A 66,362-nucleotide genomic window follows, 5' to 3' on the forward strand; every position below is an offset into this window, starting at 1 on the left:
TGGTCAGTCCTGATATGGACCCTTTACACCCAGTGGATGGTGTTGACCCTGGTCAGTCCTGTTATGGACCCTTTATACCCAGTGGGTGGTGTTGACCCTGGTCAGTCCTGATATGGACCCTTTACACCCAGTGGGTGGTGTTGACCCTGGTCAGTCCTGATATGGACCCTTTACACCCAGTTGGTGGTGTAACTGACCCTGGTCAGTCCTGTTATGGACCCTTTACACCCAGTGGGTGGTGTAACTGACCCTGGTCAGTCCTGTTATGGACCCTTTACACCCAGTGGGTGGTGTAACTGACCCTGGTCAGTCCTGTTATGGACCCTTTACACCCAGTGGGTGGTGTAACTGACCCTGGTCAGTCCTGTTATGGACCCTTTACACCCAGTGGGTGTTTAAACTCCACCAACGAAACTAGATCATCAAACTTTAAAATGTTCAGGAGAGAATTCCAGGACCACGGAGCTAAGTAACTAAAACAATTTCTACTATGACCTGTTCTCATTTTTGGTACTGTTAGAAGCAAATGAGAACGGGACCGTAATTGATATTTATTTATCAATCTGACTAAAAAGAACAGAGATAAAATGGCATTTTACCCAGTATGACCTTATAAATCAGTGTAAACCAGTGTTTAAGCCTACGCAAGGTTAATGACGACCAGCCAACAGCGCTGTAGAGATCACAATGATGTGTTAGACGTTTCTAATTTGTAATGAACCTGAGGGCTGCATGATACACTGAATCAAGTGCTCTCAGGGTAGTGGCTGAGGCCTGCATATATATAACATCACTAAAATCTAAAACCGACAGTAATGTACATCGTACCAGCTCCTTCCTGGCCTCCAGAGAAAAACAAGCCTGATGCCGGTAATCAAATCCTATTTTCAGCTTGAGCTTCCTTATCAAGTTCTCTACATGCAGTGAAGCTCAGCTTATCATCAACCCACACACCCAAATATTTGTAAACTTTAACTTGCTCTATAGTATATCAGCCAATGTAGCAATGACATGATTAGTAACATACCTGGCATTTGAAAATACCATGCATTTTGATTTACCCGAATTTAGAACCAGCTTTAAATCATACAGACTCTGTTGAATGATGTTAAATGCTCTTTGGGCATTTTCAAAAGCTAAAGATAAACTACTACCACTTGAATAAAGAACAGTATCATCTGCATAAAAATGAACATCCGCTGTTTCAATAAGATCCCCAATGTTGTTGATATACAAAATGAACAACACTGTGCCCAAAATAGAACCTTGCGGAACACCTGAGCACACCTCTATGGACTCAGATTTACAACCATCCGCCATTACACATTGTGTACGAATTGATAGGTTATTTATAAACCAATCTAGAGCATGACCAGTTATTCCACAACATTTTAACCTTTGCACTAGCACAGCATGGTCCATGGTGTCAAAAGCCTTCGACAAATCAATAAAAACAGACACACAATGTAACTTCTTATCAAGAGCACAGTGGATGTCATTTAAAACCTTCAATGTTGCTGAAACAGTGCTGTGGCCAGACCTAAAAACCTGATTGCATTCCATCTAAGATGTTCTTTTCTTGGAAGTAAACCTTTAGCTGCCTACTAACTAAGGACTCCAGTACCTTTGACAGTACAGACAATTTTGATATGGGTCGATAGTTGTCAAGTAGCGAGGGATCTCCACCTTTCAGGAGAGGCAGTACAAAAGCAGATTTCCATAACATGGGGTTTTCCATAACATCAAGCGTGAGGTTAAAAATACATGTTAAGGGGTGGGTGGTGTAACTGACCCTGGTCGGTCCTGTTATGGACCCTTTACACCCAGTGGGTGGTGTAACTGACCCTGGTCAGTCCTGATATGGACCCTTTACACCCAGTGGATGGTGTTAACCCTGGTCAGTCCTGTTATGGACCCTTTACACCCAGTGGGTGGTGTAACTGACCCTGGTCAGTCCTGTTATGGACCCTTTACACCCAGTGGGTGGTGTAACTGACCCTGGTCAGTCCTGATATGGACCCTTTACACCCAGTGGGTGGTGTAACTGACCCTGGTCAGTCCTGTTATGGACACTTTACACCCAGTGGGTGGTGTAACTGACCCTGGTCAGTCCTGTTATGGACCCTTTTCACCCAGTGGGTGGTGTTGACCCTGGTCAGTCCTGATATGGATACTTTACACCCAGTGGGTGGTGTAACTGACCCTGGTCAGTCCTGATATGGACCCTTTACACCCAGTGGGTGGTGTAACTGACCCTGGTCAGTCCTGTTATGGACACTTTACACCCAGTGGGTGGTGTAACTGACCCTGGTCAGTCCTGTTATGGACCCTTTTCACCCAGTGGGTGGTGTTGACCCTGGTCAGTCCTGATATGAACCCTTTCCACCCTCCAACTTGGAGGCCAATATAGTGCTGAACTCATAATTTTAACATAATTGTATCTTTATTTAACTAGGCAAGTCAGTTAAGAACAAATTCTTATTTTAGGAACAGTGGGTTAACTGCCTTGTTCAGGGGCAGAATGACAGATTTTTACCTTGTGAGCTCAGGGATTCGATCTTGCAACCTTTCGGTTACTAGTCCAACGCTCTAACCACTAGGCTACTTGCCACCCCTATACTCTAACCACTAGACTACCAGCCGCCTCTACACTCTAACCACTAGGCTACTTGCCACCCCTATACTCTAACCACTAGACTACCAGCCGCCTCTACACTCTAACCACTAGACTACCAGCCGCCTCTACACTCTAACCACTAGGCTACTTGCCTCCTCTAACCACTAAGCTACTTGCCTCCTCTAACCACTAGGCTACTTGCCTCCTCTAACCACTAGGCTACTTGCCTCCTCTAACCACTAGGCTACTTGCCTCCTCTAACCACTAGGCTACTTGCCTCGTCTGACCACTAGGCTACTTGCCTCCTCTAACCACTAGGCTACTTGCCGCCTCTACACTCTAACCACTAGACTACCAGCCGCCTCTACACTCTAACCACTAGGCTACCTACCACCCCATAGGTGTTCCATTTGTCCAGGTGGGAAAGGGCAGTGCAGAGTGCCATAGAGATTACGTCATCTGTGGATCTGTTTGGGCGGTATGCTAATTAGAGTGGGTCCAGGGTGTCCGGGATGATGGTGTTGATGTGAGTCATGACCAGCCTTTCAAAGCAATTCATGGCTACAGATGTGAGTGCTTTAGAGCGATAGACATTTAGACAGGTTACCTAGGCATTCTTGGGTACAGGGACTATGGTGGTCTGCATGAAAGATGTAGGTATTACAGACTGGGTCAAGGACAGGTTGAAAGCTGGTCAGCACATGCTCTGAGTATGCGTCCTGGTAATCTGTCTGGCCCTGTGGCCTTGTGAATGTTAACCTGTTTAAAGGTCACATCAGCTACGGAGAGCGTGATCGCGCAGTCGTCCGAAACAGCTGGTGCTCTCATGCATGTTTCAGTGCTGAACGAGCTGAAGATTACATTTGAAGATTACAGAGCGCAAGCTTATGATAATGGGGCCAACATGAAGGGAAAACACCAAGGACTACAAGCCAGAGTGCTGAAAAACATCCCAGAGCCGCGTTCGCCCCATGTGGAGCACATCCTCTAAACCTTGTCATTGCAGATGCTGCCAAATCTTTTTTTTTAAAGATGCAGTTGGTTTTTTTGGGCATGTGCAAAAGCTCTTCACCTTCTTTTCAACTGGCACACAAAGACAGAGTGTTTTGAAGAAACACGTGAACATAACCGCAAAGTCATGGAGTGACAAAAGATGGGAGAGTAGGCTCCAAGGTGTTCACGCAATCAGGTATCAGGCTTCTGACGTTCAGGAGGCATTACTGGAAGCCTGACAGACGATCAACGATCGATGGCCAAAGTGGAGGCACAAGCACTTGCAGAGGAAGTTGGATCCTACCGCTACTTGATTTGCTGTGTCGTATGGGGTGAGATACTGACAATGACAAACAAGGTGAACAAGCTCCTCCAATCCGCCTCAATGCAGTTTGATATCGCATGGAATTTAGTCTCAAATGCAAAGGCCTCCCTCGCCACATACCGGGAACCTGGATTCTCTGAGGCCCAGACTACAGCCAAAAGCATTTGTGAAGAAATGAATGTAGAGGCTGTTCTGAAAGAGAAGAGACTGAGAAACAGCAAGAGGCATTTCAGCTATGAGTTTCCTGACGAACAGGTGACTGACACGCTGAAACACCTTGAAGTCAACTACTTCAACATTGTGGTCGACTCTGCTGTTGATATCCATGGATGAGAGATTTGAAACACTCAACCAGGTGAAAACCTAATATGGAGTGCTGCTGAACTTCAGCACTGCCTCTCAGATGTCCAGGGAATCTTTAACGGCTCACATGCATGGAAGTTTAAAACACTCTTATCCTTCAGAGACGAACACAAACACTGTGACATCGGTGGAATGGATCTGGCACAGGAGATTCAGAATGTACCTGATCTGCCATCAGATAAGATGACTGCCTTTGAGCTGCTTTCCTTTCTCTGTGAGAGAGACCTGGAGGAACTCTATCCTAACCTTTGGACGGCCCTGAGAATTGCAGTCACCCTTCCAGTAACAGTAGCATTGGCAGAGAGGAGCTTTTCAAAAAATGAAAGCTCATCAAAAGCTACCTGAGGTCTTCCATGTCACAGGAACATTTGAGTGGTCTGGCCATCAGGAGCGTTTGAGTGGTCTGGCCATCAGGAGCGTTTGAGTGGTGGGCCCAGATAGACTGGTGCCCAGACAGACCGGTGCCCAGACAGACCGGTGCCCAGACAGACCGGTGCCCAGACAGACTGGGGCCCAGGCAGACTGTTGTCCAGACAGACTGGTGTCCATGCTGATGCTGAAAATGCCCACGCTGTAGAGAGAACCAAATCTAATCACACAGCTCTATAGGGTTTATTTGACTATTTTGAGACATACAGCTGCAGCCACAGCCTACAGGCTTATGTTTACATTGTATAGACTAATCTAATTGTATAATGTTGTGTGGACTGGACTAATTACCAGGCAATGTTATATTTTATTATTTTCTACATTTGACATTTTCTACTATTTCTTATTTATGTTAATGTTCACTTATCTTAAGATTCTATAGAAAATATTCTATTCAATAAATATTTGTTGTTTATACTTCATTTTGTTCTACATAGGTCAACTTATTCTTAGACCGACAGATGGAGCAAACTGTTTTAAAGGAGGGAGGATTGTAGTGGGAGCACTGGGGTGTCAGGTGTGACAATGGTAAATGGTTTACATGGCTCCCGGGTCAGGTAGGAGGGCCCCTTTAGAAGAATTCTGCTTAGGGCCCCAGGGAGGTCAGGACCGGCTCTGCTCCCAGGAATGTCCTACATGACGGATCATTAGCTCCCCTACAGAAAAGACACCCTCACACATCTAGATGGCCGGGCGGAGTGGGAGTGGAGACAGAGACAGAAGCGGGGTCAATCTGTAGAACCCAGTTCCTACATTTGAATATAAAAATAGATTTTTCTAAACAAAACTACACTACATTTTATCTCTGGGACCCTCAGGATAACAAATCAGAGCCAGATACCTGAATGTAAGTACATTATTTACCTTCAGAGGTGAATGTACAGTACAAATACTTATTTTCCACCATAATTTGCAAATAAATTCATAAAAAATCCTACAATGTGTTTTTCTGGATTTTTTTTCTCATTTTGTCTGTCATAGTTGAAGTGTACCTATGATGAAAATTACAGGCCTCTCTCATCTTTTGAAGTGGGAGAACTTGCACAATTGGTGGCTGACTAAATACTTTTTTGCCCCACTTGCCATGATAGAAGTGTTTTGTCGTTGTCTCCTCAAACAATAGCCTGGTATTTTTCCAATATAATAGCTACTGTAAATTGGACACTGCAGTTGGATTAACAAGCTTTCTGCCCATGTAAGACATGTCTATGTCCCGGAAAGTTGGCCGTTGTTTACAACGTTTTCTAGTCACATTATCGCATATTGAGCAACAACTGTCCCGGTTTAGGGACACAGGTCCCGTAGAGGCTAAACGACCCTGAACCTGGCTGTTTGGTTTGTTTACAAATCGTGGAGTGCGGGCTGTGCCAGAGATCGTATGGGCTGTGCCAGAGACCGTATGGGCTGTGCCAGAGACCGTATGGGCTGTGCCAGAGACCGTATGGGCTGTGCCAGAGACCGTATGGGCTGTGCCAGAGACCGTATGCGCTGTGCCAGACACCGTATGGGCTGTGCCAGAGATCGTATGGGCTGTGCCAGAGACCGTATGGGCTGTGCCAGAGACCGTATGGGCTGTGCCAGAGACCGTATGGGCTGTGCCAGAGACCGTATGGGCTGTGCCAGAGATCGTATGGGCTGTGCCAGAGACCGTATGGGCTGTGCCAGAGACCGTATGGGCTGTGCCAGAGACCGTATGGGCTGTGCCAGAGACCGTATGGGCTGCGCCAGAGATCGTATGGGCTGCGCCAGAGACCGTATGGGCTGTGCCAGAGACCGTATGGGCTGTGCCAGAGACCGTATGGGCTGTGCCAGAGACCGTATGGGCTGTGCCAGAGACCGTATGGGCTGTGCCAGAGATCGTATGGGCTGTGCCATAGACCGTATGGCCTGTGCCAGAGATCGTATGGGCTGTGCCAGAGACCGTATGGGCTGTGCCAGAGATCGTATGGGCTGTGCCAGAGACCGTATGGGCTGTGCCAGAGATCGTATGGGCTGTGCCAGAGATCGTATGGGCTGTGCCAGAGACCGTATGGGCTGTGCCAGAGATCGTATGGGCTGTGCCAGAGACCGTATGGGCTGTGCCAGAGATCGTATGGGCTGTGCCAGAGACCGTATGGGCTGTGCCAGAGACCGTATGGGCTGTGCCAGAGATCGTATGGGCTGTGCCAGAGACCGTATGGGCTGTGCACGCGGAGGAAGGTAGAGATGTACATTCCCGATTAATCAATATTTATAAGGTGCCATCATACATCAGTATTCGGAGGGTGGAACTAAATGAGCATTTCCACACTCGGACAGGAATTAGGTTCGATTTTTGTTTGTTGTCAAGTTCTTTAAATGTGCTGAGGACGTTCCAAAGCTAAGCAACTGTCCTGCCCCGTTACCAGAACGTTGTGGAAAGATTGTATGATAAATAACCATCGGACAACCACACTCCCACCAAGCTTTAAGAAACATATGGTTGTCAGAACATTATGTGCTAGATGTGTGTGTGTGTGTGTGTGTGTGTGTGTGTGTGTGTGTGTGTGTGTGTGTGTGTGTGTGTGTGTGTGTGTGTGTGTGTGTGTATGTGTATATGTATGCACATTGTGGAATGTGCTGAGCTGTGTAAATGGTCCCTGGGAATTGGCTGGCTGTCCTGGTCCTCCATCACCTTAGGGACCAATCAGAGTAGAGAACTGACAGCCTGTCCAATCAGAGTGCATGACTGACAGGTTGTTATGACTACTGGGGACCTGGGAAAAGGAGAGGAGTGTCACAAGGGACACACACACACACTTATGATTGGACATTTTAAACATACACACACACACACCATTAGCTAGTGCTAAATACATCTGTCAGAATTACTCCAGTGCTAATCTCTGTTAGGGCTAGGGCTGATTTCAAGGTTTCACTGTTAACCAACAAAAGGATTCACTGTTAACCTACAAAAGGTTTCACTGTGTTCACTGTTAACCTACAAAAGGTTTCACTGTTAACCTACAAAAGGTTTCACTGTTAACCTACAAAAGGTTTCACTGTGTTCACTGTTAACCTACAAAATGTTTCATTGTGTTCACTGTTAACCTACAAAAGGTTTCATTGTGTTCACTGTTAACCTACAAAATGTTTCATTGTGTTCACTGTTAACCTACAAAAGGTTTCACTGTGTTCACTGTTAACCTACAAAAGGTTTCACTGTTAACCTACAAAAGGTTTCACTGTTAACCTACAAAAGGTTTCACTGTTAACCTACAAAAGGTTTCACTGTTAACCTACAAAAGGTTTCACTGTGTTCACTGTTAACCTACAAAAGGTTTCATTGTGTTCACTGTTAACCTACAAAAGGTTTCATTGTGTTCACTGTTAACCTACAAAAGGTTTCATTGTGTTCACTGTTAACCTACAAAAGGTTTCATTGTGTTCACTGTTAACCTACAAAAGGTTTCATTGTGTTCACTGTTAACCTACAAAAGGTTTCATTGTGTTCACTGTTAACCTACAAAAGGTTTCATTGTGTTCACTGTTAACCTACAAAAGGTTTCATTGTGTTCACTGTTAACCTACAAAAGGTTTCATTGTGTTCACTGTTAACCTACAAAAGGTTTCACTGTTAACCTACAAAAGGTTTCACTGTTAACCTACAAAAGGTTTCACTGTGTTCACTGTTAACCTACAAAAGGTTTCATTGTGTTCATTGTTAACCTACAAAAGGTTTCATTGTGTTCACTGTTAACCTACAAAAGGTTTCATTGTGTTCACTGTTAACCTACAAAAGGTTTCATTGTGTTCACTGTTAACCTACAAAAGGTTTCACTGTTAGCCTACAAAAGGTTTAACTGCTAACCTACAAAGCATTAAATTAACTTGCTTCTACCTATTTTGACGATTTGGTTCTGCCGAACATACCTACACATACGCTACGGTCACAAGACGCAGGCCTCTTTATTGTCCCTAGAATTTCTAAGCAAACCTAGAAGTAGGGCTTTCTCCTATAGAGCTCCATTTTTATAGAATGGTCTGCCTACCCATGTGAGAGACGCAGACTCGTTCTCAACCTTTAAGTCTTTACTGAAGACTCATCTCTTCAGTGGGTCATATAATTGAGTGTAGTCTGGCCCAGGAGTGGGAAGGTGAACAGAAAGGTTCTGGAGCAACGAACTGCCCTTGCTGTCTCTGCCTGGCCAGTTCCCCTCTTTCCACTGGGATTCTCTGCCTCTAACCCTATTACAGGGGCTGAGTCACTGGCTTACTAGGGCTCTTCCATGCCATCCCTAGGAGTGGGCTGAGTCACTGGCTTTACTAGTGCTCTTCCATGCCGTCCCTAGGAGTGGGCTGAGTCACTGGCTTTACTAGTGCTCTCCCATGCCATCCCTAGGAGTGGGCTGAGTCACTGGCTTACTAGTGCTCTCCCATGCCATCCCTAGGAGTGGGCTGAGTCACTGGCTTACTAGTGCTCTCCCATGCCATCCCTAGGAGTGGGCTGAGTCACTGGCTTACTAGTGCTCTCCCTGGCCATCCCTAGGAGTGGGCTGAGTCACTGGCTTTACTAGTGCTCTCCCTGGCCATCCCTACAGTGCCTTGCGAAAGTATTCGGCCCCCTTGAACTTTGCGACCTTTTGCCACATTTCAGGCTTCAAACATAAAGATATAAAATTGTATTTTTTTGTGAAGAATAAACAACAAGTGGGACACAATCATGAAGTGGAACAACATTTATTGGATATTTCAAACTTTTTTAACAAATCAAAAACGGACAAATTGGGCGTGCAAAATTATTCAGCCCCCTTAAGTTAATACTTTGTAGCGCCACCTTTTGCTGCGATTACAGCTGTAAGTTGCTTGGGGTATGTCTCTATCAGTTTTGCACATCGAGAGACTGACATTTTTTCCCATTCCTCCTTGCAAAACAGCTCGAGCTCAGTGAGGTTGGATGGAGAGCATTTGTGAACAGCAGTTTTCAGTTCTTTCCACAGATTCTCGATTGGATTCAGGTCTGGACTTTGACTTGGCCATTCTAACACCTGGATATGTTTATTTTTGAACCATTCCATTGTAGATTTTGCTTTAAGTTTTGGATCATTGTCTTGTTGGAAGACAAATCTCCGTCCCAGTCTCAGGTCTTTTGCAGACTCCATCAGGTTGTCTTCCAGAATGGTCCTGTATTTGGCTCCATCCATCTTCCCATCAATTTTAACCATCTTCCCTGTCCCTGCTGAAGAAAAACTGGCCCAAACAATGATGCTGCCACCACCATGTTCGACAGTGGGGATGGTGTGTTCAGGGTGATGAGCTGTGTTGCTTTTACGCCAAACATAACGTTTTGCATTGTTGCCAAAAAGTTCAATTTTGGTTTCATCTGACCAGAGCACCTTCTTCCACATGTTTGGTGTGTCTCCCAGGTGGCTTGTGGCAAACTTTAAACAACACTTTTTATGGATATCTTTAAGAAATGGCTTTCTTCTTGCCACTCTTCCATAAAGGCCAGATTTGTGCAATATACGACTGATTGTTGTCCTATGGACAGAGTCTCCCACCTCAGCTGTAGATCTCTGCAGTTCATCCAGAGTGATCATGGGCCTCTTGGCTGCATCTCTGATCAGTCTTCTCCTTGTATGAGCTGAAAGTTTAGAGGGACGGCCAGGTCTTGGTAGATTTGCAGTGGTCTGATACTCCTTCCATTTCAATATTATCGCTTGCACAGTGCTCCTTGGGATGTTTAAAGCTTGGGAAATCTTTTTGTATCCAAATCCGGCTTTAAACTTCTTCACAACAGTATCTCGGACCTGCCTGGTGTGTTCCTTGTTCTTCATGATGCTCTCTGCGCTTTTAACGGACCTCTGAGACTATCACAGTGCAGGTGCATTTATACGGAGACTTGATTACACACAGGTGGATTGTATTTATCATCATTAGTCATTTAGGTCAACATTGGATCATTCAGGGATCCTCACTGAACTTCTGGAGAGAGTTTGCTGCACTGAAAGTAAAGGGGCTGAATAATTTTGCACGCCCAATTTTTCAGTTTTTGATTTGTTAAAAAGGTTTGAAATATCCAATAAATGTCGTTCCACTTCATGATTGTGTCCCACTTGTTGTTGATTCTTCACAAAAAAATACAGTTTTATATCTTTATGTTTGAAGCCTGAAATGTGGCAAAAGGTCACAAAGTTCAAGGGGGCCAAATACTTTCGCAAGGCACTGTAGGAGTGGGCTGAGTCACTGGCTTTACTAGTGCTCTCCCATGCCATCCCCGAGGGGTGAATATTACGTCGTGCCAGGCTATTCTCATTATACTCAACTTGAGTGGGTTGAGTCACTGACATGATATTTCTTCCTGTCCTCGGCCTCGTGCGGTGAAGGAGATCTTCGTGGGCTATACTCGGCCTCGTGCGGTGAAGGAGATCTTCGTGAGCTATACTCGGCCTCGTGCGGTGAAGGAGATCTTCGAGAGCTATACTCGGCCTCGTGCGGTGTGGGAGATCTTTGTGGGCTATACTCGGCCTTGTGCGGTGAAGGAGATCTTCGTGGGCTATACTAGGCCTCGTGCGGTGTGGGAGATCTTTGTGGGCTATACTCGGCCTCGTGCGGTGAAGGAGATCTTCGTGGGCTATACTTGGCCTTGTGAGGTGAAGGAGATCTTCGTGAGCTATACTCGGCCTCGTGCGGTGTGGGAGATCTTCGTGGGCTATACTCGGCCTCGTGCGGTGAGGGAGATCTTCGTGGGGTATACTTGGCCTCGTGCGGTGAAGGAGATCTTCGTGGGCTATACTCGGCCTTGTCTCAGGGTAGTAAGTTGGTGGTCTGTTGATATCCCTCTAGTGGTGTGGGGGCTGTGCTTTGGCAAAGTGGGTGGGGTTATATCCTGCCTGGTTGCACCTGTCCGGGGGTAACTTTGCACAGGTCCACAGTGTTCCCCGACCGCCCCTGTCTCACCCTCCAGTATCTATGCTGCAATCGTCTGTGTTCCGGGGGGCTAGGGTCAGTCTGTCATATATTGTGTCATTTCCTGTCTTAATTCTTCTGTGATCTTAGTGGGCTACCGAGCGGCGCAGCGGTCTAAGGCACTGCATCTCAGTGTAAGAGGCGTCACTGGTTCGAATCCAGACTGCATCACATCCGGGTGTGATTGGGAGTCCCAAAGGGAGGCGCACAATTGTCCCAGCGTCGTCCGGGTTCGGCCGGAGTAGGCCGTCATTTTAAATGAGAATTTGCTCTTAACTGACTTGCCACGTAAAATAAAATAGGTACGCTGGCTCTAATTGTTCCAGAGGACCGGGATTGGCTGTCCACCTGGTCATGCTGCTGCTCTGTCTGAGGCTGTGGAACCCTGATCTCTTCACCGGCTACCTCGTCCCGGACCTGCTGGTTCGACTCGCTCCCTCTACCACACGTGTACCAACCTCTGCTCGAAAGTCAACTGACATTTACTCTTGATGTGCCGATGTGGTTCTACGCAATGTCTCTACCCACTGTCTCTACGTACTGTCTCTACGTACTGTCTCTACCCACTGTCTCTACGTACTGTCTCTACGCACTGGCTTTATGCACTGTCTCTACGTACTGGCTTTATGCACTGGCTTTATGCACTGTCTCTACCCACTGTCTCTACGCACTGGCTTTATGCACTGTCTCTACGTACTGTTTATGCACTGTCTCTACCCACTGTCTCTACGCACTGGCTTTATGCACTGTCTCTACGTACTGTCTACGTATTGTCCCTACGCACTGTCTCTATGTACTGTCTCTACGTACTGTCTCTACCCACTGTCTCTATGCACTGGCTTTATGCACTGTCTCTACGTACTGGCTTTATGCACTGTCTCTACGTACTGTCTACGCACTGTCTCTATGCACTGTCTACGTACTGTCTCTACCCACTGTCTCTACTCACTGTCTCTACCTATTGTCTCTACCCACTGTCTCTACGTACTGTCTCTACCCACTGTCTCTACGTACTGTCTCTACCCACTGTCTCTACGCACTGGCTTTATGCACTGTCTCTACGTACTGTCTACGTACTGTCCCTACGCACTGTCTCTATGTACTGTCTCTACGTACTGTCTCTACCCACTGTCTCTACTCACTGTCTCTACCCATTGTCTCTACCCACTGTCTCTACGTACTGTCTCTACCCACTGTCTCTACGTACTGTCTCTACCCACTGTCTCTACGTACTGTCTCTACCCACTGTCTCTACCCACTGTCTCTACTCACTGTCTCTACACACTGTCTCTACCTACTGTCTCTACGTACTGTCTCCACCTACTGTCTCTACACACTGTCTCCACTCACCGTCTCTACGTACTGTCTCTACGCACTGTCTCTACTCACTGTCTCTACGTACTGTCTCTACCCACTGTCTCTACTCACTGTCTCTACGTACTGTCTCTACCCACTGTCTCTACCCACTGTCTCTACGTACTGTCTCTACGTACTGTCTCTACCCACTGTCTCTACCCACTGTCTCTACCCACTGTCTCTACGTACTGTCTCTACCCACTGTCTCTACGTACTGTCTCTACCCACTGTCTCTACGTACTGTCTCTACCCACTGTCTCTACTCACTGTCTCTACGTACTGTCTCTACCCACTGTCTCTACCCACTGTCTCTACCCACTGTCTCTACGTACTGTCTCTACCCACTGTCTCTACCCACTGTCTCTACCCACTGTCTCTACTCACTGTCTCTACTCACTGTCTCTACCCACTGTCTCTACCCACTGTCTCTACGTACTGTCTCTACGTACTGTCTCTACGTACTGTCTCTACTCACTGTCTCTATGTACTGTCTCTACCCACTGTCTCTACCCACTGTCTCTACGTACTGTCTCTACCCACTGTCTCTACGTACTGTCTCTACTCACTGTCTCTACCCACTGTCTCTACCCACTGTCTCTACCCACTGTCTCTACGTACTGTCTCTACTCACTGGCTCTACGCACTGTCTCTACTCACTGTCTCTACCCACTGTCTCTACCCACTGGCTCTACCCACTGTCTCTACCCACTGTCTCTACCCACTGTCTCTACCCACTGGCTCTACGCACTCACTAGACGCTCACACACACAAAAAAACACACAAATGCATATTGACGCCACACACACACACACACACACACACTCTTTCATGCTCTTCAAATAGGTTGTTGTTACTCTGTCTATTATCTATCCTTTACCCCTACCTACATGTACATATTACCTACCCTACTACCAACACTGCTGTTACTGTCTATTATCTATCCTTTACCCCTACCTACATGTACATATTACCTACCCTACTACCAACACTGCTGTTACTGTCTATTATCTATCCTTTACCCCTACCTACATTATATTACCTACCCTACTACCAACACTGCTGTTAATGTCTATTATCTATCCTGGTTGTCTAGTCACTTTACCCCTACATGCACCAGGCATTTGTCCTTTAATTAAAACACTTCTAGCCTATCTATCTATGGGTAACAGGTAACTATCTATCTGGGTAACAGGTAACTGTCTATCTATGGGTAACAGGTAACTATCTATCTGGGTAACAGGTAACTATCTATCTGGGTAACAGGTAACTATCTATCTGGGTAACAGGTAACTGGTAACAGGTAACTATCTATCTGGGTAACAGGTAACTATCTATCTGGGTAACAGGTAACTATCTATCTGGGTAACGGGTAACAGGTAACAGGTAACCATCTATCTGGGTAACAGGTAACAGGTAACAGGTAACCATCTATCTGGGTAACAGGTAACAGGTAACAGGTAACCATCTATCTGGGTAACAGGTAACAGGTAACAGGTAACCATCTATCTGGGTAACAGGTAACAGGTAACCATCTATCTGGGTAACAGGTAACAATCTATCTGGGTAACGGGTAACAGGTAACAGGTAACCATCTATCTGGGTAACAGGTAACAGGTAACAGGTAACCATCTATCTGGGTAACAGGTAACAGGTAACAGGTAACAGGTAACAGGTAACAGGTAACCATCTATCTGGGTAGCAGGGTTGAAGTGTTATGCTCAACATGCTCAGTTGTCGACCACAAAACACCAGGAAATGGCCAAACAGAGTAGAACCACCTCACCTGCTTTAACTCTATCAATTAACTATAACTATTCCATGATTTGAAAAAAAAAATATTTGAAAAGGAATAGTTTCAGCATATTAAAATGAGAGTTGAGTTAACAGGGTTGACCTTGAAATGAGGGACGGACGTAAATGAATAACTTAACACATTAAATAAATAACCATTTTCAGAAATTACTTTTTGTCAAAGCAACAAAATAACTATGGCTTTACAGTGACGGTGAAACTTGGGAGATATTTTGGGATTAAGTGGGTTAAACATTTTCTAGAACCCCGAGAGAGGGTCGGGAGAGAGCGTTTTCCAGGTGAGGGGAACGCCCAGCGCTGTGTGACACTATAAAGGGCCCAGGTGAGGGGAACGCCCAGCGATGTGACACTATAAAGGGCCCAGGTGAGGGGAACGCCCAGCGCTGTGACACTATTAAGGGCCCAGGTGAGGGGAACGCCCAGCGATGTGACACTATAATGGGCCCAGGTGAGGGGAATGCCCAGCGATGTGACCCTATAAAGGGCCCAGGTGAGGGGAACGCCCAGCGATGTGACACTATAAAGGGCCCAGGTGAGGGGAACGCCCAGCGCTGTGTGACACTATAAAGGGCCCAGGTGAGGGGAACGCCCAGCGATGTAACACTATAAAGGGCCCAGGTGAGGGGAACGCCCAGCAATGTGACACTATAAAGGGCCCAGGTGAGGGGAACGCCCAGCGATGTGACACTATAATGGGCCCAGGTGAGGGGAACGCCCAGCGATGTAACACTATAAAGGGCCCAGGTGAGGGGAACGCTCAGCGATGTGACACTATAAAGGGCCCAGGTGAGGGGAACGCCCAGCGCTGTGTGACACTATAATGGGCCCAGGTGAGGGGAACGCCCAGCGATGTGACACTATAAAGGGCCCAGGTGAGGGGAACGCCCAGCAATGTGACACTATTAAGGGCCCAGGCCAGATCAGGGGAACTCCCAGCGATGTGACACTATAAAGGGCCCAGGCCAGGTGAGGGGAACGCCCAGCGATGTGACACTATTAAGGGCCCAGGCCAGGTGAGGGGAACGCCCAGCGATGTGACACTATTAAGGGCCCAGGTGAGGGGAAAGCCCAGCAATGTGTCTGCTGTCTGTCTGTCTGCCTGCCTGCCTGCCTGCCTGCCTGCCTGCCTGCCTGTCTGTCTGTCTGTCTGTCTGTCTGGTCTGTCTGGTTCTATGTGAGTGAAATGATGTTGTTGTTTGTTGTTGTAGTTTTGCAAACGGACCTGGCTGTTACACCCTTAATGATTCCAGCTTTAACCTTTTTTGAGCCCCTCTCTCCACACACACAGGGACAGACATAAATGGGGTGGTTATGGACCCTAGTCCATATGTCTGTTGTTCCTCTACTTAACCCTCCCCAATATGTCTGTTCTTCCCCCACTTAACCCTCCCCAATATGTCTGTTGTTCCCCCACTAAACCCTCCCCAATATGTCTGTTGTTCCCCCACTTAACCCTCCCCAATATGTCTGTTGTTCCCCCACTTAACCCTCCCCAATATGTATGTTGTTCCCCCAATGTCTGTTGTTCCCCCACCCTCCCCAATATGTCTGTTGTTCCCCCACTTAACCCTCCCCAATATGTCTGTTGTTCCCCACTTCACCCCCCCCATATGTCTGTTGTTCCCCCACTTAACCCTCCCCAATATGTCTGTTGTTCCCCACTTAACCCTCCCCAATATGTCTGTTGTTCCCCCACTTAACCCTCCCCAATATGTCTGTTGTTCCCCCACTTAACCCTCCCCAAAATGTCTGTTGTTCCTCCACTTAACCCTTCCCATAATGTCAGTTGTTTTGTTTCGGCCGGTAGAGGATTTGGGGGGAATCGGTGTGGAATGATCTCTGAGGCCAAACAGCGGCTCCTGGGTTTCCGGGGATCACCGGTATTCATTACATCGGAGGGACCGAAGGCGCCAGAGTGCTCTATCTGCCCCCGCCCCCCCAAGACACCGCCCTGTTCTCACGCTCCCATTAACGGTGCTGACAGTCGCCAGGATCTCCCTTGGCTACAACATTAGTTGTACAACTGAATGCATTCAACTGAAATGTGTCTTCAACATTTAACCCAACCCCTCTGAATCAGAGAGGTGCGGGGGGGCTGCCATAATCGACATCCACGTCTTCGGCGCCCAGGGAACAGTGGGTTCAGTGAAACAGTGGGTTCAGGGAAACAGTGGGTTCAGGGAAACAGTGGGTTCAGGGAAACAGTGGGTTCACTGCCTTGCTCAGTGATAGAAAGACAGATTTTTACCTTGTCAGCTCAGGAATTCGATCGAGCAACCTTTTCGGTTACTGGCCCAACGCTCTAACCACTAGGCTACCTGCCGCCTCTACACTCTAACCAATAGGCTACCTGCCGCCTCTACGCTCTAACCAATAGGCTACCTGCCTCCTCTACACTCTAACCAATAGTCTACCTGCCTCCTCTACGCTCTAACCAATAGGCTACCTGCCTCCTCTACACTCTAACCAATAGGCTACCTGCCTCCTCTACACTCTAACCAATAGGCTACCTGCCTCCTCTACACTCTAACCAATAGGCTACCTGCCTCCTCTACACTCTAACCAATAGGCTACCTGCCTCCTCTACACTCTAACCAATAGGCTACCTGCCTCCTCTACACTCTAACCAATAGGCTACCTGCCTCCTCTACACTCTAACCAACAATAGGCTACCTGCCTCCTCTACACTCTAACCAATAGGCTACCTGCCTCCTCTACACTCTAACCAACAATAGGCTACCTGCCTCCTCTACACTCTAACCAATAGGCTACCTGCCTCCTCTACACTCTAACCAATAGGGTACCTGCCTCCTCTACACTCTGACCAATAGGCTACCTGCCTCCTCTACACTCTAACCAATAGGCTACCTGCCTCCTCTACACTCTGACCAATAGGCTACCTGCCTCCTCTACACTCTGACCAATAGGCTACCTGCCTCCTCTACACTCTAACCAATAGGCTACCTGCCTCCTCTACACTCTAACCAATAGGCTACCTGCCTCCTCTACACTCTAACCAATAGGCTACCTGCCTCCTCTACACTCTAACCAATAGGCTACCTGAGTCCTCTACACTCTGACCAATAGGCTACCTGCCTCCTCTACACTCTGACCAATAGGCTACCTGCCTCCTCTACACTCTAACCAATAGGCTACCTGCCTCCTCTACACTCTAACCAATAGGCTACCTGCCTCCCCACATCAGCACCTTCTGTGGTAGTTTGTCTACTTCTGTTTGTCATTCCGCACGGTAAAGCAAAGCACAAGCGTGCGACACACTGCAATCTAGTCCCGGCAGAGTCCCAGCGGTGGGGATTACCTCACATTGAAATGAATGGACTTGAGGATTAGGTTGGTGGTTGATAGGCCACATCCCAAACAGCACCCTAGGCTATTCCCTATATAGTTCCCTACTTTTTGAACAAGAAGTGCTACTTTTCACCAGGGCTTGTGTAGTGCACTACTCTGTTGTTCATGTGGAATGGAATGTAGAGAGTAGTTATAGCTAGGCAACAACACCTGTAGTAGGACACACAGCATGTAGTTATAGCTAGGCAACAACACCTGTAGTAGGATACACAGCATGTAGTTATAGCTAGGCAACAACACCTGTAGTAGGATACACAGCATGTAGTTATAGCTAGGCAACAACACCTGTAGTAGGATACACAGCATGTAAGTTCTGGGGAATTTGCTATAACCTAGTAATAATAATAATTATAATATATTCTATATTTGACTATTAAACTTTTAATTCAATTTCGAAGTTATCGACATGTCCAATTTTCCTATTTTTATGAAACCTCTGAAGAGGAGACGGCTCAGGACAGTGCAGCAACGGTGTTCCAGAACACAGTGTTTTTACTGCTATGGACGACATCATAAGTGACTTGGACACTAGGTTCCAGAACACAGTGTTTTTACTGCTATGGACGACATCATAAGTGACTTGGACACTAGGTTCCAGAACAGTGTTTTTACTGCTATGGACGACATCATAAGTGACTTGGACACTAGGTTCCAGAACAGTGTTTTTACTGCTATGGACGACATCATAAGTGACTTGGACACTAGGTTCCAGAACAGTGTTTTTACTGCTATGGACGACATCATAAGTGACTTGGACACTAGGTTCCAGAACACAGTGTTTTACTGCTATGGACGACATCATAAGTGACTTGGACACTAGGTTCCAGAACAGTGTTTTTACTGCTATGGACGACATCATAAGTGACTTGGACACTAGGTTCCAGAACAGTGTTTTTACTGCTATGGACGACATCATAAGTGACTTGGACACTAGGTTCCAGAACAGTGTTTTTACTGCTATGGACGACATCATAAGTGACTTGGACACTAGGTTCCAGAACAGTGTTTTTACTGCTATGGACGACATCATAAGTGACTTGGACACTAGGTTCCAGAACAGTGTTTTTACTGCTATGGACGACATCATAAGTGACTTGGACACTAGGTTCCAGAACAGTGTTTTTACTGCTATGGACGACATCATAAGTGACTTGGACACTAGGTTCCAGAACAGTGTTTTTACTGCTATGGACGACATCATAAGTGACTTGGACACTAGGTTCCAGAACAGTGTTTTTACTGGACTCATAAGGACTTGGACATCAGAACAGTGTTTTTAAGTCATAAGTGACTTGGACACTAGGTTCCAGAACAGTGTTTTTACTGCTATGGACGACATCATAAGTGACTTGGACACTAGGTTCCAGAACAGTGTTTTTACTGCTATGGACGACATCATAAGTGACTTGGACACTAGGTTCCAGAACAGTGTTTTTACTGCTATGGACGACATCATAAGTGACTTGGACACTAGGTTCCAGAACAGTGTTTTTACTGCTATGGACGACATCATAAGTGACTTGGACACTAGGTTCCAGAACAGTGTTTTTACTGCTACACTGGTTCCAGAACAGTGTTTTTACATCATCATAGTGACTTGGACACTAGGTTCCAGAACAGTGTTTTTACTGCTATGGACGACATCATAAGTGACTTGGACACTAGGTTCCAGAACAGTGTTTTTACTGCTATGGACGACATCATAAGTGACTTGGACACTAGGTTCCAGAACAGTGTTTTTACTGCTATGGACGACATCATAAGTGACTTGGACACTAGGTTCCAGAACAGTGTTTTTACTGCTATGGACGACATCATAAGTGACTTGGACACTAGGTTCCAGAACATAGTGACTTTTTCCAGAACAGTGTTTTTACTGCTATGGACGACATCATAAGTGACTTGGACACTAGTGACTTGGAACACTGCTAGGTTCCAGAACAGTGTTTTTACTGCTATGGACGACATCATAAGTGACTTGGACACTAGGTTCCAGAACAGTGTTTTTACTGCTATGGACGACATCATAAGTGACTTGGACACTAGGTTCCAGAACAGTGTTTTTACTGCTATGGACGACATCATAAGTGACTTGGACACTAGGTTCCAGAACAGTGTTTTTACTGCTATGGACGACATCATAAGTGACTTGGACACTAGGTTCCAGAACAGTGTTTTTACTGCTATGGACGACATCATAAGTGACTTGGACACTAGGTTCCAGAACAGTGTTTTTACTGCTATGGACGACATCATAAGTGACTTGGACACTAGGTTCCAGAACAGTGTTTTTACTGCTATGGACGACATCATAAGTGACTTGGACACTAGGTTCCAGAACAGTGTTTTTACTGCTATGGACGACATCATAAGTGACTTGGACACTAGGTTCCAGAACAGTGTTTTTACTGCTATGGACGACATCATAAGTGACTTGGACACTAGGTTCCAGAACAGTGTTTTTACTGCTATGGACGACATCATAAGTGACTTGGACACTAGGTTCCAGAACAGTGTTTTTACTGCTATGGACGACATCATAAGTGACTTGGACACTAGGTTCCAGAACAGTGTTTTTACTGCTATGGACGACATCATAAGTGACTTGGACACTAGGTTCCAGAACAGTGTTTTTACTGCTATGGACGACATCATAAGTGACTTGGACACTAGGTTCCAGAACAGTGTTTTTACTGCTATGGACGACATCATAAGTGACTTGGACACTAGGTTCCAGAACAGTGTTTTTACTGCTATGGACGACATCATAAGTGACTTGGACACTAGGTTCCAGAACAGTGTTTTTACTGCTATGGACGACATCATAAGTGACTTGGACACTAGGTTCCAGAACAGTGTTTTTACTGCTATGGACGACATCATAAGTGACTTGGACACTAGGTTCCAGAACAGTGTTTTTACTGCTATGGACGACATCATAAGTGACTTGGACACTAGGTTCCAGAACAGTGTTTTTACTGCTATGGACGACATCATAAGTGACTTGGACACTAGGTTCCAGAACAGTGTTTTTACTGCTATGGACGACATCATAAGTGACTTGGACACTAGGTTCCAGAACAGTGTTTTTACTGCTATGGACGACATCATAAGTGACTTGGACACTAGGTTCCAGAACAGTGTTTTTTTTACTGCTATGGACGACATCATAAGTGACTTGGACACTAGGTTCCAGAACAGTGTTTTTACTGCTATGGACGACATCATAAGTGACTTGGACACTAGGTTCCAGAACAGTGTTTTTACTGCTATGGACGACATCATAAGTGACTTGGACACTAGGTTCCAGAACAGTGTTTTTACTGCTATGGACGACATCATAAGTGACTTGGACACTAGGTTCCAGAACAGTGTTTTTACTGCTATGGACGACATCATAAGTGACTTGGACACTAGGTTCCAGAACAGTGTTTTTACTGCTATGGACGACATCATAAGTGACTTGGACACTTCCAGGTTCCAGAACAGTGTTTTTACTGCTATGGACGACATCATAAGTGACTTGGACACTAGGTTCCAGAACAGTGTTTTTACTGCTATGGACGACATCATAAGTGACTTGGACACTAGGTTCCAGAACAGTGTTTTTACTGCTATGGACGACATCATAAGTGACTTGGACACTAGGTTCCAGAACAGTGTTTTTACTGCTATGGACGACATCATAAGTGACTTGGACACTAGGTTCCAGAACAGTGTTTTTACTGCTATGGACGACATCATAAGTGACTTGGACACTAGGTTCCAGAACAGTGTTTTTACTGCTATGGACGACATCATAAGTGACTTGGACACTAGGTTCCAGAACAGTGTTTTTACTGCTATGGACGACATCATAAGTGACTTGGACACTAGGTTCCAGAACAGTGTTTTTACTGCTATGGACGACATCATAAGTGACTTGGACACTAGGTTCCAGAACAGTGTTTTTACTGCTATGGACGACATCATAAGTGACTTGGACACTAGGTTCCAGAACAGTGTTTTTACTGCTATGGACGACATCATAAGTGACTTGGACACTAGGTTCCAGAACAGTGTTTTTACTGCTATGGACGACATCATAAGTGACTTGGACACTAGGTTCCAGAACAGTGTTTTTACTGCTATGGACGACATCATAAGTGACTTGGACACTAGGTTCCAGAACAGTGTTTTTACTGCTATGGACGACATCATAAGTGACTTGGACACTAGGTTCCAGAACAGTGTTTTTACTGCTATGGACGACATCATAAGTGACTTGGACACTAGGTTCCAGAACAGTGTTTTTACTGCTATGGACGACATCATAAGTGACTTGGACACTAGGTTCCAGAACAGTGTTTTTACTGCTATGGACGACATCATAAGTGACTTGGACACTAGGTTCCAGAACAGTGTTTTTACTGCTATGGACGACATCATAAGTGACTTGGACACTAGGTTCCAGAACAGTGTTTTTACTGCTATGGACGACATCATAAGTGACCTGGACACTAGGTTCCAGAACAGTTTTTTTACTGCTATGGACGACATCATAAGTGACTGGACACTTTCCAGAACAGTGTTTTTACTGCTATGGACGACATCATAAGTGACTTGGACACTAGGTTCCAGAACAGTGTTTTTACTGCTATGGACGACATCATAAGTGACTTGGACACTAGGTTCCAGAACAGTGTTTTTACTGCTATGGACGACATCATAAGTGACCTGGACACTAGGTTCCAGAACAGTGTTTTTACTGCTATGGACGACATCATAAGTGACCTGGACACTAGGTTCCAGAACAGTGTTTTTACTGCTATGGACGACATCATAAGTGACTTGGACACTAGGTTCCAGAACAGTGTTTTTACTGCTATGGACGACATCATAAGTGACTTGGACACTAGGTTCCAGAACAGTGTTTTTACTGCTATGGACGACATCATAAGTGACTTGGACACTAGGTTCCAGAACAGTGTTTTTACTGCTATGGACGACATCATAAGTGACCTGGACACTAGGTTCCAGAACAGTGTTTTTACTGCTATGGACGACATCATAAGTGACCTGGACACTAGGTTCCAGAACAGTGTTTTTACTGCTATGGACGACATCATAAGTGACTTGGACACTAGGTTCCAGAACAGTGTTTTTACTGCTGGACGACATCATGGACGACATCATAAGTGACTTGGACACTAGGTTCCAGAACACAGTGTTTTTACTGCTATGGACGACATCATAAGTGACTTGGACACTAGGTTCCAGAACAGTGTTTTTACTGCTATGGACGACATCATAAGTGACTTGGACACTAGGTTCCAGAACAGTGTTTTTACTGCTATGGACGACATCATAAGTGACTTGGACACTAGGTTCCAGAACAGTGTTTTTACTGCTATGGACGACATCATAAGTGACTTGGACACTAGGTTCCAGAACAGTGTTTTTACTGCTATGGACGACATCATAAGTGACTTGGACACTAGGTTCCAGAACAGTGTTTTTACTGCTATGGACGACATCATAAGTGACTTGGACACTAGGTTCCAGAACAGTGTTTTTACTGCTATGGACGACATCATAAGTGACTTGGACACTAGGTTCCAGAACAGTGTTTTTACTGCTATGGACGACATCATAAGTGACTTGGACACTAGGTTCCAGAACAGTGTTTTTACTGCTATGGACGACATCATAAGTGACTTGGACACTAGGTTCCAGAACAGTGTTTTTACTGCTATGGACGACATCATAAGTGACTTGGACACTAGGTTCCAGAACAGTGTTTTTACTGCTATGGACGACATCATAAGTGACTTGGACACTAGGTTCCAGAACAGTGTTTTTACTGCTATGGACGACATCATAAGTGACTTGGACACTAGGTTCCAGAACAGTGTTTTTACTGCTATGGACGACATCATAAGTGACTTGGACACTAGGTTCCAGAACAGTGTTTTTACTGCTATGGACGACATCATAAGTGACTTGGACACTAGGTTCCAGAACAGTGTTTTTACTGCTATGGACGACATCATAAGTGACTTGGACACTAGGTTCCAGAACAGTGTTTTTACTGCTATGGACGACATCATAAGTGACTTGGACACTAGGTTCCAGAACAGTGTTTTTACTGCTATGGACGACATCATAAGTGACTTGGACACTAGGTTCCAGAACAGTGTTTTTACTGCTATGGACGACATCATAAGTGACTTGGACACTAGGTTCCAGAACAGTGTTTTTACTGCTATGGACGACATCATAAGTGACTTGGACACTAGGTTCCAGAACAGTGTTTTTACTGCTATGGACGACATCATAAGTGACTTGGACACTAGGTTCCAGAACAGTGTTTTTACTGCTATGGACGACATCATAAGTGACTTGGACACTAGGTTCCAGAACAGTGTTTTTACTGCTATGGACGACATCATAAGTGACTTGGACACTAGGTTAGAACAGTGTTTTTACTGCTATGGACGACATCATAAGTGACTTGGACACTAGGTTCCAGAACAGTGTTTTTACTGCTATGGACGACATCATAAGTGACTTGGACACTAGGTTCCAGAACAGTGTTTTTACTGCTATGGACGACATCATAAGTGACTTGGACACTAGGTTCCAGAACAGTGTTTTTACTGCTATGGACGACATCATAAGTGACTTGGACACTAGGTTCCAGAACAGTGTTTTTACTGCTATGGACGACATCATAAGTGACTTGGACACCAGGTTCCAGAACAGTGTTTTTACTGCTATGGACGACATCATAAGTGACCTGGACACTAGGTTCCAGAACAGTGTTTTTACTGCTATGGACGACATCATAAGTGACCTGGACACTAGGTTCCAGAACAGTGTTTTTACTGCTATGGACGACATCATAAGTGACCTGGACACTAGGTTCCAGAACAGTGTTTTTACTGCTATGGACGACATCATAAGTGACTTGGACACTAGGTTCCAGAACAGTGTTTTTACTGCTATGGACGACATCATAAGTGACCTGGACACTAGGTTCCAGAACAGTGTTTTTACTGCTATGGACGACATCATAAGTGACCTGGACACTAGGTTCCAGAACAGTGTTTTTACTGCTATGGACGACATCATAAGTGACCTGGACACTAGGTTCCAGAACAGTGTTTTTACTGCTATGGACGACATCATAAGTGACTTGGACACTAGGTTCCAGAACAGTGTTTTTACTGCTATGGACGACATCATAAGTGACCTGGACACTAGGTTCCAGAACAGTGTTTTTACTGCTATGGACGACATCATAAGTGACCTGGACACTAGGTTCCAGAACAGTGTTTTTACTGCTATGGACGACATCATAAGTGACCTGGACACTAGGTTCCAGAACAGTGTTTTTACTGCTATGGACGACATCATAAGTGACTTGGACACTAGGTTCCAGAACAGTGTTTTTACTGCTATGGACGACATCATAAGTGACTTGGACACTAGGTTCCAGAACAGTGTTTTTACTGCTATGGACGACATCATAAGTGACTTGGACACTAGGTTCCAGAACAGTGTTTTTACTGCTATGGACGACATCATAAGTGACCTGGACACTAGGTTCCAGAACACAGTGTTTTTACTGCTATGGACGACATCATAAGTGACTTGGACACTAGGTTCCAGAACAGTGTTTTTACTGCTATGGACGACATCATAAGTGACTTGGACACTAGGTTCCAGAACAGTGTTTTTACTGCTATGGACGACATCATAAGTGACTTGGACACTAGGTTCCAGAACAGTGTTTTTACTGCTATGGACGACATCATAAGTGACTTGGACACTAGGTTCCAGAACAGTGTTTTTACTGCTATGGACGACATCATAAGTGACTTGGACACTAGGTTCCAGAACAGTGTTTTTACTGCTATGGACGACATCATAAGTGACTTGGACACTAGGTTCCAGAACAGTGTTTTTACTGCTATGGACGACATCATAAGTGACTTGGACACTAGGTTCCAGAACAGTGTTTTTACTGCTATGGACGACATCATAAGTGACTTGGACACTAGGTTCCAGAACAGTGTTTTTACTGCTATGGACGACATCATAAGTGACTTGGACACTAGGTTCCAGAACAGTGTTTTTACTGCTATGGACGACATCATAAGTGACTTGGACACTAGGTTCCAGAACAGTGTTTTTACTGCTATGGACGACATCATAAGTGACTTGGACACTAGGTTCCAGAACAGTGTTTTTACTGCTATGGACGACATCATAAGTGACTTGGACACTAGGTTCCAGAACACAGTGTTTTTACTGCTATGGACGACATCATAAGTGACTTGGACACTAGGTTCCAGAACAGTGTTTTTACTGCTATGGACGACATCATAAGTGACTTGGACACTAGGTTCCAGAACAGTGTTTTTACTGCTATGGACGACATCATAAGTGACTTGGACACTAGGTTCCAGAACAGTGTTTTTACTGCTATGGACGACATCATAAGTGACTTGGACACTAGGTTCCAGAACAGTGTTTTTACTGCTATGGATGACATCATAAGTGACTTGGACACTAGGTTCCAGAACACAGTGTTTTTACTGCTATGGACGACATCATAAGTGACTTGGACACTAGGTTCCAGAACAGTGTTTTTACTGCTATGGACGACATCATAAGTGACTTGGACACTAGGTTCCAGAACAGTGTTTTTACTGCTATGGACGACATCATAAGTGACTTGGACACTAGGTTCCAGAACAGTGTTTTTACTGCTATGGACGACATCATAAGTGACTTGGACACTAGGTTCCAGAACAGTGTTTTTACTGCTATGGACGACATCATAAGTGACTTGGACACTAGGTTCCAGAACAGTGTTTTTACTGCTATGGACGACATCATAAGTGACTTGGACACTAGGTTCCAGAACAGTGTTTTTACTGCTATGGACGACATCATAAGTGACTTGGACACCAGGTTCCAGAACAGTGTTTTTACTGCTATGGATGACATCATAAGTGACCTGAACACTGTATATGCTGACACTTTCCCCTCCTAACTTGTCCCCTCTTGGTCTCCTGACACCTGAACACTGTATATGCTGACACTTTCCCCTCCTAACTTGTCCCCTCTTGGTCTCCTGACACCTGAACACTGTATATGCTGACACTTTCCCCTCCTAACTTGACCCCTCTTGGTCTCCTGACACCTGAACACTGTATATGCTGACACTTCCCCTCCTAACTTGTCCCCTCTTGGTCTCCTGACACCTGAACACTGTATATGCTGACACTTCCCCTCCTAACTTGTCCCCTCTTGGTCTCCTGACACCTGAACACTGTATATGCTGACACTTCCCCTCCTAACTTGACCCCTCTTGGTCTCCTGAACACTGTATATGCTGACACTTCCCCTCCTAACTTGTCCCCTCTTGGTCTCCTGACACCTGAACACTGTATATGCTGACACTTCCCCTCCTAACTTGACCCCTCTTGGTCTCCTGAATGTAATTTGTAAGATGCAGCTGCAAAGCATTCCTGGAGAGGTAAAGCATTCTTGGAGAGGTAAAGCATTTTTGGAGAGGTAAAGCATTCCTGGAGAGGTAAAGCATTCTTGGAGAGGTAAAGCATTCTTGGAGAGGTAAAGCATTCCTGGAGAGGTAAAGCATTCTTGGAGAGGTAAAGCATTCCTGGAGAGGTAAAGCATTCCTGGAGAGGTAAAGCATTCCTGGAGAGGTAAAGCATTCCTGGAGAGGTAAAGCATTCCTGGAGAGGTAAAGCATTCTTGGAGAGGTAAAGCATTCCTGGAGAGGTAAAGCATTCCTGGAGAGGTAAAGCATTCTTGGAGAGGTAAAGCATTCTTGGAGAGGTAAAGCATTCCTGGAGAGGTAAAGCATTCTTGGAGAGGTAAAGCATTCCTGGAGAGGTAAAGCATTCCTGGAGAGGTAAAGCATTCCTGGAGAGGTAAAGCATTCCTGGAGAGGTAAAGCATTCCTGGAGAGGTAAAGCATTCCTGGAGAGGTAAAGCATTCTTGGAGAGGTAAAGCATTCCTGGAGAGGTAAAGCATTCTTGGAGAGGTAAAGCATTCCTGGAGAGGTAAAGCATTCTTGGAGAGGTAAAGCATTCTTGGAGAGGTAAAGCATTCTTGGAGAGGTAAAGCATTCTTGGAGAGGTAAAGCATTCTTGGAGAGGTAAAGCATTTTTGGAGAAGTGTGCATTACTTTACATTTATTTTTCCTGTGACTGTTGCTGGTGGCGAGAGAGCTTTCAGTAAGCTAAAACTGATAAACAACTATTTCAGGTCCACTATGTCCCAGGACAGGCTTTGCAGTCTTGTCATGCTGTTCATTGAAAGTCAGTTAACGAGAAAGCTGGACTTCAAAGACTTGATCAGTGACTTTGCTAGCAAGAAGGCTCGGCGCTGGGCTCTTGGTGAGTAAGGCTGAGCAGGGGCCAGTGATATCTGTTAAATGGCATGGCTGTGGATATTGGATCACTACACACATGATGCCCACAGGCTTAGAACAAGACTGAGAACAGACTGAGAACAAGACTGAGAACAAGACTGAGAACAGACTGAGAACAGACTGAGAACAAGACTGAGAACAAGACTGAGAACAGACTGAGAACAGACTGAGAACAAGACTGAGAACAGACTGAGAACAGACTGAGAACAAGATTGAGAACAAGACTGAAAACAAGACTGAGAACAGACTGAGAACAAGACTGAGAACAAGAATGAGAACAAGACTGAGAACAGGACTGAGAACAGACTGAGAACAAGACTGAGAACAAGACTGAGAACAAGACTGAGAACAAGACTGAGAACAGACTGAGAACAAGACTGAGAACAGACTGAGAACAGACTGAGAACAAGACTGAGAACAAGACTGAGAACAAGACTGAGAACAGACTGAGAACAAGACTGAGAACAAGAATGAGAACAAGACTGAGAACAGACTGAGAACAGACTGAGAACAAGACTGAGAACAAGACTGAGAACAAGACTGAGAACAGACTGAGAACAAGACTGAGAACAAGACTGAGAACAAGACTGAGAACAAGACTGAGAACAGACTGAGAACAAGACTGGGAACAGACTGAGAACAAGACAGAACGATTGAGAACAGACTGAGAACAAGACTGAGAACAGACTGAGAACAAGACTGAGAACAGACTGAGAACAGACTGAGAACAAGACTGAGAACAGACTGAGAACAGACTGAGAACAAGACTGAGAACAAGACAGAACAGGCTGAGAACAGACTGAGAACAGGCTGAGAACAAGACTGAGAACAAGACTGAGAACAAGACTGAGAACAAGACTGAGAACAAGACTGAGAACAAGACTGAGAACAAGACTGAGAACAAGAGTGAGAACAAGACTGAGAACAGACTGAGAACAGGACTGAGAACAAGACTGAGAACAAGACTGAGAACAAGACTGAGAACAAGACTGAGAACAAGACTGAGAACAAGACTGAGAACAGACTGAGAACAAGACTGAGAACAAGAATGAGAACAAGACTGAGAACAGGCTGAGAACAGACTGAGAACAGGCTGAGAACAAGACTGAGAACAAGACTGAGAACAAGACTGAGAACAAGACTGAGAACAGGCTGAGAACAGACTGAGAACAGACTGAGAACAAGACTGAGAACAAGATATATCTCAAAGTAATGGCTGGATTGACCATAAAACCTGTTGTTCACAATCAAGACCCCAAGTGGAAGAAACCTGTTGATTTGACCTCTTGACCTTTCCTCTAGAGCCACCTTCGGGCCTTTTCATTTCCTTTTTGTTTTCCATTTCCACTTTCACAGCTGCTTATTGTCTCGTTGGTATGTAAACTTAGCTCAGAAATCTGCTTCTGATTTCATTATTTTGTTTGTTATATCATTCTATAGATTATAATGTTCATTTATTTTAATTGAAGAGGTTATAATGTATATTTAAGTTATATTTATTTTAAGATATTTATTCATGTTAAGATCATTTCCCATTGAAGATTTTTACCATTAAAATGACATTTAGACAGTAAAATATGGCCTTTAGCACATTTCCTATAGAAGTCTGGCATCAAATAGTGAATTCCACTGTATGCAGACTGTTGCATGCATGTCTGCACAGCATTATATGATCACAGCTCACTGTCAGTAAAAATCCTACACTAAATATCCTACACTAAATATCCTACACTAAATATCCTACAGTAAATATCCTACAGTAAATATCCTACAGTAAATATCCTACAGTAAATATTGCGACTACAAGAGAGTTGCAAGCCTGCAAAGGTAGAGTTATTTAAACTTTTGAATGGGTCGATTGGTTCTGGAGGTGTGTGATTACAGGTAGAGAGTTATTTAATAAACATTTGAATGGGTCGATTGGTTCTGGAGGTGTGTGACAACAGATAGAGAGTTATTTAATAAACATTTGAATGGGTCGATTGGTTCTGGAGGTGTGTGACAACAGATAGAGAGTTATTTAATAAACATTTGAATGGGTCGATTGGGTTCTGGAGGTGTGTGACAACAGATAGAGAGTTATTTAATAAACATTTGAATGGGTCGATTGGGTTCTGGAGGTGTGTGGGTACAGCAATTGCGCAGGGTTGGTGTGGCCTGTGATGGTGGTAACTTTTCAAGGGGCCCAAAATCCCTGGCGGCTCCCCTGGTTATACCCATGCAGATTGTCCTTTGTTTTTAAATGATCCAAAAGTTATGTTTTTCCTCTTTCTATCGGCTGCTTATGAATAGCTGGCATAAAATAAATGTTTTTTACCACAGACCTAGTTATTTCACTATAGCGTCCACAATGTTGGAGTTGGAGACGTGTAGAAATGTTCATCCCTCCCCTTGGCTCCCCTTCCCTCGCGGTCACGCCCCTGCCCACAGAGATAAATGGTAGGACTGCTTACCGTTTCCTTCACATCCTCTGCCGCTCCGGTTCATGAGCAGCCTGTTGGGTCTCGAGGAGGAGGAGGAGGAGGACACACAACGGGGAGCTCGCTCACCCCAGTCTCCGGCAGTCTTAGTCCGTCCCGTGCCACACTCTGCTGAGGCCACGCGCCCCAACCGACCACTGAACATGTCCACCGGGTCGCTTAGCGACTTCGACGATGAGGTCCTGGAAGGCATCCTGAAGTTCGGCTCTTCCGGTAAAGACTCTGGTACGTCGAACGAGAGCACAGAGGAGAGCTCGAACTGCGAGGGCGGCTCGGCCAACAATAAAGCTGCAGCGGGAAAGAAACGGAAAACAGCGTACAGTAGGAAGAAGGCGCCGAACAGTGTGGCCCACGAGGGGTGCGGCAAACCTGTGCAGAGGAACGCAGCCAACGCACGAGAGCGAGCGAGGATGCGCGTGCTGTCAAAAGCGTTCTCCCGGTTGAAGATGACATTACCGTGGGTCCCACCGGACACCAAGCTCTCCAAACTGGACACGCTGCGCCTTGCCTCGAGCTACATCGCCCATCTACGGCAGATCCTTGCCAACGACAAATACGAGAACGGTTATAATCACCCCGTCAACCTGGTGAGAAACCCACTTCAGCATTTCAAATACATTTTACAAAGCCGTTTTTTTCCAAGAAGTCCTTTTTCCATCAGCAGTTGTCACAAAGTACTTTACTGATACCCGGCCTACTCCAAAGAGCAAGCAAAGCATGGGCAAATGTAGCACAGTGGCTAGCGGGGAAAACCCGGAGCCTTTGAAATAAAGAAAACCCTTTACCTACCTTGATAAGCCTACAATTAAAAGAGATTCTCGTCATGAATCAAACACGTGACATGAGTTGAAGTGTTTCTGACGGTCACTTTAAGGTTGATTGGAGAGGTTTGGATGGGGCTATTTTAATAGGTTTAGGCTTATTGATGGTCCAAAAGGCTACATACCATTCGATTGTTTACTCAATATTGTCTGGACAATATAATTCACACAATAATTGACAACAACAAAAACATTCAACAACATTCAACAACAGGGCCTATCCAAACAGAAACAACTGGTATATTTTGGAGAGCTCCATGTTATTTAGCGCCTGGCCTATTCAGTTTAGCCTATTCAGTTTAGCCTATTCAGTTTAGCCTATTCAGTTTAGCCTATTCAGTTTAGCCTATTTAATTTAGCCTATTTAATTTAGCCTATTTAATTTCGCCTATTCAGTTTAGCCTATTCAGTTTAGCCTATTCAGTTTAGCCTATTTAATTTAGCCTATTTAATTTAGCCTATTTAATTTCGCCTATTCAGTTTAGCCTATTCAGTTTAGCCTATTCATATTCAGTTTAGCCTATTCAGTTTAGCCTATCCAGTTTAGCCTATCCAGTTTAGCCTATCCAGTTTAGCCTATTTAATTTCGCCTATTCAGTTTAGCCTATTCAGTTTAGCCTATTTAATTTCGCCTATTCAGTTTAGCCTATTCAGTTTAGCCTATTCAGTTTAGCCTATTCAGTTTAGCCTATTCAGTTTAGCCTATTCAGTTTAGCCTATCCAGTTTAGCCTATTTAATTTCGCCTATTCAGTTTAGCCTATTCAGTTTAGCCTATTCAGTTTAGCCTATTCAGTTTAGCCTATTCAGTTTAGCCTATTTAATTTAGCCTATTCAGTTTAGCCTATTTAATTTAGCCTATTCAGTTTAGCCTATTCAGTTTAGCCTATTCAGTTTAGCCTATTCAGTTTAGCCTATTCAGTTTAGCCTATTCAGTTTAGCCTATTCAGTTTAGCCTATTTAATTTAGTCTATTCAGTTTAGCCTATTCAGTTTAGCCTATTCAGTTTAGCCTATTCAGTTTAGCCTATTCAGTTTAGCCTATTCAGTTTAGCCTATTCAGTTTAGCCTATTTAATTTAGCCTATTTAATTTCGCCTATTCAGTTTAGCCTATTTAATTTAGCCTATTCAGTTTAGCCTATTCAGTTTAGCCTATTCAGTTTAGCCTATTCAGTTTAGCCTATTCAGTTTAGCCTATTCAGTTTAGCCTATCCAGTTTAGCCTATCCAGTTTAGCCTATCCAGTTTAGCCTATTTAATTTCGCCTATTCAGTTTAGCCTATTCAGTTTAGCCTATTCAGTTTAGCCTATTTAATTTCGCCTATTCAGTTTAGCCTATTCAGTTTAGCCTATTTACATTTGGCAGGACGTTCAGGCTATGTAAAGAGGTATTGTAATATAAGCTCTCTGTTTTATTTAGATATTCAAGTATGATAATGATGTTTAGAAACATTATTCTGCTTGACAGTCGTCTATTAAAGAGTGGTAGCCCCAGTATTTAGCCTTTACACACATCAGATTAAAACTCCCCTCCTTATCCATATATATATTTATATATACTGGACCTTACTGTAATATTACTGATGTTATAATAGGGTTTTTTAGTGTTTTAATAAATATGTTTTGTTAACCTAATAGTGTTGTTCTATTGCGCGGTGAGCTTATCATTGATTTCCTGATCCCCTCTCTCCAGACGTGGCCCTTCATGGTCGCCGGTAAACCCGAGAACGATTTGAAAGAGATGCTCAACACCACCCGGTTGTGTGGAACAACTGCCTCGTGATGGAACGGATGGACATGACATGTTCATTAACGTTTTCGTTACCGGGAACGGACTTTTCCAGGTGGACCAGACATGCATGTCATATCTCCTAAACCAAATATTGAGTGGGAATAACCGGGAGAGTGCGCACTCTCTTGCGGGTTCACCCTACAGAGAAACGGATTTTATACGCCTATTTAAATTGTTTACATGTTGTCTTTGCTGGTTCGAGGACAGGTTGTGCTAAAGTTTTGTATTCGGTTTTATACTTTTAAAATGCATTGTATAAAAATGTTGTCATACAAGTGTGTGTGTGTGTGTGTATATATATATATATATATATATAACTTTTTTTTTTACAGGTGAAGTTGTCAGTCACCGATTTGGAAGCGCACATGAAAATGTGTCCGTTATTGTAATCGCCTGATTGTAATTTAGGACTAAATAAAATGTATTCATTTTATCGTATAAATTATCTCACTCAATGTGTGTTGGACTACTAAGAATACAAAATTCTACAGGATACATGTTGTTGTTATTGTTGGCTATAGGGTTTTCTCCCTCTGATCAAACTAACCCGTAGTTATCTCGACCTTTCTCTCAAAAGGAAGGAGCCACAGAGAGCAGAGGAGAGAATATAGAAACGTGCGCGGCTAGAGGGAACCTATTCCGGGTTTTTTATCTCCAAAAGTAAGCGATTGATTCTTTCTCGATATGCTTGACATTAGATCAACAAACTGCTATCAATTCTAATAAATGATCATTTGGTAACGAAATAAGGGATAATAAGGAATAAATCAAATCTTCGTTTTGACGTTAATGAATGGCCTTAGCAGAGAGGTATGTCGGTTTGAAGTTCATTGTTTAACAGCCGTCTTGAAAGTGGTAAATGTGCGCACAGCGCTTAATCCCGCTCCAGACGCCTTGTTTAATTCACGCGGGTTATGACCGCACTGTTTACACACGGCAGACATATATTTATGCAGCTGGCTTTGGCTCTTTGGAGGAAGGGAGAGAAGCAAGCTATACCCGGGCCGGGAAAGTCCAAGTCACTGTGAAACACACACACACACACAAACTGTCCTGAGCTGCGAACTCGTTGTCCATCACAGAATTCCTGCCTGTGTTGTGGAGAGCACAGCAGAGGAGTGGAGAGCGGACGGTGGTGTAATAACAAGCGCCTCCATCCATCCATTATAGCCGTGTTATTGTAACGATCCACTGGCGGGATGACCCTCACACAGCCCCGCTGGGACTGACTTTAGACTAAGGAGAGGAGACGTAGGCTACATCAATTCATTGACTGTACTGATCACAGAGACGGGGAATAAAGTCATCATTTATCTTATCCGTTTTATAAATAGGCGCATGGTCTTACATACTAGAATAGAAACAGTGTTCGTTGGTCTTACATACTAGAATAGAATAGAAACATTGTTCGTTTGTGCTTTTATCCATTAAAAATAATTTCGTTTTCCGTGTTAAATGTCCCTGTAACAAAAACAAAAATCAAGAAGAGAAATGTAGCCTATATCACGTTATAGTCTGTGCGGAAGACGCTACTAACACAGAATTAGGAAGTCAAATATTCATACTCCTATATGTACCATAAAAATATGTATTTCCGTAAATGTTTTCATTTATTTGTTTCAATTTAGTTAGGCCATGTATCATATTATTTAAAAGAGTATAAAGTGTTATTGGATCCATTTAATTGTGGGTATTTTCTCACCGTTCTGAAAGTAGATTAGCAAACATAGGCTAACTGTTTACTAAATCATCTGTAATCTAACTACAGTATCAAAACAAGTCCTGTGTAATGACACACAGTACAACACCATAAAAAATACTGTATTACACTTGAGAAAAGTAACCGTTACTGTAATCCGAATTAATGAGTGGGTGACTGAATGAACTAAATTCTTTAAGGGGAGAGGTTTGTATTTCACAGTAAAATACTGTAATTACAAGAGATTGGTGAAAGCAGGTGGCTGCTAGCTAAAGTGTTTACACATGACAGCATATTAATGAATAGATGGTGTTTTATAGCACGTCCATTTCTAGAGGCCTTAACAAAGGCTTCCAAACTGGCAGAACAGACCCCCCCCCCCAAAAAAAAACATGGCTGCCACTCCAATCTGTCCCCTATACATTTTACATTAATGGGGCACTATAATCACATAGGAGTTCAATTGGTACAGCATTCTCACACACTGTGTGCAACAAATATAGCCTTTTACAAGACACGCCTCAAAATATGTTAATGAGCCAGAAACAACAACACCATGCACCCAGTAGTGGTCAACAGGTTTTGGGCTCCAAAGATATGGTAAGGTACTGTATTCTGTGGGGTTAAATTACAGTACATCCGTAAATACACCAATTACTTCCCCCTCTCACTCTCATTTTTAATTTTTTTGTACCTTTATTTAACTGGGCAAGTCCGTTAAGAACAAATTCTTATTTACAATGACGGCCTAGGAACTGTGGGTTAACTGTCTTGTTCAGGGGCAGAACGACAGATTTTTACCAGCTCGGGGATTCGATCTAGCAAACTTTCATTATGTGGCCATTTGGCACCGAGCCCAATGAAAGCATCCTTCCGACCCAATACATCAGCAGCGCTGTGGCACACCCTCTCCCCTGCCCTCCCCTCTCACCGTCACCCCACCGGAAAGAAAATCAAACTGGCCCCCTGAGAGAGAGTTGGAGGGAGTGGGGTATAGGGAGGAGAGGGGGATGAGGGAGAGAGGAGGTGGGTAGGTCATTAGTGAGATAACGGGGCAGGGGTTGGGGACTCCCATGCGCTGAGCAGGCTGCTCTGGCTAATAGTTGTTGGAGCGCTGCCCAATCGGGATGGGGGAAAAAGAATAATCTAATTTAATTAGAGATGTTCGGCGCGTGTATGGTCGGTCGCTCGTAGGCCTACCCTCGTTCCTCTCCTCCCCTCATTCTCCCATTTTCTCTCTCTTTTGTGAGAACCTGTTTGAGAATATTTGGGAGAGAGATAAAGAATCATGCCATATTTTAATCTATTCTGTAGTGGCCTACTTCAGTAGAAATGCAGCATTTCAATTAGCAAACATCACATTTTTAAACAGCTAAACAGCGGCGGGATGGGGCCGGATAAATGTAACAAGGACTGACCATCCATGAAATCGAAATTATACTTTTAACCATGTTCTGAAGTTATACAGTGTTTGTTTATAATTACCTTGTTTGTAAACAATGGAGTAAAACTATATTCTTCAAGAATCATTCATTTAAATATCTAAAACTGGATATACTAATAGCAGATGGCCCCAATTAGACTACATTCCCTTCTGATTCAGATCAATCCTCAGATCCTCTCAGATGTAGTGTGTGGGCCATGGGGAAAGGCTGGTTTCTGGATGGGGCCTCGCCATCGCTATGAAGCAGTGCTCTGCCTAAGAGCGCCCCCTGCTGGTAGACAGTAGGGTGAATATGAACCGGGAACGTGATCACACCTGTAATTCACTATTCAACCAAAAGAGAGCGCTAGAGCATCACCTCCTATCAGACATTTTTACTGTTGTCAGTATTCACTTCACAGAGGAGAGAGAGTGGGGTGGGTGGGGGTGAATTAGAGAAACATGTGCTTGCAATGACTAACCTGACTGGTAGGTAGAGTTGCCAGAGATTACAATCTCTCCCAGTTTAGGCTCTGCTCTCCGGGTAGGTTGCCTATGGAGACAGGCGGTAGGTTGCCTATGGAGACAGGCGGTAGGTTGCCTATGGAGACAGGCGGTAGGTTGCCTATGGAGACAGGCGGTAGGTTGCCTCTGGAGAAAGGCGGTAGGTTGCCTATGGAGACAGGCGGTAGGTTGCCTATGGAGACAGGCGGTAGGTTGCCTATGGAGACAGGCGGTAGGTTGCCTATGGAGAAAGGCGGGTGCGTTGCCTATGGAGACAGGTGGTAGGTTGCCTATGGAGACAGGTGGTAGGTTGCCTATGGAGAAAGGTGGTAGGTTGCCTATGGAGAAAGGCGGGTGCGTTGCCCATGGAGACAGGCGGCTGCCATGAGCCTCTCCTGTGTGTACAATTTCTGTCTTTCACATCGGAGTGCTTGACCAATCAGATTCACGGAAGTCACATGTCGCTGGGCCAGGCACAATCACAGAAATAGAGGACTCATCTTTACAGTCGTATGAAAAAGTTTGGACACCCCTGACAATTTCCATTTATAAATAATTGGGTGTTTGGATCAGCAATTTCATTTTGATCTATCAAATAACTGATGGACACAGTAATATTTCAGTAGTGAAATGAGGTTTATTGGATTAACAGAAAATGTGCAATATGCATCAAAACTAAATTAGACAGGTGCATAAATTTGGGCACCCCATTTGAAAAATCACATCAATATTTAGTAGAGCCTCCTTTTGCTAAAATAACAGCCTCTAGACACTTCCCATCTAACACTTTCCTCTAATGCGTGTCTGGCTTCTGGATGAAGGTATTTTGGACCATTCCTCCTTACAAAACATCTCCAGTTCAGTTAGGTTGGATGGTTGCCGAGCATGGACAGCCCGCTTCAAATCATCCCTCAGATTCTCAATGATATTCAGGTCTGGGGACTGGGATGGCCTTTCCAGAACATTGTACTTGTTCCTCTGCATAAATGCCCGGGTAGATTTTGAGCAGTGTTTTGGGTCGTTGTCTTTGAAATTTCCAGCCCCGGCGTAACTTCAACTTTGTGATTCATTCTTCAACATTATTCCCAAGAATCTGCTGATATTGAGTGGAATCCATGCAACCCTCAACAAGATTCCCAGGACCGACACTGGCCAAAACAGCCCAGCATGCATTATGGAACCCCCACCAAATTTAACTGTGGGTAGCAAGTGTTTTTCTTGGAACGCGGTGTTCTTTTGCCACCATACATAACATCCCTTGTTATGACCAAATAACCCAATCTTTGTTTCATCAGTCCACAGCACCTTATTCCAAAATGAAGCTGCCTTGTCCAAATGTGCATTTGCATTACCTCATGGGTAGGACGGTCATCTGAATCAGGGTTAGTTTGGCAGCTATGGTGAAAGAGGAGCGATTATGATAGAGGAAACCAAGTCTAGATTTAACTTTAGCCTGCAGCTTTGATATGGGCTGAGAAGGACAGTGTACCGTCTAGCCATACTCCCAAGTACTTGTATGAGGTGACTACCTCAAGCTCTAAACCCTCAGAGGCAGTAATCACACCTGTGGGGAGAGGGGCATTCTTGCCAAACCACATGACCTTTGTTTTGGAGGTGTTCAGAACAAGGTTAAAGGGCAGAGAACGCTTGTTGGAGACTAAGAAAGCTGTTGTTGTAAAGCATTTTAACACAAAATCCAAGTTGGGGCCACAGCTGTTTTTAAGACCATCATCTGCATATAACATGGACAACGTCTGAATAAATGGTAAGACCTGAAAAGGTTCGCCCAACAATTATCAATTTAACCTGACTTGGGAAGAATCTCTGAAACGAATCAGGGCAATCCAGGTGTGGAAAGCGCTTAAGAGATTTACCCAGAGAGCCTTGTACAAAGTATTGATTCAAGGGTGTGAATACTTATATAAAATGAGATATTTCTGCATTTCATTTATTTTAAACATCGCTTTCAACTGTCAATATGGGGTGTTAGCTCAGAGGTCAGAGAACATCTACACATCTATTGAATCCATTTTGAATTCAGGCTGTAACAAAAATGTGGAACAAGTCAAGGGGGTATGAATACTTTGAAGGCACTGCACATGAATTCCAAATGTAAAAGTGTTGGATTTCTTTCTTCACAGACATACCAGAGATCAGTGGCGGTTAAGATGGACGATTTTCTTGTTTCCCCCCCCATGAGCAAAGACTTATTACTATAACAGCAGTATGAGGTTGCTAAAAACCTATAGCCTATGAATGAAAGTTTCCTGCGTAGGTCAACACAGGTAGAGAAATTTGAGATGGCAGTGACACATGGGCAGAAAGTGACATTCAATAACACCTTGCACACTCTGGCTGATATAGGGTGTAATCATCAGTCCAACAGTTGCAAAACTAAGTTAACGAACAAATCCAGGTGTGTTCATTCCCGTTTTGCTCCGCGTAAGAAACATTTAACAGAATCGGTGGAATGAATACACCCCTGATCACATGTAAACAGTTCACTTTCATAGCAGCCACGTGCGTATTCCTTCTCGCATCTCCTTTCACTTCTTCCAGTCGTTTGTGGACGTCGATGCGCAACACCTCAGCTGTAGGTGACCAGGAACCCTTTCCCAGGCACAACCACTACACAGCCTATATCGTTGTCACCATATTTGCTAAAGCAACACCGTAGACAACATAACTAACGAGTTAAACCTGCTACAACCACGCAGTAACGTTAGTGTAATCCAATTGCCGTTGTAATCTATTAGGAAGACAAAATGGTCCCAACCTAAAGATTAAGTTTATCGACCCCACCATTGTACAGAACTAGTTCCGGTCTGTACCTCACAAAAAGGACAGTTTGAAATGTGCCATTTAAGATTAGAATCTCTATAACGTGTACGTAGGCTCTAGTTGTAGAACAGAAGAGTCTGAAACGTTTTCAGCTTAGTCACTCAAGTGGTTGTAGCAGACTGTACCTTTAAATAAAGCTCTGTATCTCTCCCAGGTCGCACTTAATAATTAACTCTCCAGACAGAAACTTCATTTCAGATTTTATTGAAAATGACACCTCATTTCTTGGCCTTGAAGTATTCCTCAATCACGTCCTTAGCCTGAGACTCCTTGCCATAGTCCTGTAGAGGGGATGGGACAGTGTTAGACAGCATTGGGGGGGGGGAGAAAACAGTTACACAGGATACTAGCTACAGGACACTTCAATGTTTAGAACAAACTGATAAGTGTCCCAAATGACACCTTATATAGTGAACTTAATACTATAAAGTAGTGCACTACACAGGGAGTAATGGTCCAATTTGGAACAGAGAATATGTACATACATTGTGGTCAGTATTGGGATTGAATGAATTTCCCGGTATTTTACAAAATGTTCCATTGTGAACTGAGATGTGCCGCCTGTCCCCATACGGAGATGTGCCGCCTGTCCCCATACGGAGATGTGCCGCCTGTCCCCATACGGAGATGTGCCGCCTGTCTCCATACGGAGATGTGCCGTCTGTCCCCAACCCGAGCGTTGATGATTCATCAGGCCGTAGAGAAGGCCAGATTTAGACACTACATATCATTTAACAGTTCCATTTCACACCGCGCTGTTCATATTAATAGTTTACTGGGTTTTCAGTTATCTATCCCAGGAAAAGAGGAGTGGTTTTGGGCAGTAATTCCCAGCAAATTTCAGTTACCACGTTCCTGCCCTTCAATCGGTAGAGTTGTACACTGTGGTCGGTGTGATATGGGTAGAGTTGTACACTGTGGTCGGTGTGATATGGGTAGAGTTGTACACTGTGGTCAGTATGTTATCGGTAGAGTTGTACACTGTGGTCGGTGTGATATGAGTAGAGTTGTACACTGTGGTCAGTATGTTAAAAGGTAGAGTTGTACACTGTGCTCGGTATGTTAAAGGTAGATTCAGTCTAATAAAAGGTACATGTAGCCATTAATTGGGACCCCAGACACCACAGCGAGGTGTAGGAGCTCGTACCCTGGCAGACACTCTGACCAGTTGTATAGGACAAGCAGCTGCATGGCACTGACAGCACAGCAGCTGCACTCGCCTGGCCCACGACTGATACCCGGGTCAACCCCTCACAACCCGCAGTCCACACGGGTTTAATATTGTGTGGCTGAAGAGCGGGCGGGTTGAATAAAGAGAAACAATACCTTTTAAAAATCCGTACATTTTTAAATTATATCTATAGGCTACATTGAGGTCTCATTATTTGAGGCGATCTAGTTTAGGTGCATAAACCTAAACATTGGGGTTTAACTGCCGGCTGTGTTGTGTGGTGATTGTGAGGCAGTGTGTTGTGTGGTGATTGTGAGGCGCTATACAAATTCAACAGTCACAAGATGGGATTTCAAAATAGGCCTTGTGGCACGTCAAGGGAACTGTAGCCTGCTGTTTATGACGTCACAAGGAGCAGTCCAACTCCTCACTAGCCTGTTTATGACGTGACAAGGAGCAGTCCAACTCCTCACTAGCCAGTTTATGATGTGACAAGGAGCAGTCCAACTCCCCAGCTTTCCCTCCGAGGTGTTTCCAGAACAGAGCAGTGGGTTTATACCTTGATCACAACACAGCTGCAGCCCACCACCTTACGGGGTTTTCCCTCCCGGTCGATCTTGCACAGACCAACCCACTCGCCCAGCTTCTTGTTGTCATCAACCTGGTGGTCAGAGACGGGGGGAAAAGAGTTTCAATACACAAGCTGTACTACCACCTAGTATCTCCATAGGGCAGTGATAACATGACTGCAGTCCCCACTGTTTACAGAGTGGCCCAGATGGCTGCCTATTCCCTACACAGAGCACTAATATTAACCAGGGCTCGGTTCCCCAAAATTGTTTTAACGCCAATTTAAAATCGTTAGAACCTTCGTAGGAGCATCGTTAAATGTCAGAGCCGTTACCCAAAACCCTCACTATTAAACGTTGTACTTGTAATTTAAAAACGCCAGCTCCAGAATAAAGAGGACTACAAATAAAGGGGCCAATGTCTTTGTAATAGAGACAAACCACATAATAAAAAAGACGATTCAACTGAACACCGAAATGACTGCATTAAAATATAAACAGTAGGCTACAGGCCTATTACAAATCAGATTAAATACGTTGTGTCAAATCAATGAGTTCTATTTTACTACTGTCCAGCTGGTCTCATGACGTGTTCGATCTGTGATTTACTGCCTGGTCGTGTAAGCACCAGAAACCAGCCGTGTCAATATGTGCAGCCGAAGGAAACTATTTTAAATCGTACGCTGATCTGAGTAAAGCTCAGATGCCGTCAGTACCGACACAGGCGCCAAAGACCGTTCTCGCCGCGTGGCATTTCAGTTAATGCATAGTACATCGTTGCATCATTAAAAACACGAGTAAGCCGAGTGGTTTTTAATAACCTAGTTATCGTGACTCGGTACCCAGTGTAGATAACCCAGTTATCGTGACTCGGTACCCAGTGTAGATAACCCAGTTATCGTGAGAGTGGCCCAGATGGCTGCCTATTCCCGGTACCCAGAGCATAACCTAGTTATCATGACTCAGTACTGGTACTGTATTAAACCTTGTTATCATGACTAACGGTACCCTGTATATATAACCTAAAACTCAGTACTAGAACCTAGTTATCATGACTCAGTACTGGTACCCTGTATAATAACCTGTTATCATGACTCAGTACTGGTACCCTGTAATATAACCTAGTTATCATGACTCAGTACTGGTACCCTGTATATATAACCTAGTTATCATGACTCAGTACTGGTACCCTGTATATATAACCTAGTTATCATGACTCAGTACTGGTACCCTGTATATATAACCTAGTTATCATGACAGTAACCCTGTATATATAACCTAGTTATCATGACTCAGTACTGGTACCCTGTATATATAACCTAGTTATCATGACTCAGTACTGCTACCCTGTATATATAACCTAGTTATCATTACTCAGTACTGGTACCCTGTATATATAACCTAGTTATCATTTCAGTACTGGTACCCTGTATATATAACCTAGTTATCATGACTCAGTACTGGTACCCTGTATATATACCTAGATATCATGTCAGTACTGGTACCCTGTATATATAACCTAGTTATCATGACTCAGTACTGGTACCCTGTATATATAACCTAGATATCATTACTCAGTACTGGTACCCTGTATATATATAACCTAGATATCATTACTCAGTACTGGTACCCTGTATATATAACCTAGTTATCATGACTAGTACTGGTACCCTGTATATATAACCTCATGTTATCATTAAAATGACTCAGTAGGTACCCTGTATATATAACCTAGTTATCATGACTCAGTGGTACCCTGTATATATAACCTAGTTATCATGACTCAGTACTGGTACCCTGTATATATAACCTAGTTATCATGACTACTGGTACCCTGTATATATAACCTAGATTATCATTACTCAGTACTGGTACCCTGTATATATAACCTAGTACATGGTACCCTGTATATATAACCTAGTTATCATTACTCAGTACTGGTACCCTGTATATATAACCCAGTTATCATTACTCAGTACTGGTACCCAGTATATATAACCTAGTTATCATTACTCAGTACTGGTACCCTGTATATATAACCTAGTTATCATTACTCAGTACTGGTACCCTGTATATATAACCCAGTTATCATTACTCAGTACCGGTACCCTGTATATATAACCTAGTTATCATTGAGGATTTATTCCTCCTGTTATCATTTCTACTTTCCACTGTTAGTCTACACCTGTTTACCAATAACATAATGAATACAATCAGATTGATCAGGCTCAGGAGGCTCTGGTACCACATAGGGAATAGGGCAGCGATATACATGCAGGGCAGGTGGGCTTAAGGCCATGAAATAGTGTGTGGATGAAGGGCGGGTCGGTAGCAGGAAGCTTGAATAAAGATATATTTCTCTATGAATAGTTATCTATATGCTACATTGATAAAAACATTGGGCTACTGTCCTCAGTAGGGGAAGCCATAATATGTGACACAGAAACACTTCTACTCAGCCAAAGAAACTACTACTACATTTACTAAACACCACTCTCATACTACACTCCCTTGTTTAGCCATGTCTCCCCCTCAACACCCTCTGCCCCTCCCATGTGCCCCCCTCCCATCCACTCCATACCTTGATGAGGTTAATCTGATGCTCGGCGCAGAGGGCTTCCACCAGCTTGACGTACATGGGCTCGTCACAGTTGGCCGCAAGAACGCAGAGGTGGGCCTGGCGCCTGGGGGTTAGAAGAGGGGAGCAACAGCCATTAACATCCAGTAGTAATTTACGTCAGAAATATAACGAACACGGTTATCTAGTAAGCCTTTGTAAATGTAGCCTAACTGACATTCCTGTTCCTACACGGTGGAAAAGCCCAGCTCTGGCCACCAGGAAGTGCACTAGTTAGGGAATAGTGTGCCATCTGGGAGGCGGAATTATCTCAGATTTTTGGGTAACGATGGCAGTTCACAGGATTCAGTAGAAAACCAAAAACCATCAGCCGTCCTTCACCAGACCAAGATGTACTCTTAAGGAGCCTACTGTTAATTCCCTTAAGTCCAAGGACCCCGTGTCACCTTCAGAGGTTGACTGGCTCTCGAAGACAAACTGCGAAACACAAAGCATTCTACTTTCATGTCCATCAACGTAATTTAATGCAAAATGCTGTACATTGTTTTGAGCACTTTTACCAGTTGAGCCGACAGTATTTTTCCAGTGACAACACGTTTCTTGTAACCTTCTTCCGTTACACACAAGTGTTCGGCGCACGATTTACACGTGTGTATAAGGTAGTCGTCGTGATATTGTTAGATTACTTGTTAAGATATTACTTCATGTGACCATGTGTATGTGACAAATACAATTTGACAGATAGCTAATTAGCATAATAATACAATTTGATAGATAATTAGCATAGGCGGTCACTTTGTCTTCCGTAAACACATATAGGCCGTGAGGGAACACTAACCCGGTAAAAAAATATATATCTATCTAACCTTTTTTATTATTTCTATTTGATATGCTAAGTCTTTATGCTTCCAAAACAATAGCGCAAGCAATGGGTGTTAATGTTAAGACACCACATCAGGGCTTTTAACCAAATCTGCTCTGACAGAAGACTCCTTCATCCAAACACTTGTGTAATGTAATGGAACTAGCTCATAAAAACAGAGAGGGTGAACAGAAGGACCAGAAATTCGGTCTACGTACCAAATGATGCTCTATTTCCTACATAGTGCACTTCTTTTGACCAGGTGCTGGACCCTGAGTAGTGCACTAAATAGGGAACCATTTAGGACACAAGAGGACCAGAGGTATTCACTCACTTGTCCAGCGCCTTGGCAGCCTCACGGATACCACGAGCCAGGCCGTCATGGATGAGGGCGGTCTTGAGCACCTCGGGGAGAGCGGTGTTGACATCCATCACACCTCCAGCAGCGATGCTGGGGGACAAGGAGAGGAGACAAGGCGAGGAGATGGGAGAAGAGGGCAGGAGAGGAGAAAATTATAGGAGAGAAGGGAGAAGAGGACACAAGGCGAGGGAGAAGGGAGAAGAGGGAGAAGGGAGAAGAGGACACAAGGAGAGATGGGAGAAGAGGAGACAAGGAGAGATGGGAGAAGAGGACACAAGGCGAGGGAGAAGGGAGAAGAGGAGACAAGGAGAGGGAGAAGGGAGAAGAGGAGACAAGGAGAGGGAGATGGGAGAAGAGGAGACAAGGAGAGGGAGATGGGAGAAGAGGACACAAGGCGAGGGAGAAGAGGACACAAGGCGAGGGAGAAGAGGACACAAGGCGAGGGAGAAGAGGACACAAGGCGAGGGAGAAGAGGACACAAGGCGAGGGAGAAGAGGACACAAGGCGAGGGAGAAGAGGACACAAGGCGAGGGAGAAGAGGACACAAGGCGAGGGAGAAGAGGACACAAGGCGAGGGAGAAGAGGACACAAGGCGAGGGAGAAGAGGACACAAGGCGAGGGAGAAGAGGACACAAGGCGAGGGAGAAGAGGACACAAGGCGAGGGAGAAGAGGACACAAGGCGAGGGAGAAGAGGAGACAAGGCGAGGGAGAAGAGGACACAAGGCGAGGGAGAAGAGGACACAAGGCGAGGGAGAAGAGGACACAAGGCGAGGGAGAAGAGGACACAAGGCGAGGGAAGAGGAAGAGGACACAAGGACACAAGAGGGAGAAGAGGACACAAGGCGAGGGAGAAGAGGACACAAGGCGAGGGAGAAGAGGACACAAGGCGAGGGAGAAGAGGACACAAGGCGAGGGAGAAGAGGACACAAGGGGAGAAGGGACACAAGGCGAAGAGGGACACAAGGCGAGGGAGAAGAGGACACAAGGCGAGGGAGAAGAGGACACAAGGCGAGGGAGAAGAGGACACAAGGCGAGGGAGAAGAGGACACAAGGCGAGGGAGAAGAGGACACAAGGCGAGGGAGAAGAGGACACAAGGAGAGGAGATGAGTTACATTAGCTACAACTAGCCCATTACGATAAGTGAGCTGGTTGAATGTTTTCCCGGCGTGTCAGACAGGGGATCTCACTCATAATTTAGAGTGAAGGGGTATCCGACTAAAGAAAGTAAATCATCACACGTGCACCGGAAATTAACCATTATACTGTCAACTCACTATATTCACAGAAATAGCTCGATAGGTAACTTAGTTACAACCAACGGACTAAACGCATGCTTAGCTTGCTAACGTTAACTGGGGGGTATCTCTGGTAAGGCTATTCCATATTACTGTTATCAATAGTTCTGGAAGTGCACTTAGAGGCATGGATATATTTAACACGTCCCCACTTTGCAAACTATGCAACCTTGAAACGTACAATTGAGTTAGTTAGCCCTGGTTCAGCGCAAAGCGGGAGTAGAACAGTCACGCTTACCCTTCCTCGGCCATTGTCGATTAGCGATGGATGGGGGACCTAAAATTCTGCAATATTGACCAAACATGATAGAAAAGTTATTATCCATCATGACAGGGTGACTGTGGGGAATTTTAAACAAAGGATGCTTGATCAATCCGACAGATTTTTTTGGGCGAGATCAAGAAACCCACCCTAAGTCCTCTGTGACAGCAGGTAAAGAGAACGTCATTTAGTCGGCGACATTCATTTAAGGGCAGAAGGACCCGAGAAGTAGGTGGCCATTATTCTGCCTGTCTAATAAGTCATCAATGAAGAGTTACAATACGGTGTAGTAGAGGGTTCGAACAACGATATTCATTTGGGAAATATATTTGTAATATCGAGGACTATGAAGAAGGCAGTGGGAACGTTGGATTACATCAAGGTGACCAGAAGCGGGTCTTTTTTGGTTAATTGTGTCTTCTTCGATGAGGTTTAATGGTGGTTGGCATCCAATAAATGTTGCATTACCGCCACCTACTAGACTGGACTACAACTCCCTTATACTTTGCTTGAAAAAAAAATCTATAAATAAACAAATACCCGACTGTCTAACACTACACTCAAATGTTTTACTTTTTATTATAATAATAAACAACCTATTTAGTAAAAACTCAGGCCAACAGCCTGAAAGGATGGGACACCACCACTTAACACACCCTGTAACTCTTCTGAGTCTCACAACCAAATACCTCTCTGCAGCTTTTTTGATTTATTTAACCTTTAGCAGCTGCCACCACAACCTCAATTTTCTGCGACTTACGTTCCATCCCTGCAGTACAGTTGATAACCAATGCTACAAATGCTAAATTTCCAATTTTACTGAAACATACAGTGGGGAGAACATGTATTTGATACACTGCCGATTTTGCAGGTTTTCCTACTTACAAAGCATGTAGAGGTCTGTAATTTTTATCATAGGTACACTTCAACTGTGAGAGATGGAATCTAAAACAAAAATCCAGAAAATCACATTGTATGATTTTCAAGTAATTAATTTGCATTTTATTGCATAACATAAGTATTTGATCACCTACCAACCAGTAAGAATTCCGGCTCTCACAGACCTGTTAGTTTTTCATGACCTGTATTAACTGCACCTGTTTGAACTCGTTACCTGTATAAAAGACACCTGTCCACACACTCAATCAAACAGACTCCCACCTCTCCACAATGGCAAAGACTAGAGAGCTGTGTAAGGACATCAGGGATAAAATTGTAGACCTGCACAAGGCTGGGATGGGCTACAGGACAATAGGCAAGCAGCTTGGTGAGAAGGCAACAACTGTTGGCGCAATTATTAGAAAATGGAAGAAGTTCAAGATGACGGTCAATCACCCTCAGTCTGGGGCTCCATGCAAGATCTCACCTCGTGGGGCATCAATGATCATGAGGAAGGTGAGGGATCAGCCCAGAACTACACGGCAGGACCTGGTCAATGACCTGAAGAGAGCTGGGACCACAGTCTCAAAGAAAACCATTAGTAACACACTACGCCGTCATGGATTAAAGTGTAACAGTATAGACTTTACGTCCGTCCCCTCGCCCCGACCTGGGCGCGAACCAGGGACGCTCTGCACACATCAACAGTCACCCTCGAAGCATCGTTACCCATCGCTCCACAAAAGCCGCGGCCCTTGCAGAGCAAGGGGAACCACTACTTCAAGGTCTCAGAGCAAGTGAAGTCACCGATTGAAACACCACTAGCGCGCACCACCGCTAACTAGCTAGCCATTTCACATCGGCTACACACAGTCCCTCTACTCAAGCCAGCGCATGTCCAGGCCCATCTGAAGTCCTTAGCTTGATGAGCTTCATGGGCACAATGTTGTTGAATGCTGAAGAGCTGTAGTCAATGAACAACATACAGTTGGAAGTCGGACACTTAGGTTGGAGTCATTAAAACTAGTTTTTCAACCACTCTACAAATGTATTGTTAACCTCTCTAGCGTCCCACCTGGCATCCAGTGAGATTGCAGAGCGCTAAATTCAAAGTGTGGAGTGCGAGTGTGCAGTGTGGAGTGCGATTGAGATTGCATGATCTGTGGATCTGTTTGGGCAGTATACAAATTGGAGTGGGTGTAAGGACAACAAAGTCAAGGTATTGGAGTGGGCATCACAAAGCCCTGACCTCAATCTTATAGAAAATTTGTGAGCAAAACTGAAAAAGAGTGTGCGAGCAAGGAGGCCTACAAACCTGACTCAGTTACACCAGCTCTGTCAGGAGGAATGGGCCAAAATTCACCCAACTCATTGTGGGAAGCTTGTGGAAGGCTACCTGAAACGTTTCACCCAAGATAAACAATTTAAAGGCAATGCTACCAAATACTAATTGAGTGTATGTAAACTTCTGACCCACTGGGAATGTGATGAAAGAAATAAAAGCTGAAATAAATCAATCTCTCTACTATTATTCTACTATTATTCTGACATTTCACATTCTTAAAATTATGTGGTGATCCTAACTGACCAAAGACAAGGAATTTTTACTCTGATTAAATGTAAGGAATTGTGAAAAACTGAGTTTAAATGTATTTGGCTAAGGTGTATGTAAACTTCTGACATCAACTGTAGCAAAGGATATGAACCAAATGTGCACATGCTGCTACATGTGGCTCTCGTTTTGATCTCAAAACAAGCGCATCTACTCATGACCGCTCATGCTGTAAACACAGTCCAGTTCAAAGTAAATGGCACATATTGCAATGGCCTATTCACTGGTCTGTGTAGAGTACAGGCTGAGTAGTGGGTGTCAATGCAATTGAATCCTACTCTGATGTGTTCTGCCTACAACAAAATCTCTTGCATAGTTCATTTTGTTTCGGTATGTTGCATTGAAAGTGGCTAATATTGCATTGATTCGATCACAATTGCCACAGATATAATTAAGAGGGAAAGCTGTTGTCATCAACCTTTTCTAAGTCAAGATCACTTTGAGTCAAAACACGAGATCTACAGCTCCATTTTTTTTTTTACATTGCCTAAAAAACATAAGCCTATTTAAAAACAGTACTGTAGCAATGAGGTTTGTGGAATAAACTGCAGGCCCAATACATTACCACCGCATATGGGCTTTGCTTGAAATGCTCTGCCAATGCATTGTTGTTTGGACCATAATTGAAAATTATAATGAAACATTTGAGGTAGGCTATACGATCTCACTGGTAATAGATCTGTTGTTGTACTACTAGTGAAGCACAGCTGAGAGAGCATACATTTTAAATAATTTGCTTTATATTTTTATTTTACTGGGACAATGGTGCCTGCATCTGCATGTGTCTCAGCGGAGGGAGAGAGCAGCAGACTGAGGGTCAGTCTCAGCGGAGGGAGAGAGCAGCAGACTGAGGGTCAGTCTCAGCAGAGGGAGAGAGCAGCAGACTGAGGGTCAGTCTCAGCAGAGGGAGAGAGCAGCAGACTGAGGGTCAGTCTCAGCGGAGGGAGAGAGCAGCAGACTGAGGGTCAGTCTCAGCAGAGGGAGAGAGCAGCAGACTGAGGGTCAGTCTCTCAACATCCCTCCTCTCTCCCATTCCTCCACTGACACTGACCCAAAAGGGACACCGTCTTCCAGCTGATGGCGAAACTCGAGTCGCACTAGTTCTGCCTCGTACACAAATTCATGTTGTTACTCCAACGAACAGAGAAAGTGAAATATTCCTTGATATTAAAAGAGACCCAACCCACTAATAATAACAACAACGCCTGTAGATCCACTTTCCTCCTCATTCATTGCAGCTGCAGTGCTTGTTGTAGCGCTGAGTGGAAATCGGAAGAACGCGCATTTAATGGCTGATAGAAGTGTTGCCGTAGCTTTCTTCTATGCCTGCTACGTTACTACAGACTCGGTCATCTGAGCCATCTGATAGGCCAGAGGTACACTTATAGTGCACTTGATTTGCTCACCAGGCCAGCGGTACACTTATAGTGCACTTGATTTGCTCACCAGGCCAGTGGTAGAGTTATAGTGCACTTGATTTCCTCACCAGGCCAGCGGTAGACTTATAGTGCACTTGATTTGCTCACCAGGCCAGTGGTAGAGTTATAGTGCACTTGATTTCCTCACCAGGCCAGCGGTAGACTTATAGTGCACTTGATTTGCTCTCTGAGCAAAGCCGGGAAAGCAGAGTTAGTATCTTTACACACATGCAACGGTTCAAAATGGCAACAGTTCGCCTACCCGTCGCTCAGTGCAACTGAATCAGGTGCACCTACCGATTAATACATAAATAAAAATAGGAACAAAAGGCTTTGTCGTTGAGTTTTTTGACAGAAATGTTCGTAGATCAACCAGTCGATGGTGATCGACCAGTTCGTGACCACTGCTCTAGAAAGCTGAGTAAAGTTTAATCACGTGCTTCTCCCTGTGGGCGGATATTTGTGCACCGCCATCCCGGGGATCTGAGTGGAAGTCCCGGGGATCTGAGTGGAAGTCCCGGGGATCTGAGTGGAAGTCCCGGGGATCTGAGTCCCGGGGAAGTCTCGGGGATCTGAGTGGAAGTCCCGGGGATCTCGGGTGAGTGGAAGTCCCGGGATCTGAGTGGAAGTCCCTGGGTCTCGGGGATCTGAGTGGAAGTCCCGGGGATCTGAGTGGAAGTCCCTGGGGAAGTCCCGGGGATCTGAGTGGAAGTCCCGGGGATCTGAGTGGAAGTCCCGGGGATCTGAGTGGAAGTCCCGGGGATCTGAGTGGAAGTCTCTGGGATCTGAGTGGAAGTCATCTGGTGATCTGATCTGAAGTCCCGGGGATCTGAGTGGAAGTCCCGGGATCTGAGTGGAAGTCCCGGGGATCTGAGTGGAAGTCTCGGGGGGATCTGAGTGGAAGTCCCGGGGATCTGAGTGGAAGTCCCGGGGATCTGAGTGGAAGTCCCGGGGATCTGAGTGGAAGTCCCGGGGATCCCGGGGATCTGAGTGGAAGTCCCGGGGATCTGAGTGGAAGTCTCGGGATCTGAGTGGAAGTCCTGGGGATCTGAGTGGAAGTCCCGGGATCTGAGTGGAAGTCCCGGGGATCTGAGTGGAAGTCCCGGGGATCTGAGTGGAAGTCCCGGGGATCTGAGGGAAGTCCCGGGGATCTGAGTGGAAGTCCCGGGGATCTGAGTGGAAGTCCCGGGGATCTGAGTGGAAGTCCCGGGGATCTGAGTGGAAGTCCCGGGAAAGTCCCGGGGATCTGATCTGTGGAAGTCCCGGGGATCTGAGTGGAAGTCCCGGGGATCTGAGTCCCGGGGAAGTCCCGGGGATCTGAGTCCCGAAGTCTCGGGGATCTCTGAGTGGAAGTCCCTGAGGGGTCCCGGGGATCTGAGTGGAAGTCCCGGGGATCTGAGTGGAAGTCCCGGGGATCTCCCGGGATCTGAGTGGAAGTCCCTGAGGGGTCCCGGGGATCTGAGTGGAAGTCCCGGGATCTGAGTGGAAGTCCCGGGGATCTGAGTGGAAGTCTCGGGGATCTGAGTGGAAGTCCCGGGGATCTGAGTGGAAGTCCCGGGGATCTGAGTGAAAGTCTCGGGGATCTGAGTGGAAGTCTCGGGGATCTGAGTGGAAGTCTCGGGGCCACTGCCAGTTTAGAGGGAAGATTGGTTGCTAGTGTTATAAATCAATCAGGTGATCTGGATACTCTCATTGTGAAGCAGGTGGATTTTGTAACATTTAAAACTATAGTTATTAATTGTACAGCACATGTGTCTAAGAAGTCCAAGAAGCTGGATATTGTTATATCTGGACCTGTATAGAGACCTGTATAGTATAGAGACCTGTATAGGGACCTGTATAGGGACCTGACCTGTATAGAGACCTGTATAGGGACCTGTATAGGGACCTGTATAGGGACCTGTATAGAGACCTGTATAGAGACCTGTATAGAGACCTGTATAGGGACCTGTATAGGGACCTGTATAGAGACCTGTATAGAGACCTGTATAGGGACCTGTATAGAGACCTGTATAGAGACCTGTATAGGGTACCTGTATAGAGACCTGTATAGAGACCTGTATAGAGACCTGTATAGAGACCTGTATAGAGACCTGTATAGAGACCTGTATAGAGACCTGTATAGGGACCTGTATAGGGACCTGTATAGAGACCTGTATAGAGACCTGTATAGGGACCTGTATAGGGACCTGTATAGGGACCTGTATAGGGACCTGTATAGAGACCTGTATAGAGACCTGTATAGAGACCTGTATAGGGACCTGTATAGGGACCTGTATAGGGACCTGTATAGGGACCTGTATAGAGACCTGTATAGAGACCTGTATAGGGACCTACAGAATGCAAAACCAATTGTTGCGACTGCTATTATACCACAGAAGAAGATTGGGCTGCTGGGGGCCAAGGAGAACCCAGCTCCGCTAAAACAATTGACAACTATGTGCCGTTTTCAAGAGATTGTTAAATAAATGTTATAACTATTTGGTTGTAACATCATCACCTCTTGAAGAGCACAGAACTACACATTTCAGACGATTCCACATGTAGATGTTTCATCAGAGTTACACAGCTATACAGCTATCTCTATCATCAGAGTTACACAGCTATCTCTATCATCAGAGTTACACAGCTATCTCTATCATCGTAGTTATACAGCTATCTCTATCATCAGAGTTACATAGCTATCTCTATCATCAGAGTTACACAGCTATCTCTATCATCAGTAGTTACACAGCTATACAGCTATCTCTATCATCAGAGTTACACAGCTATCTCTATCATCAGAGTTACACAGCTATCTCTATCATCGTAGTTATACAGCTATCTCTATCATCAGAGTTACATAGCTATCTCTATCATCAGAGTTACATAGCTATCTCTATCATCAGAGTTACACAGCTATCTCTATCATCAGAGTTACACAGCTATCTCTATCATCGTAGTTATACAGCTATACAGCTATCTCTATCATCAGAGTTACACAGCTATCTCTATCATCAGAGTTACACAGCTATCTCTATCATCAGAGTTACACAGCTATCTCTATCATCAGAGTTACACAGCTATCTCTATCATCAGAGTTACATAGCTATCTCTATCATCAGAGTTACATTGCTATCTCTATCATCAGAGTTACACAGCTATCTCTATCATCAGAGTTACACAGCTATCTCTATCATCAGAGTTACATAGCTATCTCTATCATCAGAGTTACATTGCTATCTCTATCATCAGAGTTACACAGCTAACTCTATCATCAGAGTTATACAGCTATCTCTATCATCAGAGTTACATAGCTATCTCTATCATCAGAGTTACATAGCTATCTCTATCATCAGAGTTACACAGCTATCTCTATCATCAGATTTATAAGGATAGTAACTGTTTATCTCTGTCATCAGAGTTATTCAGCTAGAAACTACATATCAAGAATATTTTAAGGACAGCTTTTTCCCGATCTTTGTAACATTGCAAAAAATTTAAATGTTTTGTCCAAAAACAATGCAGAAAAGCTCATTCATGCTTTTGTCACTTCTAGATTAGACTACTTTCCGGCTACCCGGATAAAGCACTAAATAAACTTTAGTTAGTGCTAAACACGGCTGCTAGAATCCTGACTAGAACCAAAACATTTGATCATATTACTCCAGTGCTAGCCTCCCTACACTGGCTTCCTGTCAAAGCAAGGGCTGATTTCAAGGTTTTACTGCTAACCTACAAAGCATTACATGGGCTTGCTCCTACCTATCTCTCTGATTTGGTCCTGCCGTACATACCTACACGTACGCTACCGTCACAAGATGCAGGCCTACTTATTGTCCCTAGAATTTCTAAGCAAACAGCTGGAGGCAGGGCTTTCTCCTATAGAGCTCCATTTTTATGGAATGGTCTGCCTACCCATGTGAGAGACGCAGACTCGGTCTCAACCTTTAAATCTTTACTGAAGACTCATCTCTTCAGTAGGTCCTATGATTGAGTGTAGTCTGGCCCAGGAGTGGGAAGGTGAACGGAAAGGCTCTGGAGCAACGAACCGCCCTTGCTGTCTCTGCCTGGCCGGTTCCCCTCTTCCCACTGGGATTCTCTGCCTCTAACCCTATTACAGGGGCTGAGTCACTGGCTTACTGGGGCTCTCTCATGGAGGGGTGCGTCACTTGAGTGGGTTGAGTCACTGACAAGATCTTCCTGTCTGAGTTGGCCCCCCCCTTGGGTTGTGCCGTGGCGGAGATCTTTGTGGGCTATACTCAGCCTTGTCTCAGGATGGTACATTGGTGGTTGAAGATATCCCTCTAGTGGTATGGGGGCTGTGCTTTGGCAAAGTGGGTGGGGTTATATCCTTCCTGTTTGACCCTGTCCGGGGATATCGTCAGACTGGGCCACAGTGTCTCTCGACCCCTCCTGTCTCAGCCTCCAGTATTTATGCTGCAATAGTGTCGGGGTGCTAGGGTCAGTCTGTATACCTGGAGTATTTATCCTGTCTTATCCGGTGTCCTGTGTGAATTTAAGTATGCTCCCTCTAATTCTCTCTCTCCCTCACCCTCCCCTCCCGGAGGACCTGAGCCCTAGGACCATGCCTCAGGACTACCTGGCCTGTTGACTCCTGGCTGTTCCCAGTCCACCTGGCCGTGTTGCTGCTCCAGTTTCAACTGTTCTGCCTGCGGCTATGGAACCCTGACCTGTTCACCGGACGTCCTACCTGTCCCGGACCTGCTGTTTTCAACTCTCTAGAGACAGCAGGAGTGGTAGAGATACTCTGAATGATCGGCTATGTAAAGCCAACTGACATTTACTCCCGAGGTGCTGACCTGTTGCACCCTCGACAACTACTGTGATTATTATTATTTGACCCTGCTGGTCATCTATGAATTTTGGAACATATTGGCCCTCAATAGAGAGCCTGGTTCCTCTCTAGGTTTCTTCCTAGGTTTTGGCCTTTCTAGGGAGTTTTTCCTAGCCACCGTGCTTCTACACCTGCATTGCTTGCTGTTTGGGGTTTTAGGCTGGGTTTCTGTACAGCACTTTGAGACATCAGCTGATGTAAGAAGGGCTTTACAAATACATTGTTTGTTTGACTGTTTTCAAAGAACACTGTTATATTGTGCCCCTGCCCACCTCCACTATTTGAAGAATTGTCTTTGTTGATTATTGTAGGCATTTATACATTGATCTAACCCTCTATGTGTAAACCTTAATGTTAAAATAAATTGCCACAAGGTGGCGCTGCGTCACCGTAACACCGTTTCAGGGAGAACCCTTTCTTTCTGTGATTTACAGTATATCAATACACCTAGTTTACAAAACTGCCCTTCGCATGACAGACTGACCAGGTGAAAGATATGATCCCTTATTGATGTCACTTGTTAAATCCACTTCAATCAGTGTAGATGAAGGGGAGGAGACGGGTTAAAGAAGGATTTTTAAGCCTTGAGACAATTGAGACATGGCTGGTGTGTGTGGGCCATTCAGAGGGTGAATGGGCAAGACAAAAATATTTAAGTGCCTTTGAACGGGGTATGGTCGTAGAATGGTTGTGTCAAGAACTGCAAAGCTGCTGGGTTTTTCACTCTCAAAAGGCCCACCACCCAAAGGACATTCAGCCAACTTGACACAACTGGGAAGCATTGGAGTCAACATGGGCCAGCATCCTTGTGGAATGCTTTCGACACCTCGTAGAGTCCATGACCTGATGAACTGAGGCTGTTCTGAGGGTAAAAGGGGATGCAACTCAATATTAGGAAGATGTTTTTAATGTTTTGTACACTCAGTGTATGTACGTTATTTGAATAGCAGGACACTGTAAAGTTCATTGTCCCTCTGAAGTGTATGAATTAGTCTGTTTGAGAAGGTCTGAATCCTAAGCGACCTGCCTACACATTGTTTGAAGTACAACAGACCAACATAGTAGTCGGTCAAACCTGTGTTTTTAGTAAGACGCGTCCCTGTCCCCGGCTACACTCAACGGCGTGTCATTAAAGGGGGGGGGGTCAGAAAACTAATCTAAATATCCCTTCCGTCAGGCTATCCCAGGACCATTAAATCCCAGGGCGGGTCACGATTAAGCTACGAACCCTGTTATAGGAGCGTTAATTTCGCACTATATTTAAACGGACAGTGGTGATGACAGCAAGCGTTCAGTCCAAAACATTTTGTTTTGGTTCATTTAACTCTGTACTGACTGAAAGTGTATTTCTCGAGCTGAGGGGGGGGGATCTGTTGATTTGTTGAAAAAATTTCATTTTATCCCATAACTAACCAAGTTGGCAAGCATACCATTTTCTTTTGATTGCACACAGGTCAAATAATCATTATGTTATTGTTGTTGTTGTTGTTGTTGTTTTACCTGAAGGCTTCATGTGGATGGTGACTTTTCAGGAACACATTTAACAGTGACACTGTGTTGATCAGGGGACACATTTAACAGTGACACTGTGTTGATCAGGGGACACATTTAACAGTGACACTGTGTTGATCAGGGAACACATTTAACAGTGACACTGTGTTGATCAGGGGACACATTTAACAGTGACACTGTGTTGATCAGGGGACACATTTAACAGTGACACTGTGTTGATCAGGGAACACATTTAACAGTGACACTGTGTTGATCAGGGGACACATTTAACAGTGACACTGTGTTGACCAGGGGACACATTTAACAGTGACACTGTGTTGATCAGGGGACACATTTAACAGTGACACTGTGTTGACCAGGGGACACATTTAACAGTGACACTGTGTGGATCAGGGGACACATTTAACAGTGACACTGTGCTGATCAAATCAAATCAAATCAAATCAAATTTTATTTGTCACATACACATGGTTAGCAGATGTTAATGCGAGTGTAGCGAAATGCTTGTGCTTCTAGTTCCGACAATGCAGTAATAACCAACAAGTAATCTAGCTAACAATTCCAAAAAAACTACTGTCTTATACACAGTGTAAGGGGATAAAGAATATGTACATAAGGATATATGAATGAGTGATGGTACAGAGCAGCATAGGCAAGATACAGTAGATGATATCGAGTACAGTATATACATATGAGATAAGAATGTAAACCAAGTGGCATAGTTAAAGTGGCTAGTGATACATGTATTACATAAGGATGCAGTCGATGATATAGAGTACAGTATATACGTATGCATATGAGATGAATAATGTAGGGTAAGTAACATTATATAAGGTAGCATTGTTTAAAGTGGCAAGTGATATATTTACATCATTTCCCATCAATTCCCATTATTAAAGTGGCTGGAGTTGAGTCAGTGTCATTGACAGTGTGTTGGCAGTAGCCACTCAATGTTAGTGGTGGCTGTTTAACAGTCTGATGGCCTTGAGATAGAAGCTGTTTTTCAGTCTCTCGGTCCCAGCTTTGATGCACCTGTACTGACCTCGCCTTCTGGATGACAGCGGGGTGAACAGGCAGTGGCTCGGGTGGTTGATGTCCTTGATGATCTTTATGGCCTTCCTGTAGCATCGGGTGGTGTAGGTGTCCTGGAGGGCAGGTAGTTTGCCCCCGGTGATGCGTTGTGCAGACCTCACTACCCTCTGGAGAGCCTTACGGTTGAGGGCGGTGCAGTTGCCATACCAGGCGGTGATACAGCCCGCCAGGATGCTCTCGATTGTGCATCTGTAGAAGTTTGTGAGTGTTTTTGGTGACAAGCCGAATTTCTTCAGCCTCCTGAGGTTGAAGAGGCGCTGCAACGCCTTCTTCACGATGCTGTCTGTGTGAGTGGACCAATTCAGTTTGTCTGTGATGTGTATGCCGAGGAACTTAAAACTTGCTACCCTCTCCACTACTGTTCCATCGATGTGGATAGGGGGTGTTCCCTCTGCTGTTTCCTGAAGTCCACAATCATCTCCTTAGTTTTGTTGACGTTGAGTGTGAGGTTATTTTCCTGACACCACACTCCGAGGGCCCTCACCTCCTCCCTGTAGGCCGTCTCGTCGTTGTTGGTAATCAAGCCTACCACTGTTGTGTCGTCCGCAAACTTGATGATTGAGTTGGAGGCGTGCGTGGCCACGCAGTCGTGGGTGAACAGGGAGTACAGGAGAGGGCTCAGAACGCACCCTTGTGGGGCCCCAGTGTTGAGGGTCAGCGGGGAGGAGATGTTGTTGCCTACCCTCACCACCTGGGGGCGGCCCGTCAGGAAGTCCAGTACCCAGTTGCACAGGGCGGGGTCGAGACCCAGGGTCTCGAGCTTGATGACGAGCTTGGAGGGTACTATGGTGTTGAATGCCGAGCTGTAGTCGATGAACAGCATTCTCAGATAGGTATTCCTCTTGTCCAGATGGGTTAGGGCAGTGTGCAGTGTGGTTGAGATTGCATCGTCTGTGGACCTATTTGGGCGGTAAGCAAATTGGAGTGGGTCTAGGGTGTCAGGTAGGGTGGAGGTGATATGGTCCTTGACTAGTCTCTCAAAGCACTTCATGATGACGGATGTGAGTGCTACGGGGCGGTAGTCGTTTAACTCAGTTACCTTAGCTTTCTTGGGAACAGGAACAATGGTGGCCCTCTTGAAGCATGTGGGAACAGCAGACTGGTATAGGGATTGATTGAATATGTCCGTAAACACACCGGCCAGCTGGTCTGCGCATGCTCTGAGGGCGCGGCTGGGGATGCCGTCTGGGCCTGCAGCCTTGCGAGGGTTAACACGTCTAAATGTCTTACTCACCTCGGCTGCAGTGAAGGAGAGACCGCATGTTTTCGTTGCAGGCCGTGTCAGTGACACTGTGTTGACCAGGGAACACATTTAACTGTTATCTGTAACCCATCTGTCTAATCCTGCATGTGGTTTTAGCACCTCAGTCAGTCGGTCTTGTCTGCTACGTGACCTATAGGACTGGAGACTCATCAACACTGGCACATAAATCAGAGCAAATAACTACTCTGTCGGGCTTGACTTGCTCCACCCAGTGCTAGACCAACAGTATGGCGTTCCTGTGGCCATCATTCAGGCACGCCAGATCTTTCATCTCAATCAGATTTTCCATCACACCCTCCGGAGTGTGTTGTGGGCATTAAAATCGCCACACCACGTTACCTTACTTCTATCCTGGCCCTCCACCATCTCCAGCACTTCCAGGTCCAATATCCGACAGGGATAATAGCAGTTCACTACCGCTATCAGCCCCTCCCCTCAACCACACCTCCACCACCACATAGTCCTGTTCAATACCTCTGTTCAATACCTCTGTTCAATACCTCTGTTCAATACCTCTGATCAATACCTCTGTTCAATACCTCTGTTCAATACCTCTGCCTAGCATCTTGTAAAAAAAAAAAAGGTATTTGCTTTATGAAGGTGGCAGCCCCCCCCCCGGCATCTCTGTCCCTACGAACCACTACATATCCCCGTATGAAAAAGTCCCCAGTCGGTTTGAGCCATGTTTCCTGCCTCGGTTGAGTGAGGTCCTCTCCAACCTCTTCCCATGGCAACCCTGTCATACTCAGATGTGTCCCAGCTGCTTTCACTAGCAGCCGAATCATCTGTGTTTTAGACGCTACTTTAGCAGTGCTATTGATAGCTCCTTCTATGGACGTCACCATCGTTCTCTTATCTACGGTATGTACAGGGCCTTCTTGTCTACGGTATGTACAGGGCCTTCTTGTCTACGGTATGTACAGGGCCTTCTTGTCTACTGTATGTACAGGGCCTTCTTGTCTACGGTATGTACAGGGCCTTCTCGTCTACGGTATGTACAGGGCCTTCTTGTCTACGGTATGTACAGGGCCTTCTTATCTACGGTATGTACAGGGCCTTCTTGTCTACTGTATGTACAGGGCCTTCTTGTCTACGGTACAGGGCCTTCTTGTACAGGGCCTTCTTGTCTCGGTATGTACAGGGCCTTCTTGTATGTACAGGGCCTTCTCGTCTACGGTATGTACAGGGCCTTCTCGTCTACGGTATGTACAGGGCCTTCTTGTCTACTGTATGTACAGGGCCTTCTTGTCTACGGTATGTACAGGGCCTTCTTGTCTACTGTATGTACAGGGCCTTCTTGTCTACTGTATGTACAGGGCCTTCTTGTCTACGGTATGTATAGGGCCTTCTTGTCTACGGTATGTACAGGGCCTTCGGAAAGTATTCAGAGCCCTTGACCTTTTTTCCACATTTTGTTAAATTACAGCCTTATTCTATAACGGATTAAAAAATAAATATATCCCTCATTAATCTACACACAATACCCCATAATGACAAAGGGAAAACAGGTTTTTAGAAATGTTTGCAAATGTATAAAATAAAATAAAACTGAAATAACTTATTTACATAAGTAAATATAAGTTCAATTAAGGTTAAATACAAATAAATGTATTCAAACTCTTTGCTATGAGACTTGAAATTGACCTCAGGTGCATCCTGTTTCCACTGATCATCCTTGAGATGTTTCTACACCTTGATTGGATCTACACCTTGATCTACACCTTGATCTACACCTTGATCTACACCTTGATTAAATTCAATTGATTGGACATGATTTGGAAAGGCACACACCTGTCTATATAAGTGGTTTCGGGACAAGTCTCTGAATGTCCTTGAGTGGCCCAGCCAGAGCCCGGACTTGAACCCCATCAAACATCTCTGGAGAGACCTGAAAATAGCTGTGCAGCGACGCTCCCCACCCAACCTGACAGAGCTTGAGAGGATCTGCAGAGAAGAATGGGAGAAACTCCCCAAATACAGGTGTGCCAAGCTTGTACCATCATACCCAAGAAGACTTGAGGCTGTAATCGCTGCCAAAGGTGCTTCAGCAAAGTACTGAGTTAAAGGGTCTGAATACTTATGTAAATGTGATATTTGCCTAAAAATGCCTAAAAACCTGTTTTTGCTTTGTCATTATGGGGGGTTATGGTCATTATGTTGCAGGGGTGGCAGGTAGCCTACTGGTTAGAGCATTGGGACAGTAACCGAAAGGTTGCTAGATCGAATCCTCTGAGCTGGTAAAAATCTGTTGTTCTGCCCCTGATTAAGACAGTTAACCCACTGTTCCTAGGCCATCATTATAAATAAAAATGTATTCTTAACAGACTTGCCTTGTTAAATAAAAACTGTGTGTAGATTTATGAGGGGCAAAAACAATTTAATACATTTTAGAATAAGGCTGTAATGTAACAAAATGTGGAACAAGTCAAGGGGTCTGAATACTTTCCGAAGGCACTTTATACCATATCGCAGCTGCCCTGTAATCCCCAGTCTAGAACCTCTTACCCATCTCTCCCTTGAACCTGGGCCACCCTCACTGCCTCAGCATGAGACACCCTTCTCTCCTGGGCCACCCTCACTGGGCCACCCTCACTGCCTCAGTATGAGACACCCTTCTCTACTGGGCCACCCTCACTGGGCCACCCTCACTGCCTCAGCATGAGACACCCTTACCTCCTGGGCCACCCTCACTGCCTCAGCATGAGACACCCTTCCCTCCTGGGCCACCCTCACTGCCTCAGCATGAGACACCCTTCCCTCCTGGGCCACCCTCACTGCCTCAGCATGAGACACCCTTCCCTCCTGGGCCACCCTCACTGCCTCGGCATGAGACACCCTTCCCTCCTGGGCCACCCTCACTGCCTCAGCATGAGACACCCTTACCTCCTGGGCCACCCTCACTGCCTCAGCATGAGATACCCTTCCCTCCTGGGCCACCCTCACTGCCTCAGCATGAGACACCCTTCCCTCCTGGGCCACCCTCACTGCCTCAGCATGAGACACCCTTCCCTCCTGGGCCACCCTCACTGCCTCAGCATGAGACACCCTTCCCTCCTGGGCCACCCTCACTGCCTCAGCATGAGACACCCTTCCCTTCTGGGCCACCCTCACTGCCTCAGCATGAGACACCCTTCCCTCCTGGGCCACCCTCACTGCCTCAGCATGAGACACCATTCTCTACTGGGCCACCCTCACTGCCTCAGCATGAGACACCCTTCCCTCCTGGGCCACCCTCACTGCCTCAGCATGAGACACCCTTCCCTCCTGGGCCACCCTCACTGTCTCAGCATGAGACACCCTTCTGTCCACTCTCACTTGCTGCACCTCCACTGCCTGCTTCATAGCCTCACACCCACTACATGCCACACTATGAGCATGTATACCATATCGCAGCTGCCCTGTAATCCCCAGTCTAGAACCTCTCTCCTGGGCCACCCTCACTGGGCCACCCTCACACCCACTACATGCCACACTATGAGCACCCCCCCACAGCTGCAGCACTTTGTCCACACTTCCCTTACTCATGCTCCCCTCCACACCTGGCACACCTCTTTCTCTCTTTACATGCTGTTGCCACATGCCCAAACCTCTGATAACATCTTAAAAGTGTAGGTACATAAGCCCTCACATAATAACTCATATATCCTTTGGTTCCTTTATTTAGCAATACCCTGAACAAAACAAAGGAGATGATCGTGGACTTCATGAAACAGCAGAGGGAGCACCCCCCCATCCACATTGATGGGACAGTAGTGGAGAAGGTGGAAAGTTTTAAGTTTCTCGGCGTACACATCACGGACAAACAAATGGTCCACCCACACAGACAGCGTGGTGAAGAAGGCGCAGCAGCGCCTCTTCAACCTCAGGAGGCTGAAGAGTGTCACTGAAGAGTGTCAAGTGTCATTGTTTGTCGTAAAAAGCTATACAAACGGACCAAATAAACTCACACTGAGTTTTGTTCCATGATTGGTTAAGAGATCTACATAAAACATGACATACACACACAATCAAATTGTTCAAATCAATAAATTAAGTTGACTAAAAGGAACACAAATGACTTACTGTTACTAAGTACGTTTTCGAACTTAAAAAAAAAAAAAAAAAAAAAAAATGATGTAATGAATGTATCACTAGTCACTTTAAACAATGCTACTATATATCATGTTTACATACCCTACATTACTCATCTCATATGTATATACTGTACTCTATACCATCTAGTGCATCTTGCCTATGCCGTTCGGCAAATTGCTCATTCATATATATTTATGTACATATTCTTATTCATTCCTTTACACTTGTGTGTATAAGGTAGTTGTGAAATTGTTAGATTACTCGTTGGTTATTACTGCACGGTCGGAACTAGAAGCACAAGCATTTCGCTACACTCGCATTAACATCTGCTAACCATGTGTATGTGACAAATAAAATTTTATTTTATTTTATTTGAACAGAATAGACATGCTATCTACCTGCATCCCACTGCTGGCTGGCTTCTGAAGCTAAGCAGGGTTGGTCCTGGTCAGTCCCTGGATGGGAGACCAGATGCTGCTGGCTGGCTTCTGAAGCTAAGCAGGGTTGGTCCTGGTCAGTCCCTGGATGGGAGACCAGATGCTGCTGGCTGGCTTCTGAAGCTAAGCAGGGTTGGTCCTGGTCAGTCCCTGGATGGGAGACCAGATGCTGCTGGCTGGCTTCTGAAGCTAAGCAGGGTTGGTCCTGGTCAGTCCCTGGATGGGAGACCAGATGCTGCTGGCTGGCTTCTGAAGCTAAGCAGGGTTGGTCCTGGTCAGTCCCTGGATGGGAGACCAGATGCTGCTGGCTGGCTTCTGAAGCTAAGCAGGGTTGGTCTTGGTCCGTCCCTGGATGGGAGACCAGATGCTGCTGGCTGGCTTCTGAAGCTAAGCAGGGTTGGTCTTGGTCCGTCCCTGGATGGGAGACCAGATGCTGCTGGCTGGCTTCTGAAGCTAAGCAGGGTTGGTCTTGGTCCGTCCCTGGATGGGAGACCAGATGCTGCTGGCTGGCTTCTGAAGCTAAGCAGGGTTGGTCCTGGTCTGTCCCTGGATGGGAGACCAGATGCTGCTGGCTGGCTTCTGAAGCTAAGCAGGGTTGGTCTTGGTCCGTCCCTGGATGGGAGACCAGATGCTGCTGGCTGGCTTCTGAAGCTAAGCAGGGTTGGTCTTGGTCCGTCCCTGGATGGGAGACCAGATGCTGCTGGCTGGCTTCTGAAGCTAAGCAGGGTTGGTCTTGGTCCGTCCCTGGATGGGAGACCAGATGCTGCTGGCTGGCTTCTGAAGCTAAGCAGGGTTGGTCCTGGTCAGTCCCTGGATGGGAGACCAGATGCTGCCAGAAGTGGTGTTGGAGGGCCAGTAGGAGGCACTATTTCCTCTGGTCTAAAAAAATGTCCCAATTCCCCAGGGCAGTGATTGGGGACACTGCCCTGTGTAGGGTGCTGTCTTTCAGATGGGATGTTAAATGGGTGTCCTGACTCTCTGAGGTCATTAAAGATCCCATGGTACTTATCATAAGAGTATGAGTGTTAACCCTGGTGTCCTGGCTAAAATCCCAATCTGGCCCTCAAACCATCAAGGTCACCTAATAATCCCCAGTTTATGATTGGCTCATTCAGCCCCCTCCTCCTCTCCCCTGTAACTATTCCCCAGGTCGTTGCTGCAAATGAGAACGTGTTCTCAGTCAACTTACCTGGTAAAACAAGGGTTAAAATATAAGTAATCTTTGAACATTCACTAAAATGCCTCCTCTCAGGTTTAGTGCTGACACTCACAGGCACTTCTGTTATCAGTCCAGCTAATCAACACCACTCCTGTTATCACCCATTAAACCACTGTTTCCCATCTCTCTGCTCCATGTCCTTACAGAACACCAACAAGCTCCCATCTCTCTGCTCCATGTCCTTACAGAACACCAACAAGCTCCCATCTCTCTGCTCCATGTCCTTACAGAACACCAACAAGCTCCCATCTCTCTGCTCCATGTCCTTACAGAACACCAACAAGCTCCCATCTCTGCACCATGTCCTTACAGAACACCAACAAGCTCCCATCTCTCTGCACCATGTCCTTACAGAACACCAACAAGCTCCCATCTCTCTGCTCCATGTCCTTACAGAACACCAACAAGCTCCCATCTCTCTGCTCCATGTCCTTACAGAACACCAACAAGCTCCCATCTCTCTGCACCATGTCCTTACAGAACACCAACAAGCTCCCATCTCTCTGCACCATGTCCTTACAGAACACCAACAAGCTCCCATCTCTCTGCTCCATGTCCTTACAGAACACCACCAAGCTCCCATCTCTCTGCACCATGTCCTTACAGAACACCAACAAGCTCCCATCTCTCTGCACCATGTCCTTACAGAACACCAACAAGCTCCCATCTCTCTGCACCATGTCCTTACAGAACACCACCAAGCTCCCATCTCTCTGCAC

The 66,362-nt window shown here is 45.2% G+C and overlaps 2 protein-coding genes and 1 non-coding gene across 3 annotated transcripts; 1 reads left to right on the forward strand and 2 right to left on the reverse strand.

The window, feature by feature from the left end:
• Window positions 1–31,089: 31,089 nt before the first annotated feature.
• On the forward strand, window positions 31,090–34,572 carry LOC112237374 (transcription factor 21). Its single transcript, XM_024405967.2, has 2 exons — window positions 31,090–31,709; window positions 33,634–34,572. The coding sequence occupies exons 1-2, from the start codon at window positions 31,128–31,130 to the stop codon at window positions 33,721–33,723; spliced, it is 672 nt and encodes a 223-aa protein (XP_024261735.1). The 5' UTR covers window positions 31,090–31,127; the 3' UTR covers window positions 33,724–34,572.
• Window positions 34,573–40,387: 5,815 nt separating this feature from the next.
• LOC112237370 (40S ribosomal protein S12) lies at window positions 40,388–47,515 on the reverse strand. Its single transcript, XM_024405960.2, has 6 exons — window positions 47,449–47,515; window positions 47,276–47,322; window positions 45,714–45,830; window positions 44,521–44,623; window positions 41,930–42,031; window positions 40,388–40,480 (listed from the first exon to the last, which is right to left on the reverse strand). Exons 2-6 carry the CDS (start codon window positions 47,287–47,289, stop codon window positions 40,418–40,420), a joined length of 399 nt encoding a protein of 132 aa, XP_024261728.1. The 5' UTR covers window positions 47,290–47,322; window positions 47,449–47,515; the 3' UTR covers window positions 40,388–40,417.
• Window positions 46,907–46,984, reverse strand: LOC112237375. Its single transcript, XR_002951405.1, has one exon. It is a non-coding gene; the product is annotated as a small nucleolar RNA SNORD101 (small nucleolar RNA).
• Window positions 47,516–66,362: the final 18,847 nt, after the last annotated feature.

The sequence above is a fragment of the Oncorhynchus tshawytscha genome, linkage group LG05 (genome assembly GCF_018296145.1).
Source record: "Oncorhynchus tshawytscha isolate Ot180627B linkage group LG05, Otsh_v2.0, whole genome shotgun sequence".
Lineage (NCBI taxonomy): Eukaryota > Metazoa > Chordata > Actinopteri > Salmoniformes > Salmonidae > Oncorhynchus > Oncorhynchus tshawytscha.

Coding starts and splice junctions, on each gene's coding strand:
- LOC112237370 (XM_024405960.2), bottom strand. Junction 44,624..45,713: donor GCTGCCAAGGCGCTGGACAA/GTGAGTGAATAC, acceptor TCTAACCCCCAG/GCGCCAGGCCCACCTCTGCG. Junction 40,481..41,929: donor GCAGCTGTGTTGTGATCAAG/GTATAAACCCAC, acceptor TCCCCTCTACAG/GACTATGGCAAGGAGTCTCA.
- LOC112237374 (XM_024405967.2), top strand. CDS start 31,128: ATGAGCAGCCTGTTGGGTCTCGAGGAGGAGGAGGAGGAGGACACACAA. Junction 31,710..33,633: donor ATAATCACCCCGTCAACCTG/GTGAGAAACCCA, acceptor CCCTCTCTCCAG/ACGTGGCCCTTCATGGTCGC.